Here is a 72,089-nt window from a genome sequence, read left to right on the forward strand (position 1 = left end):
CCATCTTTTTTTAATACGGGAACTATGTTAGTAACCCATTTTGAATATGGTACTACTTCAATAAATCCAACTTTAAGCAATTTCATCATTTCCTCTTCTATTTTCTTTGCCAATTCCGGCTTAGTTCGCCAAAGTTTCTGTTTCTTCGGAGGGATACTTGGATCAATAGGTAAAGCATGTTCAATTATGTTCGGATCAAGGCCTGGCATGTCGGCGTAGGACCATGCGAATATATCTTGATATTCTCTGAGTAAACCAATAATCCTCTTTGCTTCTGCAGAAGAAAGACTTTTTCCTATTTTAACTTCTTTGAGATTCTCTTTTATCACCCAGATTGATGGTAACTGTTTTCTCTAATATAAGTGGCTTTGATTCTTCATGATGAACCCATTCCTTCTTGACCCATTCTTCATCCTCATTATCCTCTTCAATATCACTAGTGATTTCTTCCGAAAGATTTGCGTAAGAACCTATTATGAATATGCGAATGCTCATGCCTGACATGCAACAAACATGATTAGCAATCACATATGAGGTATAACAATGCATGAGTTCTCATGAAAAACCTTTTTTTTTTACATCCATTTTGAAATCCATTTCAAAAGAACAGAATAATAGACCTAGTCCTCATATCCTTGGACTCTTTTGCTCTTAAAATCACTTTCAAAACCGTGAGCAATATTGAAACCCAAAGCCTCAAGCCTCACAAGTGAGGACTATTTTCATCATAGGTTTGGCTTTGTTTCCATATGTCCTTAACAAAACATTGGACTCTTTTATTGAATTGAAAGGTGTGATTACAACTACATCATCAAGAATGGAAATTGCAACTAAATTTGAAATTGCAAACAAAACTATTATGAAACTAAAAACTATAAAAGCAACAATGCGATGGAAAAGATATCAAGCAAGTAAAAGCTCGAAAGAATCTTTCTACTCCAGTGTGTAGGTATTTTCTACTTCGGTTATGATGACGTTGATAACATTCTCCTCAAATAAGCCCAGTAAATGAGGTTCTTCTTTGGTGCGTAAATCCTCCTCCTGATTAGCTTGGAGGGTCCAGGAAAAGTCTCATTGATATGGATCTGGTGATAAGGAAGCTCCTTAGCTTTACCTTTCCATATTGACGGATTGATAACGCGATCACCTCGACTTCCATAACCTCTATGGTTCTTTTGATTTCGGCTTTAAATCCTCCTCCTGATTAGCTTGGAAGGTCCAGGAAAAGTCTCATTGATATGGATCTGGTGATAAGGAAGCTCCTTAGCTTTACCTTTCCATATTGACGGATTGATAACGCGATCACCTCGACTTCCATAACCTCTATGGTTCTTTTGATTTCGGCTTTAAATTCATTGGTGATTATTAGAGCTATCTATGATATAACCTATTCCATGTCTCCTTTTTGTGACAAGTGGGATAATAGGTTTCTTGATTTCTTGGGCTTTTGACCTAAGTCCATCACCAGGAGTGAATCCATATTGGCATAGTAGCTTCCCCGACATAATAGATAATGTTGAGAGTTTTGGGGACTTTATGATACTTCCGGCAAGAATTTGCACCATCGAAATCATTTCGAAGGAATGATAGCTCGGTTCCTTTTTTACCTCAAGCTCGATATATGATATCACGCTTTCCTTGTAAGTGGTGAAATCTGTCTCTCCATGTACGGTGATCATTTTGCCGTTAATAACAAATCTAACCTTCTGGTAGAGATCGGAAGGGATAGCACTAGCCATATGAATTCAAGGTCTTCCCAGCAGCAGGTTGAAAGTTTTCGGAATATCCATCAATTAAAAATCAATTAAGAAGGGCACATGGCCTATATTTACCTCAAGCTCGATATCTCCAATGACATCTTTCTTCATTCCGTCAAACGAACGAACAGTTACCTTAGAAGGTTTAATGAATTCTTCACTAATCTCCAAGCGATGCAGCGTGCTTAGATGACACAAATTAAGTGCAGAGCCATTATCAACCAACACATGTGATATTTCTTTGCATCGGCATTTGACGGCAATGTATAAGGCCTTGTTGTGTGAACATCCATCCATCGGGAAATCTTCATCAGAGAAAGCGATCTGATCTTTTAAAAGAATTGTGCCAACGAAATCCTTCAACTGCACTTCGATGATTGTTTCCGAGATATGTACTTCATTAAGAAGTTTCATAAGCACCATTTTATGACTCTCTGAGGTTTTAAAGAGATCTAGCAAGGAAATCTATGCTGGCATCTTCCTTAGCCGCTCTATTACTTCATACTCGCTTGTTTTCATGACTGACAGCAATTGCTTCACATCTTCCTTGGTTACACCCTTTTTCTCATGTTCACCCTCCTTTGGGACGTAGCACCTTTCCGATCGGGTTATGCATCAACTTCTTTAGGTACGTAATCCCAGTGCACGCTCTTAGTGTCAAACTTTTCTTTTGGAGGCAAAGTAATGATCACAGGCTGTGTCTCTTTTTCTTTGATCACTAGCTGATCAATTGGAAGTCGAAGAGTAATTGGTTCAACATGACCTTTTTCTTTCTCATACTTATCCACTTCATCAAGTTTGATTAGAAAATGGTGTGACCATGGACACTATGTTTCTGTCAGCTTCATCTACATCCATTCCACCCTAACCATCAGGTGTGATTATTTCGTTCTTAAAAGCCCAAGGAGGGGGTGTGTATTTGACATGGTAATTGTACCGGCCACTATCTTATCCCAAGAAGTCCATAACTTCGCCTTGCTTCTATGCTTCGTACACAAATCACCTATCGCCTGGGCGAGTCTTTTTCTTCTTCTTCTCTTCTCGATCTTCCTTTTCCTCAAGACTTAATTTGTTAATTGAAACCTTGTCCATACCGCCCCATCCGTTAGGCACGTTAACCTCATTTTTAAATGCCCATGGAGGTGGGGTGTATTTGATGCGGTAGTTATATTTGTCACTGTCTTGACCAAGTAGGTCCACAGTTTCCCCTTGCTTGAGTGATTCTTGGGTAAAATATTTTTCACCCTAACGGATCCTTTCCTTCTCTTTTTCGTATTGATCCGTTTCGTCTTCAAATGGAATTTTATTCTTAGGATTCAGCTTGTCAGGCCTCAAACTCTACGGCACGCGACATCTCTTCTACGGTCGAATTAGTGCGACGTCCCAGGACGCGTCGCCGACCCAAAACCCCGAATCAGAGAATAATACACAAGTGGAAACGATCACACACCCGTACACAAATAATCATGACCATGAATAGCAACGGAAGACAAACACAGCAACAAACTTCACAAATACATACTTATATTAAACAATGGAGGATTTACAATGTCCATTAGACATATAAACATACATAGGCCAAAAATGGGCCAGCAAGCCACCATCATAAAAAAGGAATACGTGGCTCGGGGCTGTTAGGTACTATATCCACTAAGGGCTCTCTTCCAAAAAGTGTTGGCCCCTAACGCTAGCTAGGCTCTAGGCTAACCCCTAAGGGGTATCCAGTCCGAATCGGATCCAGAAAACTCGGATGAATCATCGGACGGCTCGAACTCGGAATCCATGGACTCGGGCTCGGACTCGACCTCCAACAGCTCCTCCTCGGGATCATCCTCGGACTCCGGCACCTCCTCGAGATCCTCCTCCGGTTTAGGCTCCAGCTCCATCGGTTCCGGTTTGAGGTCGGACTCCCACTCCATCGGCTCCTCCTCCTGGTTTTCAAACTCGGAATCTATGTCGGACTCTATGATGACTGGCCAGGGATCAGAATCCGCCTCGGACACAGCATCGGGGCTCACATTAATTCCCCATCAGCTGCATGCGGGTCTCAACGACCTAACCCGTCGAACGGAACATCAAAAGTCCTTAGGGGTCCATGGAAGCCGGTCTGATCTCGGTAGCACCAATTAAGGTAAGGATGAGCCTTGAGCTGTGGCCCACCCTCATCGACCCAGACGATAGTATAGAATCTAATATACGCCTCCCCATTCCAATCGGGGTACTCGATCACCGAATGCTCTATACGGTCCGGGATCCCAAAACGTAGTGGTACACTGGCCATCCTCAAGGTTGGGGGTCTGAAATGTTGGGGATTACAACAGTGAGAACGAATCTCAGTAAGTAGGCCCCCTAAACCTAAACTAGGCTAACATGCACCTCCAGACAAGCGACTATCCAAACAAACAGTTGAGTAACCAAATGACCTTGGCCCTCGGGCCCAAATCAAGCACATAATCATCCCTGCAGGTTAGGCACATAATAATAATACCGAAACCAATAATGGCACATACACATTATCAATTGGCTACGATCACTTGCCATGCACATGCTTGCACTCATTAATGCACACTTCGCACACGTGCCAATTTCCCATTTAATCTCCGACCCGCGTTAAACGCATCAGGTCCACCAATTTCCAATTAATCTCCGACCCACGTTAAACGCATCAGGTCTATGACACAACCCGCGTGAACGACGCCTCAGGTTGGCCATCATCCGGTAAACCGAGCATCGTCCCGCGTTAAACGCCTCAGGACGGGTTCAATACCCCGCGTTAAACGCCTCAGGATTTATATGACCACACAAGCACACCTCACCAATTATTATCTGAACCCCGCGTAAACGACGCCTCAGGGCATTTTAAGTGATCACATGCTCAATGACATACGTGCAAACTCGCATGATTTACATATTATGCCAACATTCAAAATGCACGAAATCATGGCCATATCATCCAAAACTCGGGGCATTAATTGAATCCACAATATTCACTCAATCCAACATCACAACATGCTCAATTTGCCGTTCAAATCAATTCAGCCACGGTCCACAAATTTGCACGCGAAAATCATGCAATTAAGTCGTCGAAATCACGCAAGCCTATGGCCCACAATGCCCCCTCATCTCACGGCCATATCAGCACCCATTATAACATCACATAATTAATCTCAAATCATGTACAAATTAGCCACTTTATGGTTCAATCACAACGCACATAGCAATTCGCACTTAAGCCATAGATTAGCCACATAAAGTCCAATCAAGTCAATACTACTCAGCCACTAATCAGACCATTACGCACCTCTAAATCACCTTTAAATTAGCACAATAGGCTACCACAATCACCTCATGATCAGCTCTAATCACCCGCCATAAAACAACTCCTAAATCACCCTAAATAACCCCTAAACTTGTCTAAAAATGCACAAAATCCTAATTAGGATTTAGGGTTTCCACTCACCCAAAGTCCTAAGCTCAAAATGTTGGCTGCATAGGAGGGGAGGGTGGCCGAGCAGCAGCTGGGCCACGCCGGATCAGCGGGGACGCCGGCGGCTCTCGCGGGCGGCGAACGGCGGCGGCGACGAGCGGTGGTTCGTGGCTGAGTAGGACGGTGAGAGGGAGGGGTGACGGTGATGGTGGTATGGCGACGGGGATGAGAGAGAGAGAGAAAGAGAGAGAAAACAAGGTGGCCGAACGGGGTGAGGGCCGGCCGGACGAAGGCTGGCGTGGCGGTGGCATGCGGCTCCGGCGGGGCGACACGGCCGCGGCTGGTGGCTGCTCCGGTAGCTGGCTTCTTCGTGTGGCAAGGAGAGGAGAAGAGAGTGGAGAGAATGAGAGGGGGAGTGACCGGTCGAAGGGGGAAATGAGAAGAGAGAGAGAATGAGAGTTTAAACCAAAAACCTTGAGTGGGGTAGGTGACCAACTCCACTCACAAAGACTAATCTACCCACTCCACTAACACACTAATCCAATGGCCAAGATTTAAAGACCAATCAATCATATCTAAAACCAATGGCTAGGATTGATTTTAGAACAAAATATCTAGGGGCAAGATTGGGAATGAGCAAAAGTGATGGGGGCTTAAATGTCCATGAATTTCGGCACTCTTGGGGCTGAACAAGTCCATTTTAACCTCCTAATTTTCGGAATTAATGCATAGGGCTCAGGGGCAAAATGGTAATTTTCCACTCCCGGTCCAAAATTCAATTTTTTGACCAAACCGATCCCAAATATGATTGGCCACACTAATACGACGTCGTCCTTGAAAATTAGTCGCGTACGTCCGTGAAATTCGACACTCAAGTCCGGATTCAACTCAACAATCAATTTCGCTCAATTGCGATTTTAGCGTCTCTTACTAACATGTGGCTTTTTAGGGGTTACGCATATCGATCTAGGATTACTCGAGCCATGGTGGCCTTGATTACCGATAAAACGCGAAGGTCCATCATTAGTTCCGAAGGTCGCGATCGTTCGGAATAAGTTTAGGATCGTTCGCCACGCACACAATCGGTCATGCGGAATCACCCGCGATCCAATCGTACGTCGTTAGCAATCGATCCGCAACCCTTCCTTGGATCGGCCCACATTGGCACAAAATATTCCCTCGTCGTTCCTCAAAATCGAAGGTCGATTCCCGATCGAGTTCTTGGGTCCACGTACCGTTTTTCCTAGTTAGTTATTCCCTATTGGTCAGTATCCCGAGAGTGATCAGCTCCGGGCGAGACTTACTAAAACGAAATGAGAAATACACATTCATTTCATTGATCCCGGAAGTGGGTCAAATTCAGAATGTCACACAGCTCATCATCCATACCCCCCAACCATCGGGCACAATAACCTCATTTTTGAATGCCCATGGTGGTGGGGTATATTTCACTTGGAAGTTATACTTACTAGAGTCTTTTCCCAAGTTGTCTACAATTTCACTTTTTAAAAGTGCTTCATGACGAAAACGGGCATCCCCTAATCATGAACTTTTCAGCTTGGCTTCATATTCATCTTCATCATCAGACGTAATTATTTTTTCTTCATCCTAAATCATGTTTACCGCATTATGTTCAGGAAAAGGATTATGATGTATGTTTGGTTCGGGCTCTTGAAAGTTAAGTATCTTCTTGTCGATGAGCTGCTGAACCTTGTATTTTAGAGTGGGACAATTATTTACGTCATGTCCCCTTTTTCCTATATGGTACGCACAGGTTTTTGATTAATCATATCAAGTATACCTTACAGGATTATCTCTTGGCACCTCTTTTGCCACCAAATGTCTTTCTAGAAGCATTGGTAATAACTTTGACAGGGGTCGCGGCAAAGGTGTGAATTGCCTTACAAGCTTTTTCTTTGGGTCAAACTGCCTTGGGTTCTTCCAGGCGGTGTTGGATTGCTTTGGAAATGGCGTCTGATGAATGTTTGGGCTAGACACCATAGCTACCTCACGTACAGGCTCTTACCTCCCAAGATAAAGCCTCTGTGTTATCGTTTCTTGGGCTTCCTTCTCTTTCAATCCCCACTCAATCCTTTCACCTACTTTTACCAGCATGGTGAATGTTTGACAACCTGACGCATGTAGCTTGTCGTAATATTCAATTGGCAATGATTTCAAGAAGAGTTCAATAAGATCATCTTCGCTTATGGCAGGTTTTACTTGCAAAGCGATAGCTTTCCATCTCTAGGCATAAGTTCGAAACCCTTCATTCTTTCTTTTCTCCGTTCTAATGAAATCCTCCCTAGTTGGGAGTACTTCGACATTAAATTTGTATTGGCGGATGAATTCTCCCGCCAAATGATCTCATTCCGTAAAATCTTCTATGTCAAGTGCGGTGTACCATGCTAGGGCCGTTCCTCTCAAGCTGTCTTGAAACGTGCTAATGAGAAGTAGCGTGTTGTCTGAATAGCTTGTCATCTTGCGGAGATAGTACTTCAAATTGCTTTTGGGATAGCCAGTTCCATCATACTTACTCACGAACTCTGGTTCCTTGTAATTTTCCGGAACAACTACTTTCGCATATAGTGAGAATTTGTCGAACCTTTACAGTTCATATCCCTGACTTGCCAAACATTCTTCAATTTTGGCCAATCTTTTGGACTCTTCCTCATCTTTCACTTTAGATTTCCTCTTAGCTAGATCCTCTTCTTCCAAATTTACTATTTCAGGGGTAGCTTTTGAAGGATTCTCTTGAACTGGCTCTTTACTTCTAACTGGTTCTTCAATAGGAGTTTCCATAGCATTGGAAGTTCCAGCATTAGGAATGGTAGGATAAGATCCCCGTGAAGCAATGATAAAAGCTTTCATTTCTGCTATCATGACGGCCATTTGAGTCATTTGGTTCTCAACTTCAGCTAGTCGGGTATAAGTTTCTTCTTCCACCATTTTAGTCTGCGAACGAGTTTGGATTCGGGTTCTTCTTTCTTCCGTTGCTATGTTACCTGCTTTATAGAAAGATAAGGTGTTAGTATGATGAAACAAACATGAAATCCTATATCCTTTAAATTGTATGGTTTTTCTTGTGATTAACAAGGATAAGAACTCTCATGCAAGCCTTAGTCTTGTATAAAACTTTTATCAATATTTTTCTCAAGCAATCATATAATTCAAAAAATTATAATTCATGGTGACTTTCTTTTTTTCAAAAATGTGTTTAAAATTTCATCAAATTCTTATTCATCAAGCAATTGTTTCAATTTTGAAAGTTTGTGTTACAACACTTCAAATCAAAATGAGGTAACTAGCTTAAGCAAGTCTAGGCTTCTTCCTAGCTAAGATAGCTTCAGCCTTTTCATATTCTTCCCATTCTTTAACCCGTGCTTCCCATTCTTCTACATCGATCACAACTTCTTCAGGAATATATGGCTCCATACCAAGTGTATTCGGCACAATATACTCTGGGACATATGACTCATCGAGGTTAATAGTAACGCTCAATGGCACATACGGTTCAACATCAATTGGACGCTTAGCCTTCAACCATTTTATGTATTCATTGGATGCCAAGTAGAGCTTCATCTCTCCTTTTAAACCTTCGGACCATTCCACCATTTGCTCAGTTGATCTCTTCAAAGAATCGACAGTTTTGTCAACTCTTTTTTTCAACTTTCTACTTTCTTCTTCCGGTAGGGATCCTTGTGGTATTGCGAATATGAACTCCTGGGGATGCCAACCAGGTGGTATGTGTTGGATCATTCCAAATTGTCGCATAACTCTTAATGGGCAATAGGCTGTTCCACTATTTAAACCAAGCAATGGCACCAAATTGCCTCCTTGACAAGTAATCCGAGCTTTGACTATCTTTGGCCACTTGATCCTCCATTGAAATTGATCGGGAGTCAATGCCCTAACGAAGTTAGCCCATTCATCGAAGGAGTATTTTGGTAGCTTCTCTTGGATTTTAAGGTGCCTCTCAATAGGATTGACGGCTAAACAAATTTCTTGAATGCGCATGTATCGTTCCCAAGGTTGAATATGTGAAACGAACCATATAGAAAGCAATCCGGCTGAAGCTTGGAGTACACATTTCTCCTGGCTTTGGTGCTTGTTTAAAGAGATGATAGTTTCTGCTAAAAGCATATTGGAGAAGTCCCACCTTAGGCAGGCTTACCTAGCAATTACTGTAACTAGAGGATTCAACCCGGTTCTTGATGTAGGGAATAAGACGAACCTAAAGAAAGCAAGAATAAAAACCTTCGCAGAAATATTCCTAGTTTCCTTTGGCAATTTGGAGTACTTCGCCATTAGAAAGGATAAGGGGAATCTCCTAGTATTTGACTTAATCAGCTTTTCCACTTGAGAAGTCTTCAAGATGAGGAATTCAACTATCACACCTGCAGGCTTTAATCCAATCGGGGGTTCTATAATTCTTGGTTTGAAATCAATCCCAATGGTAGCTTTATACTCTTCTAACGTTGGCACCATTTCGTGTTCTCTAAGTTGAAATGTCGTAGTGGTAACTTCCCAAAAATGGGCTAACGCCTGAATTAAGCTCACTTGAGGTTTAAGGTTGATAAGTTCAAATAGGTATCCAAGTCTCTCTCTGACATAAACCTTGTTGTCTTTGGTCATATTTCCCCACCATGTCAAAAGTTCCTTTCGGGGAACTGGAATGACTTGTATATCTAATTTCTCAATGTTTGATCTAAATCATTCAAAAGAAAGTTTTTATCAGTCACCATGGATTACCAATTTTAATGCCTCCATTTCAATCATATGTCCTTTTAGGGTAAAATGGAGGTAAAGTACGTTTGCATACTTAGAAAGTGATACAAATGTCACATTTAATCCATTTAAGCCTTAAAAGAGCATATACTTGAAAATGGGGATGAAATCAGTGTTTGATGCAAATGCCCTTTTGTCATGCTCCATTTAGACCATAAAGGCCTAGCCTATGGTTTACAACTTCAAATACATCAAAATGAACATTCGGCTCATTAAATTGTACATGTCACATTTTGGGCGCATCGTCACTCAAATTACATTGAAAATTCGTCATGGACCTATACATTCTATCTAAAAAAAATGGTCAAATGGAGCATGTTTCCCTAATCATTCATTCTAGTACAAAAAGAGCATTTAGATCAACCAATGATTATCATTTAGGCATTTTATTCAAATTGTGTCAACTAACTTGCATAATTGAAAGAGAAAGGAATGGAACGATACTTACTCACCAGAACATTTTCGTATGGTTTTAGGTAAACCAACCACAAAGACATGCAGATGCAACAAGTGAGATTTTGACACCTAAAAGGGGAAGGATATGCTAAAGCCTTGATGTCACCACCTTAATGGACAAAGGATTCCATTCCAATAGGCAATCGGCCTAAAGTAATGGAATATTATTCCATCTCGGTGATCGGTATTGCATTTAAATGATCCCATGAGCAATCGGCTCATAGTTTCGCTTAAACACACACCTCCTAAGGATAATCCTAAATATAGCCGAGGTTGGGCCACGGGTGGTGTGCGCGAATGGTATAGTGCTAAAGTAATTTAAATGCATGCATATCAATTTAATTACCAAACAGCACTTCAAAAATTCAATCAAATCACATTCAATCCCAACACCATCTCGCAAAACAAAGGTCAATAAAGACAACACCCCTTATACCTCCCACCTATAAAAACATTTAACACGATCATTAGTAAGACGTACCTGGGATCCTTGCACAAGCACAAAACACATGCATATCGTTCTATCTAGGCCTAAGTCCACCTAGAAATCTAAGGTCCCTAGCGGAGTCGCCAAGCCTATCACGCCGCGCCTTTTTCGGGCACGTTAAGGAGGTACTTCCATTTGTCACGAATGAGAAAACTGCCCTCGAACGAGCTACTAAGGTCCGATGCGGATATTTCGCCCAGACGTCCTACAGACATCCCATCACTAGACAAACGGGGGGTCTCTCCCATACCATACCTCACGTGACAGCGGGATGTGATTTTCTTATTATTCTATTCAATCTAAGTTTTTGATTTGGAGTCGCTACTAGTCATTATTGGTAGGTTGACTAGAAACCTAATCGGGGTATGGGAGAAATACCACGATTCTGCGAACCAGAGATTCTAAATATGTGGACTTGGTTACACTAATGATCCCGAATCGAGATCCCTAACGCCCTTTCGGTACCTAAAACGATATGATGTATCTAACGTGCCACACAAGTTTTCGAGGTCTATCCACTAATACTAACCATCCTAAACGTAAGAACTCAATCAATCAATATAAGCAATACAATCAATTGTAATCAAACAAAACAATCTAAATTTGAGTCTCTAAAATGAAAATCAATTTAAAATACTCAAATCCTAGTAAAGCCCTAGAGGCTTATTCATTCATTGATGTGTGTTGTTTTGGGGTTTTAGGGTTTTAGGGTTTTTTAGGGGTAAAAACCCCTAAACTAGGCATTTTCTAAAAATACCATTTAGGCACCTCTAAAAATTCTAATTTCACTTGCGAAGGCTGGCCACAATATTTTTGGGTCATTCTGTGAAATTTTGAAACTTTTGATATTTTTTTTTAAGTCGGATTTTTTATTTTCTGAAAAAAAAAATTCAAATTTTTTATGGGATTTTGGGATTTTTTCAAATTTTTAAGAATTTTCTAAATTTTTCTCATTTTTGTGAATTTTCTAAGAATTTTTGAGATTTTTATGGATTTTCTAAAATTTTCGATTTTTTATGATTTTTTGGAAATTTTTTAATGTTTATGAAATTTTTTTTAGAAAAATTTATGAAGTTTTCTGAAGTTCTAAAAAAAATTGAATTTTCTGAAATTTTTATTGAATTTTTGAATATTTTAGAGATTTTCTGAATTTTTGAATTTTTTTTGAATTTTTTTATTATTTTTGTTAAAAAAAATCCCGCAGAAGAAGCGAACCTGACCGACCCGGTTCAGGCCAGTTCGATCAAGCCGAACTGGCCGGCACTGACGCCGGCCACTGCTCCTGCAAGCACAGCGTCGAAACGGCGCCGTTTGGCCCTCATGCTCATTGTGGCATTTCGCCGAGCATGTGGTGGGCACAAACTAGGGTTGAAGGTTCTCAAGGCTACCGGTTTGAGCTCGCCGCCAACAACCTTCCGGTGAGTTTTTTGCTATTGTTTTAGATTATGAGTATTGTCCTAATCATCCATTGTCAATCTAGCCTAACCATTACGCCGCTGGACTACTATCGGCCAGCGAAAAACCGATTCAAAAACCCTAACTCATCACTGACCAAAACATGCTTCTTCAAGCTTTAAATCCTTATTCTAATCGCCCTAACTGTCTAAAACAATCCAAATCAACATCAGAACATCAATCAAAGAGAGAATCAACTAACTTGAGTGACTTATGACCACGAGAGGCACTTCGGTGAGGTCAAGGGAGCTCCGGCGAGAAGGTTCATGGACAACCGACTCGGTTTATGCAGGTTTAACCATCAAAATGCAATCAAACAACAAAAAAAATTGTTCATAAGCATGTTTTAACCATCAAAGAACTCAAAGTTACAAAAGAAATCACGTGATTAGTAAGATTGAACTCAAGTTCATCTTTTGGAGTTTTGTAGAACTGTGATTATGAACAAACTTTACCTGCTTCGTCAGAGGATCAAAAGAAGTTTCTGAGCGAATCCACGGTCGTAGAACTCTTCCTTAGCACCTGAACTCCGAGATGGTGGCGTCGGATTCATCGAAGAACGTCTGGATATGCCGGTCGAGCTTGACTTTCAGGCCAATATGACCAGCTTCTACACAAGTTCACCGGTGAGGAAACTCACCGGCAAGACCGATTTGCCGGCGCTTTTCCGACCGGAAAAGTGCCGATCGCTCAATCCTGGGAGTCTCTACTCATGCTTACACTCATTTTCTCTCTTTCACGCTCGTTCTCTCTCTCTCTCTCTCTCTCTCTCAGTGATTTCGTCGAATAGTTCTTCCCCTCGAATAATGATTTTTTCCTCTCTTTTGTAATTCGATTTCCCGCCCAAAATCGGTTATCACCAACTCCAAATTGGTTAAATCGAATCTCCGACACTAGCTGGAGATTCTCCAGTTGAAATCGAAGATTGACATGTGCTTATTTGGCTAGATTAAGTCGATCAAGAGGCGGGCACGGGATATTTTTCAGGGTTTAGAACGTTCTGGGCAAGTCGGGTGAGGAAGAAGGCCGACCCGGGTTGGGTCGGGTCGATCCGTCTAACCCGGCAAACCCGGGTTAGCCTAAATTTGCAAATTTGACCCGATTTTGACCCTATTTTTTTTATTTTAATCCCAAAATTGGATTCCTCATCCCATTTCACACCCAAATATGAGATTTGCCCTAATTTTCGTCACGATTAAACCCAAAATTCTCAAATTGTAAATTCGGATCATTAGGGTTTTTGTTCAATTTAACATCTAGAAGACCTGATTGGGAAAAATTGATACCAAAATTGAATTACCTATGACTGATTAACCCTAGAAATGATGGTCTCATGGTTCAACAATTTCAATCTCGATATCCCCAATTTGGGCTAATCTATCGAATTTTGGGGCTTTTCCATTTCTTTAGTAAATTGTGCAATTTGACCAATCATTATGCAATTCAAGGTTCCAGAATCATTTGTTGTGAAGACAATACAGCCTAGAAATGACTAGAAATGACTTAATTGAATTTTTTATTCAATTTGGGCTTGTTTCTACCCAATTTTGGGAAAAACACATTCCCAATTGAAATTTTCTAAAATTGACACTTTATTAATGAAATTGGTTTTAAAGGAAAACTAATGACTATTTTTATGGAATTTTTGGATTCCATTTGCTATTTTTCTTGATTTTCACCCTTATTTTGACCAAAAGAAATTAAGGAAAAATTCAGGAAAATTCTAAAAAAATTATTTTTGGTTTAGATATAGGTTCCTAAGCTTGGCCAAGGTTCCTAATTCTTATTTTATGATTTTTGAAAAAATTTAAAAAATAAACTAAAAATCAGGTGTCAACAAATACAATCATAGAAGCAAAAGGAGAAATGTTTCACTTACTTAGGCAACTCAAGAATCTTAGTGTGAATCTTGTCAACTTTCGCTATTAGCGTGCCGATGAAGCTATGTCTTTGAATCTTCTTTCTCACGGTACTTCTCTGATGCTTCATCCTCGATAATGATTTTCATTTGCTCTACTTCTTTGCCCTTGCCCCACAAAATAGAGTAGAGCTCAGGAATGATGAATATAGGCCCCACCAATTTGAAACTCGAAAGGAAATAAAAAAATCTCAGCGAATTCATCATTGTCAATTTGTAGACAGTCTTACATAAAAATTGTACAACTTCGCATTTCATATATCCTAACCTAACAATACTTGTAAAATGGAACTGACATAGTGTTTTTGGTGGTATGCCCAGCTTAGGAGTGTCGACGTGACAAACGACACAAGGCTAAAGAGAGTGCTGACGGGTGGTGGGCTTTTTTTGTGGACACACCGGATGTAACGCAGAGCGCAAGCGCAGAACACACAACATCCAAAAATTGAATAACTATTACCATTACCTTTGTACAAAACATTCTCCACATTATTGATGTACAAAGAGCCACAACAAGGCCACTCCACAATTTGTTAAAGTTCATTCAATGTCTAGGACACGTATCGGATAGAAAACTCCGATGAGCTGGATCTCGAAGATCAATGACCAGGTAACAACATTGTGTTTAGCCACAGCACGAAGATCACACGATTGATGCTGGCAATGGGACACATCAACATTGTGGTAGTGTAATGAGCTAAAAATTTAGGGCTAAATTTCTCCTGAATTTGTTATGAAAGAAGCATCGGGAAATCGAAGCATACTCTGAAATTTCCTCTTTGAGATAAATTTCGCCCTTCAGAAAAAGGATGTAAATTACAACATGGAGGCAACAGCATAAATGTTTTGCTTACTTGGGCAACCATTAATCTCGGTGTGAATAGTGTCGACTTTCGCTATTTGCGTGTAGATGAATCCGTGTCTCCGAATCTTCTTTCTCACGGTACTTGGTTGCTGCTTCAACCTCCATAGTGATTCTCGCTTACTTTGCTTCCTTTCCCACCCAGAAAACGGAGTAGAGCTCAGCAAAGATGAACATAGCCCCCACCAATCTGAAATTCAAAAGGAAACAGAGAAATCTCAATGAATCCATCATTGCCAATTTATAGATAGACCTCCGCAGAAATTGTAACTTCACATTTTGCTCATACTAATCAAACGCTACAGAAAAATGGAACCAACATAGAGTTCCTCGCGAAGGAATGCCCAGTTTAGGAATGTCAACATGATGAGCAACAAAAGGTTAAAGAGAGTAATGTAGAGCAGGCCTTTTTTGTGGACGCATTAAGACATAATGCATAATGCAGAACGTGAGCGCAAAACCCACGACACCCTAAAATTGAATAACTATTACCATTACCTTTGTGTAATACGTTCCCGGTACTATTGATGCGTTAAGAGCCACAATGAGGCCACTCCACTATTTGCTAAAGTTTATTCAATGTCTAGGACACGTATCGCATAGACTGCGATCAGCCGGATCTCAGAGATTAGGGACCATAAAACAACATTGTGCTCACAGAGAGCACGGAGATCGCACATTAGATGCTGGCCATGAAACACATCAACGCTGTGGTAGTTTAAGGAGTTGAAAATTTAGGGCTCAATTTCGCCTAAATTTGTTACAAAAAAAAAAAGCATCGGAAGATTGAAGTGTACTCTCAAACTTCCTCTTTGAGATAAATTTTGCCTCGGAGAAAAATGATATAAAAAGCAATTATAGAGGCAAAAGAAGAAATGTTTTGTTGACTAGGGCAAATCATGAATCTCGGTGTGAATCTTGTCGGCTTCCCCTATTTGCGTGCGGATGAAGCCACGCCTCCAGATCTTCTTTCTAACAGTATTTGGCTAGTTCTTCAATCACCAAAGTGATTCTTGATTGCTCTGCTTCCTTGCCCATGCCCCACGGAACGGAGTAGCGCCCAGCGATGATGAACACAACCCCACCAATCTGAAATTCAAAAGAAAACTAAGAATTCTTGGTGAATGCATCATTGCCAATTTATAGGCAGTCCTCCACAGAAATTGTACAACTTCACATTTCGTATATCAAATGGAACCGACGTAGAGTTTCTCGCGAAAGAGTGCCCACTTAGGAGTGTCAACATGACGATCAACAAAAAGCAAAAGAGAGTGGTGTAGAGCGGGCCTTTTCTATGGACACACCAAGACATAACGCAGAACGCGAGCGCAGAGTGCCAAACACCCTAAAATTTAATAACTATTACCATGACCAATATGCAAAACATCCCCACATTATTTATGCCTGAAGAGCCCACAATAAAGCCGCTCCACTATTTGCAACGGTTCATTCAATGTCTAGGACATGTATAGTATAGAAAATTGCGAAGATCAGTGACAAGTAGCAACATTTTGTTCAGCAGCAGCATGGAGATCGCATATTCTATGCTAGCCATAAGACACATCAGGGTTGTGGTGTATAAGGAGCTGAAAATTTAGGATTCAATTTCGCCTGAATTTGTTACAAAAGAAGTATCGGTAGATCGAAGCGTACTTTGAAACTTCCTTTTTGAGATAAATTTCACCCCCGAGAAAATGGATATAAAATACAACATAAAGACAGAAGAAAAAATGTTTTGCTTACTTGGGCAACTCACGAATCTCCATGTGAATCTTTATCAGCTTTCACTATTTGCATGTGGATGAAACCGCGTCTGCGAATCTTCTTTCTCGCAGTACTTGGCTGCTGCTTCAACATCCACAATAATCCTTGCTTGCTCTGTTTCCCTCTTAACCCCACAGAACGGAGCAGTGCCCGGCAATGATGAACACAGCCCCACCAATCTGAAATTTGAAAGGAAATAAAGAAATCTCCGTGAACTCATCATTACCAATTTATAGACAGTCTTCGAATTTTGTTTATCCTAACTTTTGCTAACATCCTAACTTAACGTTACCATAAAATGGAACCAGCATGTAGTTTCTCGTGAAGTAGTGCCCAACTTAGGAGTGTCAACATGACGAGCAACAAAAGGCTAAAGAAAGTGGTGTAGAGCAGGCCCTTTCTGTGGACACACTAGGACATAACGCAAAACGCACAACACCCTTAAATCGAATAAGTATTAACGTTACTTTTGTGCAAAACATCCCCATGCTATTGTTAGAAATATGATAATGAGGATAGAACTGTAATATTATGTTTAGAGGGGTTTACGTTATGTTAAGCATTTTTATATTGTAATTCTGTCATTAAACATAATAAGACAAATCATTATCCTCTCAAACATGAGATCAGAGTGAGTTGAAAAACGCTAATTTTTTCGGAGGTCACCATTGGCGTAACCTTGACTATCGCCAACACAGCCGCCAACTCTAGATCTCGTCACCCAGACCAGCAACATTTTGACCGGGGACACTCTGACCGGTGACTCACTGACCGGCAACTCATTAGATTTGTCTTCCTCACGCTCCCTTCGTCAGCCTCCAGCCACCTCTGTCAACCTACATCAAGCCAAGATTCATCGGCATCCCTCATGCCACTTCCTTCGTGCCGAGCGCACCGAACTTTGTCGGCCTCCCTCATGGCGCCTCTATCGGCCTCCATTGTGTCGAGATCCTTCGTCGGCCTCCCTCGTGCCAAGCCGAGCACTAAGATGCTATATGCTCGAGTCCTGTTGAAGATGCAGCCGCTTCTGGTCACACAATGAAGCTGAACAGGACCTAGGGTTCTCAATTTTTTTTTTTAATTATTATGTTATCTAGTGCAGCGACGACCATTGCCCGATGGCTGCAGAATCTTGAAGTGTTCAGTGCTCTCATATGAATGTGGTAACTCTTCGATATTGACTCGATGATTATATGAATTTTACATAAGTTTTATTGGCTAGTTGTGATTCGGTTGAACCCTCAAAGTGGTGATTACGTCTGGCTGGTTGTGTTGTTGGAGACTGTGTTTTTGGAGTTGAATACTTGGTTGTTGTGACATTGTTTGTGGGTTCAATCGTATCTTTCACTTATTGATGGCTGTTGCTGGATCCTTTGCCAATTTACCACATTTACAATTGTCTTCTATCAAGTTGGACGGTACTAATTATGCATCCTGGTCTAAAGCTGTTGAGGTTTATCTTACTGCTACCAAACAACGTGATTATCTTACGTTTGCAGCCCCATCACATCAGAGTAAGGTAGCTGATTGGATTGCTAGTGATGCCTTGTTCCGTACGTTGTTATGGAATAGTATGGATTCCAAAATTAGTCCCCATTTTATTCAATGTAACACTGCTAAGGAGGTTTGGGATAAATGTGCCTTACTATATTATGGTCAAAATAACACGACACGGGTTTGTGATACATGACAGGCACTCTTTGATCTTAAGTGTGGAGATCAGTCATTGTCTGAATATTATGCCCGTTTCACGATACTATGTAAGCAGTGACTTATCTTCCAGCTTCAGATGATGCAACCACTCTTGTCAAAAGACAAGAGGATCTTCGAGTAATACTGTTTCTCAAGGCATTGGTGTTGACACCTAAATTTTGGCGACTCATTTAGTCATTTATTGAATAGAAAATTAGGGATCGACCTCGGTTCCTAAACAAAAATATTAGTTAAATTGCATATAGTTTAAGACCATTTGCATTAATAGTAATAGGCCCATATAATTGTATTAAACTGAATGGACCAGTGAAAGGAGGTGAGCCCATGGATTAAAATTTTCCCAAGCCCACTCAATATTACATGGCCGAGATTACAAGGACAGCGGATGCCTAGTTGGAAAATTAGTTTATTAAAATTAATCTTGAGAATTTTAGTACCTGGCAAGTAAGGAAAAGATCGGTAAAATTCTTTCAATATTTGTTCATGAGGTTAGGCGAGATTCGGTCAGTGGAAGATAATAAAAAGAAGGGAAATTGTATCTTTGGCCGTGATTTAGGAGGAAGGAGATATTGCCTCTTTCCTTGAGGGGTACCCATTGCTTTGCATATAAAAGGGGGGGCTTCGTTCACAATTAGAGGCCAAACAATTCATAACACACGGCCACAAAGCGAGAGAGAGGGAGAGAAATAGGGAGAGAAATCGTGAGAGGGGGACTCCCTTTCTGCTCTGACCACACACGAAAGAATAGACAAGACAAGAGAGAGTAAAAAGGGAGAGAGGAGTCGTCCTCTTCCACGGGTGTGCGTCTCCACCGCCACGACCGAATTCTTCCAACTCCACGACTCGGCGCCAATTTGGCGACAATCCAACGTAGCCGAGCTCTCTGTTCCGGCGACAACATTGCTGTTCTCTGCTGCTGATCCGTGATGCCCCCAGTCGAACAGTCCTGCCTCTGCTGTTGCACCAGCACCGACGAACCTGCACTGGACCGAGAAGACAACTGCTGTTCTGATCTTCACCACTGCATCGTCGGCTATGCCCCCCGTCCAGCCCCGAGTCACGACGCCTGCACCCAACTGAGACGACGAGCTGTTGTTGGTAGCTCGATGACGCTGCCGTCCCGATGAATTGTGACGACGAAGCTACCTGTGATCCTTCACCGAGAAACCTGCAGCTGCTCCTTCCCTTTGACGGAAATTCCAATCGGTGGTCAAAAGAGAGTGGAAGTTGGATTAAAAAATAGTAATTGGAGGCAATCCAAAGTGGGGGGCACACTCAGCAAAGAAGAAAAATTCACTTGGAGGTCTTCTCTCAGGGAGACGTACGAAGAAGAGAAATGAAAATCACACATGGTTTTCTTTTGAGAACCGACACAGAGACTAACGACGCCCGTAGGAGTTGTTTTTATGATTCATTGAGGAAAAAGTTCTCTCCTTTCCTGAGCCACTTCTCAATTCGTGCGCTTGTTTCACTGATATTTGCAGATTTTTGGTCGTGTCCAACACTACCGACGTAGCCTCCACTAAGTTGAGAGTCCACACGACCAAGGCATCATCATGATCAGCCTTGCTGTGTCACCGCCATGAACCGCCCACACCGAGTAGCCAAGCTAGCGGCTGTTCTTGGTCGCGCACCACTACTGTTCATCCATCAAACCAAGAACCGCTGTCCGTGAGCCTCCGCTGGTTGTCGGTCCGTGATTCCCGTGATCCGTCGGCCGTCCGAATTTAGAAACGCTATCCAAATGATATCGCGAATTAGGTAAGAATTTTGATAAATTTGATTTTTATATACTTTGTTGCCTAATTCATGAAATTGCAATCTTGTTTGAATCTTTGAGTTGTATTATCGTATCCATGAATTTCCCGAATAACCTTTAAATTATAAATTATTTCCTAATTTTATAACGTGCAATAATCGTCAATCCAATCTCATGTCTGAAATACAGTTCGCGATTGCACGGAAAATTGGTCATCAATCTGATATCATGCCCGGGATATGATTTGCAATTACACGGAAAATTGGCCAATCTCATCCTCATGCCCAGGATACTATTCGTCAATTTATTTCCAAAATTAGATGGATATTGATAATATCTAGTGCGACTTGATGCCGTGTTTGATGTGGATATGATTCCTTTATATATTTGTTTGATTTGAATTGACTTTGTTTCTATAAAGAAAAATCCAAAAAGATTAGGTACAATTGAAGTAGATTATTTTTAGGATAGATTGCATGTTTATACTAGGGAATGCAAAATTAAAAAAAGATAAACATGTGCATGTCATATAGATTAACCGCATTATGCTTGCATCATCACTACTATGTCATTACTGTGTCACGTGGTGTGTCTTCCTACCATGTCATAAACATCTTCCTACGTCATCAATAATTTGCCATGTCATCTAGTAATTGCATGTTAGGTCATGAAATTGTGTGTCATGCTAGAATAGTTGCATAACAATTTAGCCCGTCATTAGAAATTACATGTTAGGTCATTTAATTAAATCGCATGTCGCATAGAGTAGCTTAATTATAAATTGCATACCATGTTAGAATAGATATACTTTCTACGTCATTGCATTTAGATTAATTGCATTACATGCATTACATATAGGTTAATTTTCATTTAAATAAGTGAAAATCCTAAAAAAAATTGAGTGAATTGCGTGTTAATTAGAAATCATAGTTAGGTTGTTGATATGATTTTTTAACTAACATTTCAGATGCTTTCATACTCTGAGGTAAGTAGTTTCTTCCTTATCCTCGCATTTCATTCACTGCTTTGTTTTATTGGGTGTTAAATAATGGTTGCGAACTCGCATAATTACCGCACATGTTAGAAATAGGTTTAAAATCAATCCAAGCTGCCTACAAATATTTTTTTTTTTAATAAAAGAGAAAGGTAGCTAAAGGGAGTTAGAGGAATTTAACATAATCAAATCTCCAAATTCATAATCTATGGTACTCCCGATACTTTACTTGGGTTTCTAATCTACCTACCAAAAATAGATTAGTAGGGACTCCAAAATGAAAATGAGATTTCGAACCTTAAGTCACAAATTGATATGAGCTTGGGAGAGCCCGAGTTAAGTCTAGGCTTAATAATCCATTAGCCGAAACCGTTGGTGGTGCACCCTGAGGTTAGGTCGCAACAGTTGGGACCTGAATATTCTTCACTACGTCAACAAATTACATCTTAGAGCTTTTTTCCTATAGTGGATGAGGTTTTCTCCCAAGCTCTTTGTTCGACACTTACTGAGAAAATCTTCACCACAGCTTTGGAGAGAAGTGCTATGGTTTCTCATAGCACCAGTGGACGTAGAACTCGGGGTTATGGTTATAGGGGTCGTGGACGAGGTTTTGATCCGACTGGAGGTCGTGGTGGTCGTGATGGTGGTATTGGTGGTCGTGGCTCTCGCTGCTACAACCATTGTCAGAGAACTAGACATGCAGAGGCTTATTGCTTCACTCTTCTTCCTGAGTTCCAACCTATTGTTGCTTTGCCTATGTTGATTCTCTAGTAATAACTTCACCAGACCTCCTACTGTGCATGGTACAGGTGATACTATTACACTGTCACGAGCTGAGTATGATGCATGGGTTCACTCTCATTGGGTGACAGGCTCTTCAGCTCCTACTGTAACTCTGGTACAGACTTCCAAAGGTAGTTCATCTTGTTTACTATCTAAACTGTCTGATTCCTGAGTTATAGACTCTAGAGCCATTCGTCATATAACTAGTAACCCAAGCCACTGTCTTCATTTCATTCTACATATCCTGAAGTGTCTAATTCTATCACATTAGCTGATGGTTCACAATCTCATGTTACCGATACTGGAGTTGCTCACTTAAGTCCTTCTCTCTCTCTATCATCTATCTTACACCTCAAATCTCCATATAATTTGATTTCTGTTGTTCATTGACTAAGGAATTGAATTGTTCGATAACCTTCTCTTCGTCTCATTGTGTTTTTCACGATATGAGGACTGGACAGATGATTGGTGGGGACCCACCCATCGGTGGCCGCGTTGGTTTGTGCTCAGTTCCTTTCACGAGAGGTCCTGGGTTCAAACTCGCCTATCGGTGATTTAAGTGGGGGGTCGTGGCGGTGGGATGCTGCGCTAGCCCCCCTCGAGGACTATTTGGGCATCACCGCTGGTTTGAGCCCTAACTCGCCGGCCGCGCGGACACCTCGATTATCAAAAAAAAAAAAAAAGACAGATGATTGGTGGGGGATATGAATCAAATGGCCTGCACTATTTTGACAAGAAAGTGGTAGCTGTTGCAGTTGTGAAGCGCACATTCTCTTATGTGTATCACATGCATTGTCGTGCCGGTCATCCACCACTGAACATTTTTTGACGTTTATTTCTTGAGTTTGAGTCTGTGAGTTTATTTCAATGTGAAGCTTGTCAGTTTGGTAAATATCATAGGGCATTTTTTCCTTCTCGTTTTCAAAGTCATGTGTCTAGTCCATTTTAGTTAGTTCACTCAGATGTGTGAGGGTTCGTGTTGTGTTTCTGATACTTTTGGTTTTAGATACTTTATTGCATTCGTGGATGATTTTTCTCGAATGACTTGGTTGTTCTTAATAAAAGATCATACTGAGATTTTTCATTTCTTTCGCCAATTTTACTTTGGAGTGTTGAATTAGTATAATACCTCCGTTAAAAATTTACAATCAGATAATGCCAAAGAAATATCTTGCCTCCACTACTAGTTTTAAATCGTTTCTTGATTCTCATGGTATTCTTCATCAAACATCCTGTTCTTACACTCCATAGCAAAATGGTGTAGCCAAACGCAAAAATTGTCATCTCCTTGATGTTGCTCGTTGTCTTATGTTTCCTATGCATCTCCCTAAATATTTTTGGGGCCATGCTATCTTACGGCATGTTACTTAATTAATTGGCTTCCAACTTATGTTCTTTAGGGGGAGACACCATTTACTATTTTACATCCAGATCATCCTCCCTTTGCCTCTTTGGTTGTATTTGCTTTGTTCATCATCTTACTCCAAACCTTGATAAGTTAGATTCTTGTGCTAGGAAACGTGTCTTTGTAGCGTATTCTCAAACTCAAAAGTGTTATAAATGTTATACTCCCACTCATCGTCATCTTTTTGTGTCGGTTGATATGACTTTCTTTGAGGATCAAGCTTATTATGATACTTAGTCAGTACCTACGGTGGCTACTGAGGGTGGCGGATGTGTTATCCCAGCACTTCCTCCACTCTCCGTACCTTTAGCACCATCGACAGGATTTCATTTTGCTGAGTGCATATATCATCGGCGTAATGTAACTCCTACCACAGTAGTATAGGTCCCACAGACATATGATTCATCTATTCTTTCGCTAGTTGCAGCACCATCCTCTGATCCTGATCCGCCCGTTACTCTTCGGAAGGGTACACGATCTTATGTTGGTTGTCCTGTGGATTGCTATGCTCATTATTCTGATCTTTCTTCTTCTTGTCTACGTACTCATCATTCTATGTCTAGTTTCTTATCATATGATCGTTTGTCTCTTGCCTTTTTTTACCTTTGTCTCGTCTTTGTCTCCTATTTTTGTGCCTAGCAATGTTGCTGAAACTCTTGCTCATCCTGGATGGCGGCACGCCATGGAAGATGAAATGAAGGCACTTCTTAAGAATTGTACTTAGCAACTCACATCACTACCTAAAGGGAAACAACCTGTTGGTTGTCGTTGGGTTTTCACTGTTAACATTCACTCTGATAGTACCCTTGATCGATTAAAAGCTTGGTTAGTTGCTAAAGGATATACTCAGACGTATGGTATTGATAATGATGACACTTTCTCACTTGTAGCCAAAATCCCATATGTTCGTGTTTTTATTTCCTAGGCAGCACACTTTGGCTAGCATATTCAGTAATTGAATGTCAAAAATGCCTTCTTACATGGTGATTTAGCTAAAGAAGGATATATGGAGCGACCACCTGAGTTTATTGCTCAGGGGGAGAATCTGGTGTGTCGTTTACATGAGCCCTTATATGGATTTAAGCAGTCTCCTCGTGCTTGGTTTGGTAAGTTCACTGCTGTAGTTACTAAGTTTAGGTTAAAATAGTGTCAAGTAGATCATTCGGTATTTAGTTCTGTCTTGGTGGTATATGTGGATGATATTATTATCACCGATAGTGATTTGGATGGTATCCAATGACTTAAGCAGTTTCTACATACAACATTCAATACTGAAGATTTGGGACGTCTGCGACATTTTCTTGGGATTGAAGTTGCCCACTCACAGGCGGGTATCAATTTATCACAACAAAAATATGTAATTGATATTCTTAATGAGGTTGGATTTCTAGGAGCAAAACTAGCTGATACACCTATGGAGCCTAATGTGAAACTTGATGCAGAACATGGAGAACTGTTATATGATCCAATGAAATATCGAAGATTAGTTAGTAAGTTGAACCATCTTACTGTCACAAGGCTTGCTATATCCTTTGCTGTCAATATAGTGAGTCAGTTTATGAGTTCCCCTCGTACTACTCACTGGGATGCTGTATTGCGAATTATTAAGTACTTGAAGGGAACACCAGATAAAGGACTACTTTTCAAGAATTATGGTCATCTGAACACGATAGGATTCTCTAATGCAGACTAGGCTGGATGTCCTACTGATAAGAGATCTACATAAGGGTATTGCATATTTCTTGGAGGTAATTTAGGTTCTTGGAAAAGTAAGAAACATGTGGTTTCCCGATCAAGTGCTGAAGTAGAATATAGAGCTATGGCACATGTGATATGTATATTGCTCTGGTTAAGGATGTTATTATTAGAAATTGGTGTGTCAACATCAAATCCATCGTTGCAAACAATCCTGTCTTCCATGAGCGAACCAAACATATTGAGGTTGACCGCCACTTTATACGAGAGAAGGTCCAGTAAAGAGATATCATTCTTCAACATGCAAGCATAGAGGATCAACTGATAGATATTTTTAATAAATTTCTACAGGGGAATAGAGTGAGTTTCTTATGTAACAAGTTTGGACTATTTGATATCTACGTTCTAACTTGAGGGGGAGTGTTAGAAATATGATAATAAGGGTAGAATTGTAATATTATGTTTAGAGGGGTTTACGTTATATTTTATACATACATATATATATATATATATATATATATATATATTGTAATTCCTTCATTAAACATAATAAGACAAATCATTATCCTCTCAAACACTATTGATGCACGAAGAGCCACAATACGACCGCTCCACTGTTTGCTAAAGTTCATTCAATCTCTAGGACATGTACACCATGGAAAAAAATGATATAAAATACAATCATAGAGGCAGAAGAAGAAATGTTTCGCTTAATTGGGCAACTCATGAATCTTAGTGTGAATCATGTAGGCTTTGGCTATTTACATGCGGATGAAGCCGCATCTCGGAATCTTCTTTCTCACAGTACTTGGCTGGAGCTTCAACCTTTACGGTGATTCTTGCTTGCTCTGCTTCATTGCCCTTGCCCCATAGGACAGACTAAAGTCCAGCAATGATGAACACACCACCCACCAATTTGAAATTGAAAAGGAAACAAAGAAATCCTAGTTAATATCATTGCTAATTTATAGATAGTCCTCCGCATAAATTGTACCAGTTTGCATTTCGTATATCCTAACCTAATGTTGCGGTAAAATAGAACCTAGAGTTTCTTGCGAAGGAGCGCCCATCTTAGGAGTTTCGACATGATGAGCAACAATCTTATGATGAACACAGCCCCCACCAATCTGAAATTCAAATGGAAACAAGATTGTCTCAGTGAATCCATCATTTCCAATTCATAGACAGTGTCGAATATCTAAATTCGATCCTATCAACGATGCAAAAAAGTAATGAAAATTCGCACAACACAAGAATTTACGTGGTTCAGCAGGGGAGATGTTCTGCCTACCTACGTCCATGGGGAGAAGAGATCCGTTTCACTAATAACATAGAAAAGTGTACAGCCACTCTTTCTCACCTCTTGCCTCTATTCTAGAGACCTGTTTCGCCCTAAATATATATAGCGAAACCCTACATGGCACAAATTACAAAATTGCCCACATAGCCTAAAATATTTAGCTTTCCCATATAAATCCTTCTATGAATGAACATAAAATGTCTCTGAGCGGGACCCCTGTGCTGTCCAGTCGTCAGGGGACCTTTCAGAACTGCCTCATAAGGATCTTGGATAACAGAATACAAGACATCATCCTCAACAGACAGTCCTCCATAGAAATTATATAACTTCGCATTTCGTACATCCTAACCTAATGTCACCGTAAAATGGAACTGACAGAGTTTTTCTCATGAAGGAGTGCCCCTGCTTAGGATTGTCGACATGACGAGCAACAAAAGGCTAAAGAGAGAGGTGTTGGGTGGACCTTTTCTGTTGACACACCAAGACATAATGCAAAACGCGAGCCCAAAACACACAACACCCTGAAATTGAATAACCATTACCCTTATCTTTGTGCAAAACATTCCCCATACTATTAATGCACGAGGAGCCGCAATAAGGCCACTTCACTATTTGCTTAAGTCCATTCAATTCTAGGACACATACCATATAGAAAACTGCGATCAGCCGGATCCCAGAGATCAATGACCGGCAACATCAGTGTTGTGGTAGATAGCAGCATGGAGATTGCACACTTGATGCTTGCTAGGAGACACATCAGTGTTGTGGTAGTGTAAGGAGCTACAAATTTATGACTTAATTTCGACTGAATTTGTTACGAAAAGAAGCATTGAGAGATCGAAGCGTACTCTCAAACTTCCTCTTTGACATAAATTTCGCCCTCCAGATATGGATATAAAATACATTCATAGAGGCAAAAGAAAAAATGTTTCACTTATTTGGATGATGAACCAAACTGACTGGCCAGAAGTGCTACAAAAGAGGCAAGGTCTCGAGGAGTAGCTTTTGTGGGTGGAGCGTTCATCTGTCAGTTCTCTACATATTTCAAATGAATGTCAAAGTTATTACCTGCAATGGTGTGCCAATGGTAAAACGAGAGCAGCATCGCTCTGCCCACGCTTCACCCTTGCATAGCAGTGTTCCCAATCACTTTCGCTCGCCCTATCTTCGTCTTGATACTGAACGATACTTGTATATTGAAAAACACATAATAGATTATGTGAAAATGGACAACATAGTTAGAGTAGAAGAACTTGATTGCATATTGGTTAAAAATGAGTTCGATGAAGGATGACGGATCAGTTTGTTTGAGGAAAAATCATTTCCAACAAAGTGTTTTCGGATTTTCCAATGTTATGATTATGGAAAACTACTCAATCAATGGAAAGCATTCTTTATTTGACCAAAAAAAAAAAAATGAAAAGCATCTTTTATGGACCGAAAACAAAAAAATTTAGATAAGGAAAAACAACTTTCACTTCTGATAAAAAAGAAATCATTTTCTTACTTCATATTTTCTCGGCTCTCTTTCTTATCAAATGAGAGTCAAATACCCGAAAACGTTTTCCATCACACTTTTCAACATACCCCCAAACAAAGGAAAATAATTTCCACATAACATATTTTCTTTTATCACAAAATTTTCAATGAAACAGACACACCCCATGATTGGTACAGCATTTGAAGATCAAGGTGCACACAAATGTGTCGGCCAGGAGGGTATTTGGTCATTGCGCATACGATCATAGGACTCAAATCATTGAGGCCCATAAACAAAAACAGAAAACTCGTTTCATGAAAGCCCCCAATTTGTTTGAAAAGGAAAACTTACCTTTGCTTTCCTTAAGAGATATGTATTATTTGTGCGATATAAGGACTATACAATATCATCAAATTTTAAATAAAGTTTTATCGAATTAAATTTTCGTAACAAAAAATACTTCAATAGATTGTGAACAATTGTTTTTTCTCTTATGGAACTAGGCCTTCGGTGCTTAGGTCTCGACCATAGCCTTAGGGCACTTGGGATCCAAAGCAAAATCAAATTAAATAAAATTAACGAAAAGTAAAGACCTGAGTCATATCGGGTAAAAATAAACAAAACCTTATTATTAAACCTCGGAACAAGACCCCGTGAGCTATGAGTCAATATCAAATATGTGCTATTTTAGGGTGCATGAATAACGCACCGGAGGCCAGGTTCCAATCTGATGATATGAAAATTTATTGAAGTATTTATGTTATGAAAATTTAATTTGATAAAATTTTATTAAAATCTGATGATATAGAATATATGGGACCTTGTATCCCGTGCAAGCCTGCATAGGACAAGAAAAGCAAGTTTTCATTTTCAAGCGACAAAATTCATTTTTAAATGGGAAAATTTCAAATAAGGCCCCAAAGTGGATGAGTTTTCTCAAAAGAGGACCCGAAGTTAACGTTGTCTCGAATAAGGATCCGAGGTGACCATTTAGTCTCAAATAAGGACCTCAAATCTTCCGGCGACACAACTAGGGGCATAATCATCCAAGATATTTCTTTTTTTATCTGTTCACTGTTCATCTTCTTCATGCTTGCGCTTGGAGGAAAGTTGCAGCTCTTGAGTTCACCTCCATCTTCTTCTTCAACAACAATGGCGTCCTCAAGCTCACCAACGAAGCGAGTCGCCTGATGGGCCACGCTTTCTACTACTCCCGTTCCAGTTCAAAAACCCAAAGGGTGGCGACGTCTCCTCCTTCGTCTTCATTGCAGTCATCGAGCGCTCGAATCTCAACGGCCATGGCCTCACCTTCGCCGTCTCTGCTACCATGGACCTCTGAGCCCTACCCAGCCAATATCTGGGCCTCCTCAGCGCCAACAACGTCAGTTCTTCAACTACCTCCTCACTATCGAGCTCGACACCGTCAGAACTTCAAGTTCTAGATCTGAATCTGAAGAGTGGGAAGGCGATCAGGCGTGGATTGATTACGAATCGGGATGACATCGGATCTCCCCGTACCTGATTCGACCCATTTTCTGCGTTCCCCTTGTTTTCCTTGCCTCCGTTAAGTGTTTGCCTTCCTCGGAGAACCAATCTGGTTCATGAACTTGAGTGGAGTCTTCGCGTCGATGCTCGCGAGACCTCGGAGCAGTCCCCGCGGCCTCGGGCTCGAAGTCTTCCGATTTTGGTTCGCCAGCGTCGAGGCCTTCCATGAGCTCCCACACATTGATGACTTCAAGGCTTCCTCGCCGCGAGCCGGCGACCCTCCCTTCAATCTTCTGCTTTGTACGGTGATTTCTTGTTGCTGCGGGGGCGTCGGTGGCGAAGGCAAGCCTCGCTCGTCATTGTCCGGCTGAGCATGCCAAGTAAGTCTTTGGAGGTGAGGAGACCACATGGGACGGGATGGGTCGTGTGGCCGCCATTGATGACGACCATGACCATGACGAGGATGATGCTCACGATCTTGCTCCCTGATGAAGATGAACAGTAAAAAAAGGAAAAGAAAAAGAAAAAAAAAAAAGAAATGGCTTTGGACAAAAATACCCTTGCTCGTGCCACCGGAATAAGCACATGCTCGCCGACCGGCGAAGATTTGACCGGTCGGTAAGCTCAGACCCCTGTTTGAGAAAAAATTTATCACTTCAGACCCCTATTTGAAACTCAATAATCACTTTAGACCCTTATTTGAGACAACATTGACTTTGGGTCCTCTTTTGAGAAAACTCATCCACTTTGGGGCCTTATTTGAAATTTTCCCTTTTTAAATTTCAGCCAAACACCGAAAAAGATATTGCAATGTCCCTCGGAGAATCACTTTTTTGAAAATATTTTCCGGAAGTGCCAAATTTTTCACAAAACAAATATAGCCTAAATTAAATTGGAGGACATAGAGCACGGGAAATCCCATGCAATACATATCGATAATACAATCTATGCGCACCGAAACATAATCTAAGCGAACTCAAATGTCCTAATTTCAAATGAGATACAATCTAAACGAACTTGGGAAGTGAATATTCCACAACTCTTTCTTCTTGCTTCACAACGCAACAATAGGAAAAAGGGATACGATCGACTTGATTTCTAACGACCGGGGCAACGGCGCAACAACACAAGAACTTCGGGGGGCACCAATTGTAATTACACCAAAGTTGCGGGGCAACAAACCGGAAAACGAAAGAACCGACCATTATTTCTCCCTCGTCCTCCAGCCCTGTCTCCCCCCGTCTTCTCTCTCTCCCTCCCTCTCTCTATCTCTTCCCCCTTCTGTGTCAGCAGTAGGGCTCCCCGTTTCGCTCCTCCTCCCTCCCCGCTCGCTTCCCCCGGCGCACGTTACCTCCTCGCCCGCTATCTTGCGCCTCCGGAGGTAAGCTCTTCCCGTTTCCCCTTTCTCTTGCGATGCGCCCAATCACTGCGACGAAACCCTAACGGCTTAGGTCATTTCCGAAGCTCTCCGCTTCGTTCAGCTGATTAGCTCGATCAGTCATTGCTTATGGGAGCTTGGGCAGCTTTTTGATGAGTACCGTTGTTTTTTTTTTTTGTCCTTGTTTGATCAGGGTGAAGGGGAGTGTGTCCCTGTTCGATTCTGCCTCTGTCGGATCTTACGTTGTTTAGATCTTGTGAGCTTTTGAGTTGATTCGTGTTGTCGGGGGGCGGGGTGGGCGGGCGTTCGTGCGTGCGTTGATGCGTTGGCGGAGATCTGAATCCGCCACGGGACGACGAGTGAAGTGTTCGGGTCGGACATGGCCAATCCTGGGGTTGGGACCAAATTCGTGTCGGTGAACCTGAACAAATCTTACGGGCAGCATGCGCAGCACCACCAAGGGAGCTCTTATGGCCAGGGTCGAACCCGGGTTGGCGGTCATGGCGGTGGCGGTGGAGGCGGAGGTATGGTGGTGCTTTCGCGGCCTCGCAGCTCGCAGAAAGCTGGGCCCAAGCTTTCTGTTCCACCCCCCTTGAACTTGCCGTCTTTGAGGAAGGAGCATGAGAAATTCGATACCTTGGGAACCAGCGGCAGTGCTGCTGGTGGAGGGGTGAATGGAAGCGGGATGAGGCCCGGTTCGTCCGGCATGGGATGGACTAAGTCTGTGAACGTCGGCTTGCAGGAGAAGGAAGTTTCCGGTTCTGGTGATAAGGGCGTTTCTGGGGCAGTTGATCTGGATATGCATAGTGCTGTTGCTGCGTTGAATAAGGGAGGTAGTGCATATATGCCACCTTCGGCTCGGTCTGGACCTGTGGTTTCTGCATATCTGTCAGTGGAGAAAGTTACAGTTTTGAGGGGAGAGGACTTCCCTTCTTTGCGAGCTGCAGTTCCTGCTGCATCTGGCTCCTCACAGAGGCAGAAGGATGGTCTGAATCTGAAACAAAAGCAGTTAGCAGGTGAAGACGCTGGTAATGAGCAGAGGCCAAGCTCTCACATGAGCTCCCTTGTTGATATGCGTCCTCAAGTGCTGTCATCCCGTCATAGTTTTGCTAATGGAGTCCATGACAATGGGGATGAGAATCATACTTTTGGCAGTTCTCGAACGTCTGAGCAGAGTCGGAAGCAGGATGATTACTTTTCAGGGCCACTGCCTCTTGTTCGATTGAATCCAAGGTCTGATTGGGCTGATGATGAGCGTGATACTAGTCGTGGTTTGATAGAACGTGGCAGAGACAATGTCTTTCCAAAGAGTGAAGCCTATTGGGATGGAGATTTTGATATGCCCAAGGCAAGTTTTCTGCCTCACAAACCAGCTCATGGTTCTCTCGACAGGTGGGGTCAGCGTGACAATGAAACTGGAAAATATTCTTCCAGTGAAGTCCATCGAGCAGACCCCTATGGCAGAGATGTGGGAATATCTGGTGGCGAAGGCAGGGAAGGAAGCTCATGGAGAATTTCTTCCCCCATTCCAAAAGGCGGAGCTGGTGTACAAGAATCCCGAAACGACAGAAACAATCTAGGTGTCAGGTCATCTATGTTGAGTATGGAAACAAAAAAGGATAACAAGCACGTCTCTTCACCTTTTAGAGATGGTGCGCTAGATGATCTTGGAAGGAAGGAGATTGCCTTTGGACAAGGCGGGAGACTGTCATGGAGCAGCAATTTGGATTCATTCAATAGTCGAGGAACAGAGCGGATTGCGAGAGACCGTAATGGCTCCGAACAATTCACCAAATACCCCGGTGATGGTCCGCAGAGTAGTTCAGCATCCAAAAGCTCATCTGGTGGTAAAGGCCTTCCTCCTCTGAATGATCCAATACTTAATTTTACAAAGGACAAACGTCCGTTTTCAAAGAATGAAAAGCCTTATCTGGAGGACCCTTTCTTAAAAGATTATGGTGATGGACGGGATTCTGGAAGCCTGGTAGGCGTGGTGAAAAGGAAAAAAGATATGCTTAAGCAGGCAGACTTTTATGACCCTGTCAGGGAGTCTTTTGAGGCTGAACTTGAGAGAGTTCAGAAGATGCAAGAGCAGGAACGGCAGCGCATTCTCGAGGAACAAGAAAGAGCCTTGGAGCTTGCCCGTCGGGAAGAGGAGGAGAGAGCTAGGCTAGCCAAAGAGCAGGAGGAAATGCAGAGAAGGCTTGAAGAAGAAGCCAAAGAAGCTGCCTGGAGAGCAGAACAAGAAAGGTTGGAAGCCTTGCGCAGAGCTGAGGAACAGAGGATAGCGAGGGAAGAGGAGAAGCGGAGGGTTCTCTTGGAGGAAGAAAGGAGAAAACAGGCAGCTAAGCAAAAGCTTTTGGAACTAGAGGAGAGGATGGCCAAGAGGCAGGCTGAAACAGTAAGAGGTAGTAGCAACTCCTTAATTGCAGATGAGAGGTATGCAGCATTGCTGAAAGAGAAAGATACTTCAAGGGTTGCAGATACAGGCGATTGGGAAGATAGTGAAAATATGGTTGAGCGGATTACTACTCCTGCATCTTCTGATTCTTCTACTTTCAATAGAACATTTGACATGGGCAGCAGGCCAACTGTTTCTCAGGATAGTTCAATATCGATGGAAAGAGGGAAACTTTCTAATTCATGGAGAAGGGACCCATTTGAGACAGGGAGCAGCTCAACCCTTGGTCTGGCAGAACAAGAGGGTGGTCCTTATGGCCCTAGACGAGATGCATCACATGGAGGAAAAACATTACAGAGGAAAGAGTTCAATGGAGCTGGATCTGTGTCTTATAGGAGTTACAATAAAGGAGGGATGTCAGAGCCTCAGATGGATGATTTCCCTCACACGAGAGGGCACAGGTGGAATCTTGTTGATGGAGATCCTGTTAATAGGAATCCTGAGCTTGATCCTGAGTTTCATGAGAATTTTAATGAGAGGTTTGCTGGTGATGTTGGGTGGGGGCACAGTCGGCCCCATGGTTATCCTTATCCTCCATCTTCTGAACAATTTTATCAGAATTCTGAGGCAGATGGCTCTTACTCTTTTGGGAGGTCAAGGTATTCCATGAGGCAGCCTCGTGTTCTCCCTCCTCCTTCATTATCTTCCATGCATAAGAATGCACATGGAGGTGAAATTGAGCGTCCAGGACCCTCATCTTTTCGAGATAACGAGATGCATCATACAGGTTCTGTAAGAAGTGGATCTACACTGAATGTGGGTCACGGCTTGGGTCATCAAGAGGATGTGGATCATCAATTAGTTGTTGTCGAGCAAGAGAGCACTGATGAGCAGAAACTAGATCCACAGACTGCACCAAGGTGTGACTCCCAATCCTCTCTCTCTGTTTCGAGCCCCCCTGATTCTCCTATTCATCTTTCTCATGATGATTTGGATGAATCTGGGGACTATTCTGTGAAGTTAGCAGCTGGACAGGATGGAGGTTTTCTCATCCCTGAAAAGGAAGCTGTTGTCTTACCGACCAAAGCTGGGCAGGTTGCAAATGCTCCCAGATCTATTTCTAGTGAGGACGAAGGAGAATGGACTGAGGAGAACAATGAACTGTTGCAGGAGCAAGAAGAGTATGATGAAGATGAAGAGGGATACCAGGAAGAAGATGAAGTACGAGAAGCAGATGATGAGATGGGAGATAGACATCAGGAATTTGACGATATTCACTTGGAGAATGAAAGTTCAGCTGGGCTTGTGGACAATTTGGTTTTAGGCTTTAATGAGGGCGTCGAAGTTCCTGTGCCGAGTGATGAGTATGAACAAAGTCCAAGGAACAGAGAAGTTTCTTATGCAGTGCCATCTGTTTCTCTTGGCCATGGTCAAGAAGAGGAGTCCTCAGTCAGACTGAGCAGTGATGTGCGGACTGGTCAACATGTTGATGGTTCTCCTCGATCAAGCATGGATGCTTCATCTAGGCTGCTGCAGGAAGCGGAGAAAGCCATGCAAGGCCTGGTGATTAAGCCTAACAACATTGCTGTGACGTCGGCAGCCTCTCAGATTTTGGATAACACTGATGCTCCTGTGGGGCATGTAGTTCCATCCAGTAGCAACTTGATATTGCATTCTACTGCCCCTGCTGTTGCTACTCAGGCTGAAGCACCTAAGCTTCAGTTTGGTCTGTTTTCCGGTCCTTCCTTGATACCATCTCCTGTGCCAGCTATTCAAATTGGTTCCATTCAGATGCCTCTTCATTTGCATCCTCAAGTTACTCCATCTCTTAGTCCAATGCAACAAGCACATACACCTATTTTTCAGTTTGGACAGCTCAGATACTCATCTGCATTTACTCCAGGAATTGTGTCCATGGCTTCCCCAGTATCACTGGTTCGGCCAAATGTTCCAGCTAATTTTCCATTTAACCATAATCAGGATGGCTCTTTGTCAGTTCAACCAAGTCAAGACATCCCTGCTCAAAATCTTGCGAAAATGGATGATGCATCCCTGTCAGCAGAAAGCCAACCAGGCGTTCCCAGGCACTTGATTCTGCCTCATGATAAGGCAATGAAAAACTTAAATCCATCACCAGCCAGAGTAAATGCAGAAGGCATGTTGACCATGCAGCAGGATCGAGCAGAAAATTCTCAGTTTCTCAAGGGCAATAATGTTCCCGATTTCCAATTAGAGGAGCCAGGCCAACAGAATGAAGGTGGCAAGAACTACAAATTCATGTCGAATTCGAAGAAATGGGAAGGGCAAGGCATAACTGGGGTTCTATCATCTCAGGCCGTCAGGAAAGAGAAGGATTTCAATGGATCAAAGGTTCATGGCTCTGTAAATGGTGGAAAAGTGAAGCATTACGTGTTCAAGGTTAAAAACCCTGCATCAAGATCATCTCTTCCAGAAAATGAGGTTTCCCAGTCAGATTCTTCAGGATATCAGAGAAGGCAGAGACGTACTGTGAGGCGAACCGAGTTCCGAGTTAGAGAGAATGGCGAAAAAAGGCGATCAGCAATCCTTGGTTCACCCTCCCTCTTTGGGCTGGATGACAGGTCAAGTGTAAATGCTAGAAGCGCATTAATCTCAGGAAGAATTGGTTCTGGAAAGGCTGTATTATCAGGTAAACTGCCCAAGCGGACATTTGAGTCTGAAAGTATTAGATCTGGCTCAATTAATACTCAAGAAATGGAATCTCGAAGCAGAAATGAAAAGCGATCTTTAAAAGAGTCCATCTCAAAGAGCCAGTCCGTTCATCAGCCACTCTCTCTTGAGCAAATCCCTAAGAGCAATGTCCATGAAGAAGATATTGATGCTCCTCTTCAAAGTGGTATTGTGCGTGTTTTTCAGCAATCGGGAATAGAAGCCCCCAGTGATGAAGACGACTTCATTGAGGTGAGGTCAAAGAGGCAAATGCTGAACGACAAGCGTGAGCAGAGAGAGAAAGAGATCAAGGCAAAGTCCCGTGTTGAAAAGGTTTCATTAAATTTCTATCTTCTCAACATCTGTTGTTACTGAGATGTTGCTTATTAATGTTGTTTGTACTTTCATTATATTCTAGGTGCCAAGGAAGTCTCGTCCATTGCAAAATACCGACTTCCCTAGTACCTCCAAGAGAATCTCTTCTTTGAGAAGTGGAGAAACTGTTACCACCGGTCACATTGACTTTGCCACCGCAGATGGACGTGGTTTGGCAAATATCGAAGTATCAGTTGGCTTTAGTGCCTTGATGGTGTCGCAACCATTAGCTCCAATTGGGACACCTGCCGCTAAAACTGAAACTCAGGCTGATTCGGTTCCCCAAAAGATCATGTATATACTCTATAAATCCTATAGCTGCATTGAAAGATGAAGTACTTTATTTCAATTTTCATTTTAACCCTCTCTTCGTGCAGGTCCCTTTCAGCTGACATTGGAAAGAACCTTGGGCCAGGCTCAATATTTGAGAGCAAGAATAAGGTCATGGATGATGTTCAACCTTTGGACTCTTGGGGTAATTCAGGAATTAACCAACAGGTTAGTCTCATGCTCCATGGGAAATCGTTGATGGGCTGTCCGGCGATTCATATATTTAAGCACCAACTTCTTGTTTCAGTTGTCTCTCAAGAATTCTATTTTTTCTAGGACACTCATGAATTAGGATCTTTTAGTTGGTTTCTTTGCGTTATAGTTATATAAAAGCTGTGTAACTATCTAAATATTGATTTGATTTTATACGAGTTAAATTGGCGCTTAGTTGCTGTGACAAGCTTTGTTAGACTGGACAGTTTTTATAGGTTGATTCAAAATTTTTTATCAGAAGATCCGTGGAGTTTCCTCGTTTTTGTTTGAAATGTTTGCTTTATTAATGTAAATAAAAAGTACATAGAAAAGTAAGAACTTGCAATGCTCCATGCTTTATCGTCTGATACTGCTTTCTGGATATGATGATTTGAAAGTGATTCATTTATGTTGTAGGTTATGTCCCTTACACAGTCACAACTTGATGAGGCAATGAAGCCCGCAAAATTTGATGCACGTGTTTCTGTTGGAGAATCTAGTTTTACAGTTACTGAGGGTAGTGTGCCATTGACGTCCATATCAGCAAAAGACAAATCGTTTTCTTCAGCAGCAAGTCCAATAAATTCACTGCTTGCTGGGGAGAAAATTCAGTTTGGTGAGCATTTTATTTGTGTGAAGTAATGTACTGCAAGATCCAATTATTGACTTGTGTGTGGTTAATGCTAAACTCAGGTGCGGTAACATCTCCAACAGTTCTTCCTCCTACCAGCCATGCTCTTTCTCATGGGATAGGCCCTCCAAATTCATGTCTTCCGGATGTTCAAGTTTCTCATAAACTTTCTGCAGCTGAAGATGGTTGCATCATTTTCTTTGAGAAGGATAAGAACTCAGGTGAGCCCTGTGTTCATCTAGAAGATAGTGAAGCTGAAGCTGAAGCAGCTGCTTCCGCTGTGGCGGTTGCTGCAATTAGCAGTGATGAGATAGTTGGGAATGGCCTGGGTCGCTCTGTCTCTGTTTCAGATGCCAAAACTTTTGGAGCTGTAGATGTTGACGGGATATGCGCAGGTAGTGAAACCTTTCATAGCTTTGTTGCAAGCATTCTTTTTTGGGTTTAGCGGAACATCTGATTGATCATATATGCTTCATTATGACTTAGGTGTAGCTGGTGATCAGGAGTCTGCAAATCACTTAAGGGCAGAAGAGCCTTTGAATGTTTCTCTTCCTGCTGACCTCTCTGTTGAAACACCTCCCATTTCCTTGTGGCAACCGTTGACAAGTTCACAGAGCACTTCAAGTCAGATGCTTTCACATTTTCCTGGAGGTCCACCTTCTCATTTTCCTTTCTATGAGATGAACCCGATGATGGGGAATCCGATATTTGCTTTTGGTCCCAATGAGGAATCTGCATCTACACAACAGCAATCACAGAAGAGCAGTGCACCCAATTCAGGGCCACATGGGTCCTGGCCACAATGCCATTCTGGTGTAGATTCATTTTACGGTCCTCCTGCAGGGTTTACTGGTCCTTTCATCAGTCCTGGAGGAATACCTGGAGTTCAGGGCCCACCGCATATGGTTGTCTATAACCATTTTGCACCAGTTGGGCAGTTTGGACAGGTTGGCTTGAGTTTCATGGGCACCACTTTCATACCTTCAGGAAGGCAACCTGACTGGAAGCACAATCCTGCATCCGCTCCAATGGTTGGTGAGGGAGATATGAACAATTTAAACGTTGTTCCTACCCAACGCAATCCAGCAAACATGCCTACTCAAATGCAGCATCTTGCTCCTGGCTCACCTCTATTGCCAATAGCTTCCCCTATGTTTGATGTGCCTCCTTTCCAGGTAGTGATCTATTCTTTCTGGCTAAAAAGTCGGATCCCTTGTAGCTCGTCACAATCGTACCTGATTTAGCTCTGGTACTCTTTGTCACTAAAGCATGAAACTACTTCAAGAGTGACTCATCTTGGGATTTGCAGAAGATGACAATAGCCATAAATTATAAAGCAGGAGGTTCATATTCATTGAAACTGAAACAAAAGGACACAGGCCTTTCCCTTTTAAGAGAAAGTATCGGGAAAAAGTGATAAAAGAAAGAAGTCACTTGATTTAGAACCAATATGAATCTTTTATGACAAACTTGCTGGTAACATTGTTTAGAAGAGACATTCTGGCCTCACAGTATCTTTGTATTTTGATGTTAAGCAGCAAGATGTGAATGGGCTGCATGAAGTTATTAATCTTTGTTTTTCTCGTTCAATGTGATATCACAATGTGTTCTTCACTTGGTGAATAAAAGACTGCATGTCAAGGACTTTGCCATTAAAATCCGCATGATAGAATTGTTGTTCTTTGAAGTTTATCTTTGTGGAAGAGCTCTAATATATTCTAAAGGGATCTCAATTTTTGTTGTCATAAAGCCTTGATAAAAGCATTACTCTACTAAATTTAGTCAGGAAAGAAAGAGAACTTTTGCCCTTATTTGTGCACGTGAAATCCAATGTCATATAGATTACAGACTGGATCTTTGTAGGTAAATATAGCATATGGTAGAGGTGGAGATTTAGTAAATTTTTATAACTTCTTCCTTAAGTTGGAGTAAATAAGGTTTATTGTGGATTTGTTGTTGCTGCCTTTTAAGACACTGATTATTGGTTGAAATTTTCTTCTCAGACCAATCCCGAGATGTCGGTTCATGCTCGATGGACTCATCTTCCTGCTTCTCCACTGCAATCCTCTTCAATGTCTTTGCCAATGCAGCAGCAAGCTGGGGCACTTCCTCCACAGTTTAATAATGGGCCTTCTGTTGACCAATCATTAGCTGCCAACAGATTTGCTGAGACTCGCACCTCCACTCCAGAAAGCAGTCGGAATTTTCCTGTGGCAACAGATGCCAGTGACAACCGGTTGGCTGGTGAGCTAGGACTGCTAGACCCATCAAGCTCCAGTTCAGGGGCTTCTACTCAGAGTATTGTCGCCAAGAATTCACCTTTAAATGCCAGCATCAATGCTGGCAACGTTAATCATCAGAATGGCAGTGATAATGACGGATGCGGCTCTGAAACAGCTGCAGTTTTTGAGAATAAATCTTCCCAGCAGAGAAGTATTTCTTCCCAGAATTACAGCAGCTCTTCTGCATATAACTATCCTAGAGGAGGTCCTTCTCAAAAGGGCAATGAATGGCCTCACCGCCGAACAGGTTTTCAAGGACGGAACCATTCTTTTGGTTCAGAAAAGAGCTTTGCTTCCTCCAAGGTGAAGCAAGTATATGTGGCTAAGCAGACTATTGGTGGGAAAACAGCAACCTCATAAAGGTCATGGAAAGGTGATGTGATCATGGCAGATAAAGCGTGACATTTGGTATGCTCCACAATGAAACTTCTTTTTCGGGAAAGAGTCGCTTGCCCTGAAGGTGAGTGCTGAGATCTGGGATTACGTGAGACTATCAAGAAGGAGCCACGCCAAACCTAATAAAACTTGCAGAAAGTATCTCAGGATAAGCATTTTTGGATTATTGTTACTGCTGAGTCCTATAACTGGTGCATCCAGTGTGCTAGTCGATCTGCTGGTAAGGATGCTGCTGTCCTGGGATTATTGTGTGTTTGGCCATTGGTTTTTTTTATCTCTATTCTTTTGGGTTTTTGTGAACTGATTGTTTATTTCCTGGGGGGAGAAAACCTCGGAAATTTGGTGATCCAACTATTTTTTTACCATGTTGGTAACTCTTGATGTGTAGACTGATACGTCCTGTGGAAAATACGTGTTTGTAGCAGAGTATAATACTGATGGCTTTCATCCTTGTCATGTTGATGCGGGGATTTCATGCTTGAGGAAATATAATTTGATATTTCCGGTACCTGTCTTCTATGCGCAACATCAGCGTTTCTCCAAGAATGCAAGTTCGATAGACTCATCGGTGCCAGGCACAGATGCAGGATCTTGTTGGTCGTTACAACCTTATTAGGCACCTCAACTTGTATGTGTATACCTTGTGGAGAATTTTAAGAGAAGTGGCGGAATGTATACTTGTACCATTGTACGCACATTTATGTCTACGGAGAGAGAAGTGATGTTAAAGAGATTTGTGCAGGTAGATTGGTGTAGTCACACTTAAGCTTCAGAGAACTGACAGAGAGCTGTCTTAAGAGAAAATCGAAAATTAAATCAGCATTGTAATATATTGGATCTAACGGTCCGGGAAATGGTGCAATCAATGACCGGATTCGATTTCTGTTTGGCGGCTTTCTACAATAAACCAGCGCTTCTGCACTTAAGGCAACAGTTTACATCATCCACCATACTGAAGTTCAAATGTTGCATTAGGATCCAATTTATTGTTAAAAAACTTGGCATTGAAAGTTTACTATTTTGAGGTTGACCCGCACGTGAACAACGCAGCGCCGGCGCATTTTCAAACTTCTTCAACTGATATTATGCAGTTTGTAAATCCAAAAATGGACCAATGTGCAAGATATCACAACCATTTTTTTTTTGTTCTGCAACATATCACAACCATACGAAGTAAAAATCCCTCAAAATCTCCAAGCAAACTTCAGATGGTGAGCACTCCCCAGAATGTCAGAATAGATCACTCTGCCTCGCCTCGCTGATCTTCCTTTACCACGTGACTCCCTCACAAGGGATTCCAATGAATTTGCTGGAAAAATACTGCCAATCATGTATGGCTATGGCTTGTGAATTCTCTGAATGATAGGACTGAAATTTCATTCTGCTAAGTAAAAAATCCAACAGGTATACTGATCGTGATTTTTTTAACTTCCATGAACAAGACTATAACCAGGAACTTTTCTCAACCTCCTCCTTTCCATGTCAGACCTCACTCTACCAGCATCGATCCACCGTCCTGCCACTGCATACGTATTATGGAGCATCACAAATGATACAGAGTTGCTCGGGTCCATTTCCAACAGCATCTTGCAAACTCCCTCTGCGATTTCAGCATTTCCCTGCACAGAACAAGCACCCAACAAAGACTCGAGAAGGGCAGTGGAAGCTAGATGAGGCAACCCTTTAGCAATCTCGAAGGCCTCATCCAGATGTCCTCTTCTTCCGAGGAGGTCTACCATGCAAGAATGGTGTTCTGTGTTTGGAGATACTCCCTGTTCAACCATAGAATGAAAAATCATCTTGGCTTGATGAACTAAGCCAGCATGGCTGCAAACTGACAGGATACTTAAATATGTGATGGCATCCGGTTTCATGCCAGTGAGTTCCATCTGCGAGAGAAGGTCGAGAGCAGCCTCAAAATTTCCATGCATCCCATATGCATTAATCATCACGCTCCAGGAGACTAAGTCCTTTTCATCGGAACTATTGAATAGATCCCTCGCTATCGATAAGTTTCCACATCTTGCATACAAGTCAATAAGGGAATTGTTGATCCCAATATCTTTCTCGAAGCCCTTCCGTATCACGTAAGATAGCACAGAATGGGCAAGGTTCGCGATAGTTAGCTGAGCAGAAGCAGAAATTAAGATCAGGACCGTAACATGGTCAGCCTCCAATCCCATACAAAGCAACCGGCAGAAAGCATCAACTGCTTTGTATGAATTTTTTGTTTGGACATGCATGCTCATTAAGGAATTCCACAAAGAGATGTCCAACTTATCTCCCATTTCAAACAACCTGAGGCTACATCTGATATCGTCAAATCTGGTGTACATGGATACAAGTGATGTAAGTAAGGGAGGGTCTCGAAGAATCCCTCTTCTCAGAGCAAAGGCGTGTATGGACTTGCCTTGCAGCTGCGAACAACATGAAGGCAATAAATTTATCAAAGTAACATCATTTGGTGTATTCTGATCCTCCTCCATCATTCGATGAAACAACACAAGGACATCACCATCAAGTTTTTTGTTTCGAAAGCCAGTCATTAGAGCATTCCATGAGACTAAATCTCTTCCAGGCATGATCTTAAAGAGCAAACTACTAGAATCGAGATCTCCACAGTTACAATACATGCTAATGAGAGCATTTACTAAAGCAACGTCCCAGGTGAACCCCATTTTGATGGCGTAACAGTGCAGAATCATCCCTTGCAGCAAATAGTTAATGGAAACATAACTTGGGAGAATACTTATTAGACTTACAAAATCCAACTTCATTTCTTCCTTTTGCATTAGGCGACCGAGCTCCCACGCTTTTTCAATTTGTCCAGTGCGTACACACCCCGAAATTAAAGTATTCCATGATACAATGTCTCTTGAGGCCATTCTGTTAAATAGAGCAAATGAGGAAGAAAGGTCATGACATTCACAGTAAAATGCCAGGAGAGCATTTGACACGTTAAGGTTAGAGACAACATCCATTTTCTCACTAAATGCATGGGCAGATTTTCCAATAAAATGGATTTAAGTTTGGAGCATGCAGAAACAATACTAACAATTGAAACAGGATCTGGAGTCAATCCTACAAATTGCATTTCAGAGAAGACAGCCAGACTTTCATCCAATAGCCTGTTATGCACATAACCTGAAATTAATGAATTCCATGTCAGCAAGTTTCTGTCGGGCATATCATCGAAAAGCGACTTGGCTGAATTTATATCCCCATGCTTGGCATAAAATGATACGAGGGAGGTTCCCACTGATATCTGACAACCTATTCCATGTTTCATTGTTAAAGCATGAAGGCATTTACCATGAACAGAATCATGCAGATTTTCACATGCAGCGATGATACACACAAACGTGACAACGTCAGGCTGTATTCCCAATCGAATCATTCGATGGAATATCTCAAACACATCAAGTGCCTTCTTTTTCTCCTTGTAAGCGTGAATCAAAGCATTCCAAACAGCCACGTTCTTTTCTTGAAGAGACTCAAACATATCTCTTGCGCTACATAGATTATCATCTATAGCATACATTGACACCAAAGCAGGAGCCAAATATCCATTCGATAAATGCCCAGATTTAAATGCAAGTCCATGGAGAGATCTGCCAATGTCAAAACGTCCTAGGCACGTGCATGCCGGAATTATACAGGCCAGAGTACTCACATTAGGATTCAATCCCATCGCACGGATCTTCCCGAAAAGCTCCAGCGCTTTCTTATGAAGGCCATTCAGAGAAGAGCCAGCAATCAGGGCGTTCCAAGAAACCAAATCTGGCTCGGGAATTAAATCAATCAGCTTGTCTGCAACCTCCAAACGACCAGTTTTCGCGTAGAAATCTAGCAGCGCAGTCTGCACCACAACATTGGCCTCAAACCCAGCTCTCAAAGCAACACAGTGTATCTCCTTCCCAACATCAAGGGCACCAAGAGCGGAACAAGCCTTGAGCACAAAAGGCAGAGTGAAGTTGTCCGACGGGCAACCAGCACTTCGACACCTCCCGTAAACCCGCATCACTTGCTCGTACAACCCAAGATCGCAGAGGCCCCTGACCATCGAATTCTGCAACGACAGGGTCACTCTGCGGGTGCCCCGGAAAGAAGACAGAGCTAAACAGGGATCACCCAAACGGAAACAGGACTTGACGAGCTCGCCGATCAAGAGACGTTCCTCAGCGAGTCCACTCACGATCAGGAGGCACTTCAGGGGCTTCAGGCGCTCGGGGTCTCTGCAGAGCTTCAATGTGCGGGCGCAACGGTGCCGGAGCCGGAGCCAACTGGAGCCATGAGCGCATCGTTCAGGCGCCGCGAAGGTCAGGTCTTCGGAGGCACGCGGGAGAGTCGTGAAGCGTGGAGCCATGGGGGAGTTCGACAGCATGTCGCGGGTCGTGGTCGCATCTTTTATATCAACGCCATTTTGGAGAATTCACTGCCGACGGAAGATGGTGAACGATGATGATGAGTTGAGTAAATAGGGGAAAGAAATCATCGAGTTCGACACGGTTGGAATTGGCGATGGAGAAAATGTAGGGAGATTTTAATAAATATATCAATAAAGTTAGAAAAAATATTACAAAAAAAAAATTCAAACTATGCCCCGGAACCTTGTGATGTCAAAAATCCCAATTTACCTAAACATTTTTCTTGCGACTTGTACTTATGTAGCATATTTGCCATTTATTTCACTTAAGCCACGTGGGTGTTATGTAAGTAAAATTTTGACGAAAGATGAATGTATCGCATAAATACAAAAAGAATTTATGGTAAATGCATCACAGCTGATATAGTTTTAAAATTTTTTGTGGCTTTTTCCCCTACAATTAGTAAACTGTGTACAGCTTAAAAATCACGTTAATTAACCTTCGTGCCGTAATTTCGCTCTCAAAATTTACAAATTGTTGTTATGAAAGCTCCTAATATGAGTTACCAAGCAATGGAGCGCAATCGTCATTCCCAAAATTGAAATTTTTATCAAACAGGTCCGGCAAATGAGAACCCATTTCATGCTTTCCCCGGTTCCGATCCTCTTGGTTTCGCCTCACGATTTGTTGATGCGGTAAGACAGCCCATTTGGAGAGCATCGATACGAGTACACGATTCTATTCGAACAACTCGTAGGACAAGACGGGCAATTCAGTTGGATTTAACATCGTCGTCGAAAGATTAGATACATCCACCTCATATACTTCATCTTAGCTGACATGAGAGTTTGAACATTCATGTCATACAAACTAATGCTTCGGACGCTGTCCATGAGAGCTTTGTGAATACACACAACCTTAATCCTGTTCATCGATCTTGATTTTCCTTGAGAATGCTGGCCTAGTTCGCTCGGTCCATACTGAACACAGCTCGAATGTCGCAGGACTATCGAACCTTTGGCCTTCATCCCCTTCAGGTTCAATCCTGCATCCAAGAAAGGGCGAAACTCTGAACGGGTCTACTCTTTAATGACAGGTGAACTTTACCACTAATTTGAGAAGTAAATATAAGAGTGGCTCTTACAGAAGTTCCCCCATGGGAGAGAATTGCTACACCAGCGGCATGGCTCGTCAGTTCATACACCATAAACCTCTTTCAGCACATCCAAGACTCTGTTTGCTATCTCTGTCCCAAACAACCTTGGAAAGCTGGACCCGAGGTCAATCTCGATAGTTTTCCTCTTAATTATACCGTCCCTTCTCTCTAAGTATGCTCTCTCCTCCTCTTCCACGTTTCTATCCACGGCGGCACATTTGTCCAACCATATTCCCAGGACTTCTTTGGCAACAGGAGAGACGTACTTCTCGACAATCTCATCCAAGCATTCCGCTTTACCTGCCTCGCTCTCTATGCGAAGCATGATAGCCGTGGGAGACACTACGCATCGTATGTAAAGGGCCGAGGAGAAATAAGGCTGAGCCTCTGGAAGTTTCTCGAGCACTTGCCTGCAGGACTCCAACTCGGTTTCCTCGTAGAATGTTGAAAGGTAGTCGGGGGAAGTTACGAGGTCCTTGCGAGGTGGCAAATCAAGGATTAGGACCAGTGACGTTGGGCTGCTCCGTATAAGCTCGAACAGAAAATTTGGAGCATCGGTTGAATTGTTGAGGTAGGCCGAAAGGCTGGTTATGTTCAGCGATCCTCCAGTTGGAAGCTGACAGTTTAGCCAACTTCCTAACAAAAAATCAACCTGACAAACCAAAACAAATAATTAAACAAACAACACATTTTTCCAAGAACTGAACTAAAATTTCCCTATATGGTCTATATATCACCATAATCTACAAATGATTGACTTTGGTGCAGGTTCATAATCATCACAGACCAACATGTTTCGGATGGATATAAACCATAGTTCCAGAGAAGGACGGTGAACATAAATAATTTTATCTGCACTTGAAAGAATTTAATTGCTGTATCAGACTGTGTCACCAGAACATCAGTTTTACGAAAACTTTCCTCACGGGTAAAAAGCTGGAGACCAAAGCAATCAAGGGACTCCAGAAAGCAATAGCAAAATACTGGCAGACAGAATAAGTTCGTTATCTATTGCCTATACAGCCAAGCAAAGAGATTGCTTTGATGAGGTTGAGGCCTTCCATTTCCAGAGCATCGCAAAGGAAATGTATCAGAGCAGGACCTCCAAAGAGCGCCGCAATTTCTGCCGCCAAGAACTTAAAAACTGGACCTCGCAATTCATCTGGCCCAGATTCGATCCATAAGAGGTCATAGTATCTAGGCATGAGCAGACTAAATTAAAATGGAGAGCAGCTAAATTTCTATCATAGCGGATGAGATAGCTTCTCTTCTAGAACTTATTCGGTTATAGAACAAGAACTCGATCATGCACGTGAAGTATTTATTGCCAAGCTATCCATTCATCAAGGCTCGTGGAATCTCACACCACATGTATTATCCTCTATGAGAAGATTCACGGTTAATCCAAACGCAAAGATAAATCCGTTTTGCACGTGAGCAGCTATCGCAACATGAATGAAACTTCTCGAGAACCTCGGCATGGATTAAACACATACATACATACACTATGCTTTGTGGAATAACTAGGAGATAGACACCTCTATAAGCCTTCTGGGTGGAATTTATGCAAAACACAGTCTCAATCTACCAGCAAAATTGGACAAAAGAACTTAAGACTATGGTCGTTCAAGCTGTGAGTTTTGTCATAGTGACGACTCGTATACAATCTCTACCAATGACCATATGATGCTGAGTCTACAGACAGGAGTGTGAACTCCACTCCCAAGCTTCTCTCACGACTCACAAACTCTTCTCGTCACCTTCAATTTCACCACCACACTCCGTCGCGGACCACATCTCCGAAGACTGAAGAGCCGAATCATACCTTGGAGGAACCCTGGCCGCGCCTGACGTAGAGAGAGCCACGAGCCGAGCCGGCGTCGTTCTGGTAGCACCGGACGTCGGGCGGGAGGGCGAAGGGAAGCAGCTGAGAGCCCAGCCGCTCCTCCGCCGCGGACACGAGATCGATCATCAGGCTCCGGTGCGGTGCCAACACGTGAGGGAACTCCATGAACTTGTCCGCAGCTTCCATTGATGACGCCGGAGACGGCGATCGAGAGGAAGAAGAAGAAGCAGCTGCGAATCGAGCGGAGGAAGAGCGAGGAGGCGGGAACTGAGGAGGCGACGGCGGCGGCAGCGGCGGAGGGAGTGGGGAGAGCAGCGAGAAGTGGCGGAAGATGACTGCCATTAACGATGGACTCTCGATAGAGCTTCAACGGACACCAAAATATCTGCCATGGGCGTCGATCCATTAATTTTGTGGATAATAATGATAAATGCGGGTCCAAATTTCTGAAAGGATAATTGTAAATTCAGTCCTCCAAACTCGAGCAAGTTTTGCAATTGGGTCCTCAGAATCTTCTTTCGAGAATCCAATTACAAAAACTGCGCAAGTTAGGGGGTTAGATTTGGAGTATGCCTCTCTGAAAATGACTCTTGGATTTCATTTAATCCGTTGGCAATCACTATAATTTGTGATTCAAAATCAGATCATCATCTAAAGCTCAATCAAGAGCTAGCAATCATTCGCAAATAAAGTAAGTGTATTTTAAAGGGATGATTTCTAGATCACCTCTCGCCTGAATTAGAAAGTTCACAACCTCGCAGGCAAAACAGTCAAAATGAATCATAAACACATTTTTTAGGTCTAATATCCTAAAAAACCATAAAATTTAACTTTTATCTCATAAAAAACCTCAAACTTTAAGTCATGCCTTAATTCTATCGTAAAATTTTTTTTGTTCCCTATAAACCCCTCAACTTTAGGTGTTGTCCTAATTCTACAATAATTTTTTTTTTGTCAAATAAAAAATCTCCAACTTTAGGTCTTGTCCTAATTTTATCTTAACATTTTAACAGTCTCATAAAAAACCACAAACTTTTACTTAAGTCACAAATCCATCCCATTAACCTTACTTAAGTAACGCACGTGGTCCTATGAAAAACCGTTTGAAAATTCATTTTGAAATTTATTTTGAAAGAATATAAAGACAGAGCTAGTCCTCATATCAGCAGACTTCCTTGCTCTTAAAATCATTTTTGCAATGAGGAGCAATATAGAAACCCAAAGCCTCAAACCTCACGAATGAGGATAATGTTCATCATAGGTTTGGTTTTGTTTCTACATGTCCTTAACAAAACATTTGACCACTTTTATTGAATTGAAAGACGTGATTACATCTATATCAATAGGAATGTAAATTGCAACTGAACTAAAATTACAAATGAAATCACAAGAAATTTGAAATTGTAATCAACAAAATGCAATGGAAAAAGCTAGTAACAAAAGTTCAAGATAATCTTCCTACTTCAGTGCGTAGGTATCTTCTGCTTCGGTTATGATAACGTTAATGGTATTCTCTTCGAATAAACCTAGCAGAACAGATTCTTCCTCTGCATGTAAGTCTTCTTCTTAAAGTAGCTTGGAAAGTCCAGGAAAAGTTTCCTTGATGTGAATCTGATGATAGGGAAGCTCTTTAGCTTTGCCCTTCAATATAGATGGATTAATGATATGATCACCTCGGTTTCTACAGCCTCCATGGTCCTTGGCCTCCATGGTGATCTTTAGAGCTATCTGGAATATAACCTACTCCGTGTTTCATTCTTATAGCAAGCGGAGTGATAGGTTCCTTGATTCCTTGGGATTTGGATCCAAGACCAATACCGGGAGTAAATCCATACTTGCATAACACCCTTCTAGACATAATGGATGGTGTTGAGAACTCCGGGGATTTTATGATGCAACCAGCAGGAATTTGCACCATTAAGATCATTTCGAAAGAATGATAACTTGGTTCTTCTTTCACTTCGGGTTCGACATACGGTATTGCACTCTCTTTGTAAGTGGTGAAATCTGTCTTCCCGTGTATGGTGATCATCTTACCATTAATGACGAACTTGACTTTCTGATGGAGACTTGAAGGAATAGCAGCAGCCATATGAATCCAAGGTCTTCCGAGTAACAACTTGAAAGTCCTCGGAATATCCACTACTTGGAAGTCAATCAGAAAAGGCACAGGGCCTATGTTTACCTCGAGCTGGATATCGCCAATAACGTCTTTCTTCATTCCATCAAACGAACGCACAGTTACCTTAGAAGGTTTAATGAGCTCTTCGCTAATCCCCAAGCGATGCAGTGTGCTTAGTGGACATAAATTAAGTGCGAAACCATTATCGATCAGCACATGTGATACCTCTTTGCCCTTGCATTTGACGGTAATATATAGCGCCTTATTATGGGAACACTCGTCGATTGGGAAATCTTCATCGGAGAAGGCAATTTAATCTTTCAAAAGAATAGTGCCAACAAAGTCTTCCAATTGTACTTCATTAATTATCTTCGGGACGTGCACTTCATTGAGAAGCTTCATAAGCACTATTTTGTGGCTTTCTGAAGTTTTGAAGAGATCCAACAAAGAAATCTGTGTCGGCATCTTTCTTAGCTGTTTAATTACCTCAAATTTGCTCGTCTTCATGACTGAAAGCAATTGTTTGACATCTTCTTCGGTTACTCCTTTCTTTTCGTGCTCACCTTCTTTCGGGACATTGCATCTCCCCGATCAGGTTATAGCATCAACTTCTTTGGGAGAGTAATCCCAAGGTACACACTTAGTATCAAACTTTGCTTTTGGAGGGAGAGTGATAATCACAGGCTGTGCTTCTTCTTCTTCGATCCTTAGCTGATCAATGTGAAGTTGGATAGTGATTAGTTCGACAGGACCTTCTTCCTTCTTATATTTATCTACCTCATCAAGCTTGATCAGAAATGGTGTAATCATGGATACCATGCTTCTATTGGCTTCATCAGCATCCATTCCACCCTAGCCATCAAGTGTGATCATTTCGTTCTTGCATGTCCACGGAGGGGATGTATATTTGATACGGTAATTATACCGGCCACTATCTTGACCTAGAAAATCAACAACTTCACCTTGTCTTCGTGCTTTTCGAACAAATCGCCTATCACCTCGGCGAATCTTTTTCTTCTTTTTCTCTTCTCGATCTTCATTTTCTTCGAGATTTAGTTGATTGATCGGGACCACGTCCATGCCACCTTATCCGTCCAGTATAATGTCTTCATTTTTGAACGCCCATGGTGGTGGAGTATATTTGACACGGTAATTGTATTTACCGCTGTCTTGACCGAGTAAGTCTACGGTTTCACCTTCCCTGGATGATTCCTGGGTGAAACGTCTTTCACCCTGTCTGACTTTTTCTTTCTTCTTTTCATCCTTATCTTTTTTTATCTTGGAGCATTTCTTTCTTAGACAGGGCTTTCTCCTCAGGGCTGATTTCATCATCCATACCACCCCAGCCATCGGGTACAATTACTTTATTTTTGAATGCCCATGGCGGTGGGGTATATTTCACTTGAAAGTTATATTTTCCGGAGTCTTCTCCTAAGTTGTCTATGATCTCGCCTTTTAGGAGCGCTTTTTGATGAAAGGGGGCATCTCCTAATCGAGAAGCTTTAATCTTGACCTCATATTCATCTTCATTGTCAGACTTGATCACTGTTTCTTCATCCTTGATCATGTTTACCGTATTGTGCTCAGGAAGAGGATTCTGATGTACATTTGGCTCAGGCTCTTGGAAGTTCAATATCTTCTTGTCAATGAGTTGTTGAACCTTGTACTTTAGAGTGGGACAATTATCTACATCATGTCCCCTTTTTTCCATGTGATAGGTACAGGTTTTTGATTCATCGTACCAAGAAAATCTTGCAGGATTGTCTCTCGGTACTTCTTTGGTCACCAAATGCCTTTCTAGAAGCATTGGTAATAGCTTTGACAAGGGTCGGGGCAACGATGTGTATTGCCTCATGGGCCTTTTATTTGGCTCGAACTGCCTTGGGTTTTTCCAAATGACATTTGATTGCTTTGGAAATGATGCTTGATGAGTATTTGGGCTAGACACCATAGCCACTTCTCGGATGGGCTCTTTGTCTTTTTTCCTGAGGTAAGGCCTTCATGCTGCTGTTTCTTGAGCTTTCTTCTCTTTCAATCCCCATTCAATTCTCTCACCCACTTTTACCAACATGGTGAATGTTTGACAGCCTGATACATGAAGCTTGTCATAATACTTACTTGGCAATGATTTTAGGAAGACCTCAATGAGCTCATCTTCACTTATGGCGGGCTTTACTTGTGAGGCAACAGCTTTCCATCTCTGAGCATAGGCTCTGAATCCTTCATTCTTCCGTTTCTCGGTTCTGACGAAATCTTTTCTAGTTGGAAGTACTTCAACATTAAACTTGTACTAGCGAAGAAATTCTCCCGCCAAGTGATCCCATTAAGTGAAGTCCTTTATGTTGAGGCTGTATACCATGCAAGGGCTGCTCCTCTCAAACTATCTTGAAATGTGGTAATAAGAAGTAGCGTGTTATCTGAATATCTTGCCATCTTACGGAGATAATACTTCAAATGGCTTTTGGGACAACCAGTGCCATCATACTTGCTCACGAACTCTGGTTCTTTATAATTTTATGGAACAACCACCTTCGCATACAGCAAGAACTTGTCGAACCTTTGAAGTTTATAGCCTTGACTTGCTAAGCATTCTTCAATTTTGGCCAATCTCTTGACCTCTTCTTCATTCTTCGTTTTGGACGTCTTCTTAATTTGATCATCCTCTTCCAAATTTATCACCTCAGGCGTAGTCTTTGGAGGATTTTCTTGAACCGGTTCTTTATTTCTGGCTGGTTCTTCAATCGGTGTTTCAGTAGTGTTTGAAGTTCCCACATTAGGAGTAGTAGGATATTGTCCACGGGATGTAAGAATAAGTGCCTTCATTTCTGCCATCATTGTAGCCATTTGGGTCATTTGATTCTCGACTTCAGCTAGTCGAGTACGGGTTTCTTCTTCTGCCATTCTAACTTGTAAGCGAGTCTGAGGTCTTTTACCTTCCGTTGCTAAACAACCTGTTTCGCCAAAAAGACCCGATATCAGCATAGTAAAATGATCATGAAACCATACATTCTTTTAATTGTATGGTTTCATGAGATTGTCAAAGATAAGAAATTTCATATAAGCCTTAGCTTCGTATAAAATTCTTCATCAATGTCATTCTCAAGTAATCATACAATTCAAAGAATTGTAATCTATGGTGATTCTTTACAAAACATACTTTGAAACTTCATTAAGCAATTGTTCATTAAGCAATTGTTTCAATTTTGAAAATTTTTTATTACAATGCTATTCATCAAAATAGGGGAACACTAGCTTAAACAAGTCTAGGCTTCTTGCTAGCTAAGGTAGCTTCGGCTTCTTCATATTCCTTGGCTCGTGTCTCCCATTCTTCCACATCAATTACAACCTCCTCGGGACCATACGGCTCTACACCTGGTATGCTTGGCACAATGTAATCTAGGATGTACGGCTCATCGAAATGAGTAGTAACACTCAAGGGTACATAGGGTTAGACATCGATTGATCGCTTAGCCTTCAACCACTTTATATATTCGTTGGACGCCGAAAAGAGCTTCATTTCTCCTTCCAAATCTTCAGGCCATTGAACTATTTGCTTGGTTGATTTCTTCAAGGAATTCACGATCCCATCAACCCTTGTTCGCAGCTCTTTTCTTTCCCTTTCCGATAGGAGTTTTTGTGGTATCTTAAATGTGAACTCCTCAGGATGCCAAATAGGTGGAATTTATTGGACCATTCCGAATTGCCGTATGACTCTTAGTGGACAATAAGCGGTTCCTCCGCTCAATCCAAGCAATGGCACCAAATTGCCGTCTTGGGTAGTAATTTGAGCTTTTGCTATCTTCGGCCATTGAATTTTCCATTGAAACTGATTGGGAGTTAATGCTCTAACGAAGTTTACCCACTCATGAAAAGAGTATTTTGGCATTTTGTCTTGGAGTTTCAAATACTTCTCAATAGGGTTGGTAGATGAGTCGATCTCTCGAATGCACATATAACGTTCCTAAGGTCGAATATGGGAAATAAACCGTATAGAAAGTAACCTAGTTGAAGCTTGAAGTACACCCTTTTGTTGATTTTGGTATTTGTTTAAGGAAATGATGGTCTCCGCCAAGAGCATATTGGAGAAGTCCCACTTTAGGCAAGCTTGCCTAGCGATTACTGCAACAAGAGGATTCAACCCGGTCCTTGATGTAGGGAATAAGACAAATTCGAAGAAGGTAAGAATAAAAACCCTTGCGGAAGTGTTTCCCGTTTCTTTCGGCAACTTGGAGTAATTGGCCACCAAGTAAGATAAAGGAAATCTCCTGGTATTTGACTTGATCAAGTTTTCCACTTGAGGAGTCTTCAAGTTTAAGAATTCAGCTATAACGCTCGTGGGTTTCAATCCAACTAGGGGCTCAATGGTTCTTGACTCGAAATCAATCCCAATGGTTGCCTTATATTCTTCTAGTGTAGGTACCATCTCGTGCTCGCCCAATTGAAATGTGGCAGTGATAACTTCCCAAAAATGGGATAATGCTTGAATTAAGCTCACTTGGTACTCCAGATTGATGAGCTGGAACAAATACCCGAGCCTTTCCCTTACGTATGCTTTGTTGTCCTTTGTCATGTTTATCCACCATGCCAAAAGCTCCTTCCTTGGAATAGGAATGACTTGTATGTCTAGTTTCCCCATTTCGATCTAAGGCGTGTAAAAGAAAGTGATTATTATTCACCATGGATTACCAATTGATTTTAATGCCTCCATTTTAATTATATGTCTATTCAAGGTACGATGGAGGTAAAATACACTTGCATGCCTAGAAAGTAATGCAAATGTCATTTTGAATCCGTTTAGACCTTAAAGGAGCATATATTTGAGATCATGGAAAAATTCAATGTGTGATGTAAATGCCCATTCTGTCATACTCCATTTAGACCATAAAGTCCTAAACTATGGTTTACAACTTCGAATACATTGAAATGAACGAATAAGCACTTGAATTACATGGAAAATCCGCCAAGGACCTATACATTTCATCTAAAAATGAAAGAATGGTCAAATGGAGTATGACGCCCTAAGCATGCATTCTAAAATGAAAAGGCATTTAAACCAAGCATTCAATATCATTTTAGGCATTTTTTTTAAAATGTGCCAACTAACATGCATAATTGTAAAAGAATGGAATGGAATAATACTTGCTTACCAGGACATTTTTTTTTGGTTTTAGGTATACCAACCACAAAGACAAACGAATGCAACCAGTGAAGTTTTGACGCCTAAAAGGGTAGGATATGCTAAAGGCTCAAGGTTACCACCTTAATGGACAAGGGATTCCATTCTAATAGGCAATCGGCCCAAAGTAATGAAATATTATTCCACCTCGGCGATCGGTATTGCATTTAAACAATCCCATGAACAATCAGCTCATAGTTTCGCCTAAACACATACCTCCTAAGGGTAATCCTAAATGTAGCCGGGGTTGGGCCACGGGTGGTGTATGCTAATAGTGTAGTGCTAAAGCAATTTAAAAGCATGCATAGCAATTGTTGATCAAACAACACTTCTAAAATTCATTCAAACCACATTCAATCTCAACATTATCCTGCAAAACAAAGGTTAGCAAAGACTACACCCCATATACCACCCGCCTGCAAAACCATTTAACACTATCGTTAGCGGGACATACCTGGGATCCTTGCAAGCACAAAACACAAGCGTATCGTTCTATCTAGGCCTAAGTCCACTTGGAAAAGGTAAGTCCCTAGCAGAGTCGCCAAGCCTATCGCGCCGCGCTATTTTTTTTGACTTTCGGGATTTGCGCACTAAGGAGGTATTTCCGTGTAAAGGTCTCTCCCAAACTATACCTCACGTGACAGCAGATGGTAATTTCCTATTTGGTCTAAGTTTTTTTAATTTTGGAGTCATCACTAGTCATTATTGGTAGGTAGACTAGAAACCTAATCGGGGTACGAGAGAAATACCACGATTCTACAAATCAGAGATTCTGAGTACGGGAACTTGGTTACGTTATTGATCCCAAATCGAGATCCCTAACGCTCTTTCGGCACCAAAGAACGATACGATGTCTAACGTGTCATGCAAGTTTCCAAGGCTTACCCACTAATTCTATCCATTCTAATCGCGGGGAAAACCAATCAAGAATTAAATGCGCAATCAATGTCAATCAAATCAATCAATCCTAAATGGTTTCTAAAAATGAAAATTAATCAAAACATCCAAACCCTAATAAAGCTCTAGAAGCTTATTCATTTCATGATTTGCACTTTTTTAGGGTTTTAGGCTCCGTTCGTTTGGCGAAAAATATTCTTCTTTTGGAAAATATTTTTTCGGAAGTCATTTTCCTGGAAAATATTTTTCCGGAACATAATTTTCCGATGTTCGGCGACCAATATGAAAAAGTTTCGGAAAATATTTTTCGCTGCCGGCCGGTGACCGGCGACGGCGGTAGCGGAGGCCGGCGACCGATGGCCAACATCCGGCGTCCGACAGCGGCGGCGGCGGCGGCCGCGGCCGGCGACTGGCGGCGGCAGCGGCGGCCGGCGACCTTAGTGAAGAAGAAGAAGAAGAAGAAGCTCCGGAAAATGATTTCCGCTTTTGAAGAAGCGGAAGTCATTTTCCGTAGACTTAGGCTATTTTGTGAAGGGTGGAAGGAAAATATTTTCCCACGGAAAATGTTTTCCGCCCCCCGAACACCGGAAAACCCGGAAAATGTTTTCCGGGAGAATATTTTCCGCCAAACGAACAGAGCCTGAGGGTTTTTTAGGGGTTATAACCCCTGAATTTGAGATTTTCTAAAAATGCCACTTGGGCACTTCCAAAAATTCAAATTTCACTTTCTAAGGTTGGCCACAGTGTTTTTGAACCATTCTGTGAATTTTTAAAATTTTTAATTTTTTTTTTGGAAATTGAATTTTTGAAAATTTCATTAACCGAGAATTGATTTTTATGATTTTCAGAAAATTTTCATGAATTTTCCAATTTTTCAATTTTTTATTGATTTTCTAAAATTTTCACATTTTTTATTTGTATTTTTTGAATTTTCTGAATTTTTATGAATTTTCTGAAAGTTTTTTAATTTTTATGAATTTTCTAATTTTTTTAATTTTTCTGTGAATTTCCTATTTTTCTAAAATTTTTTCGATTTCTCATTTTTTTTATATTTTTCCGATTTTACAAAATATTTTATTTTTATTTTTTTTATTTTTTTATTTTTATGAATTTTTTTAATTTTTTATGAATTTTTTAATTTTATTATTTTTTTAAAATTCCCTCCGAGAAATGAACCGGACTGGCCCGGTTCAACCCGATTTGGCTAAACTGAATCGTGCGTTGCCGACGCCAGCGCCGGTCATCTCCTCCGGTGAGCATGACGCCAGAAACGACGTCGTTTTCCTTTCTGTTCACTAAGGCATTTTATCAAACACCTCATGGGCATGAATCTTAGTCTATGTTCTCGAGGCCGCCAGTTTGAATCATTCTCCAGCGACCTTCCGGTGAGAATTTCGTCATTCTGATTGATCCGTTGTAAAGTTCGTGTATTCTATTTTCAGTCCGATCCATTTAGCACATCGTCGAACCTCTGCTGGCCGGCGTAAAACCGATCCAAAAAAACCTAACTTGCTAACTATCCTAAACCATATATTCAAGCCCACAAATTATCATACAAATCGCCCTAGCCGTCTATGTCGATCTCAATTGATATAAAATCATCAAACAAGGTGAGAAAATGCTAACTTGGATGGCCTATGGCCATGGGGATGCTCCGGCGAGATCCTCTGAATTCCGGCGAGATAGTTCACGAAATGGCCAATTCGGTTTATGCGTTTTTAATGCCCAAAAATGCAATCAAACAACACAAAATATGATTAGAAATGCATTCTAAGCATTCAGAAACTCAAAATCTAAGAGAAGATTGCATAATCAGCAAGATTGAACTAAATCATGCTTTCTGGAATTCTGGAAAACCGTGACGTTGAGAGGATTTTACCTTCTTCGAATGTAATCAAATCGGAGTTCCTGGACTAGGCGGTGCCCGTGGAGTTGTTCTTCAACACTCAAACTTCCAACTGGTGGTCTTGGCTTCGCCGAAAGGGCTCTGAGCACGCCGGGCGAGCTCGATTGTCAGGCGTTCACAGCCAACTCTCGTTCTAGTTCGCCGGTGAGGAAACTCACCGTCGAGACCGATTTGTCATCGCTTTTCAATCGGAAAAGCACTGATCGCTCGGTCTTAGGGAGTCTCTACTCACCTCACGTTCAATCTCTCTCTCATTCACACGTATTCTCTCTCTCCTCTCTCCTTGGCATTTCGTCGAATACCTTCCTCTTTCAATGTTCAGTTTTTCTTGGTTTTTGTTCACTGATTTTTCCTGCCCAAAGTTCGTTGTAACCGACTTTCGATCGGTTGGATCGGTTCCCAGGTGCCAGCTGGCCAAGTCGATTTTCACGTGCCAAATTGGCTGGAAAAGATCGGCAAAGTCACGGGCTTGAAATGTTTTTTCTGGGTTTAATGGGCATTCTGGGTGAGTCGGGTAAGGGAGATGAACAACCCGGGTCGGGTCGGGTTGACCCGGTTGACCCGGCAGACCCGGGTTGGTCTAAATTTGCCAATTAAGCTCAATTATGACCCAATTTTCAAAATTAAACCCCAAAATTGAATTCCTCATCATATTTTGAACCCAAATATATGATTTTCCCCAATTTTTATTATAATTATGTCCAAGATTTTCACATTTTTGTATTCGGGTTAATAGGGTTTTGTTCAAGTTGACGTCCTAATGACCCGATTAGGAAAAATTGATGCCAAAATTGAATTACCCACATCTGATTAACCCTACAAATGATGGTCTCATGGTTCGACAATTTCATATTGGGCACGATTCCCAATTTGGGCTTAAAATTCTTAATTTTCAATTGAATTTTGGGGTTTTCTGATTTCTTTGACAAATTGTGCAATTGGACTGACCATTATGTAATTCAAGGTCCCAGAATCATTTGTTGTGAAGACACTATGACTTAAAAATGACTAGAAAAGATTTAATTGCATTTTTGGTTCAATTCGGGTTTGATTTTGCCCAATTTTGGGAAAAACATATACCTGATTGAGATTTTTCAAAATTGATGTTGTATTAATGACTATTTTTATGGAATTTTCTGATTCCATTTGCTATTTTTCATGATTTTCTCACTTATTTTGACTAAAAGAAATTAAGAAAAAATGCAGGAAAATGCTAAAAAAATTATTTTTTGGTTTAGAAGTAGGTTTCTAGGCTTGGCCAAGATTCCTAGTCCTAATTTTGAGATTTTTGAAAATATGAAAAAAAAAATGAGCTAAAAATCAGGTGTCAAGAGTGTCTCCCATTCTTCCACATCGATTACAACCTCTTCGGGAACATACGGCTCTCCACCTGGCGTGCTTGGCACAATGTACTCTAGGATGTATGGCTCATCGAAATGAGTAGTAACACTTAAGGGTACATAGGGTTCGACGTCGATTGGTTGCTTAGTCTTCAATCACTTTATATACTCGTTGGATGCCAAAAAGAGCTTCATTTCTCCTTCCAAATCTTCAGGCCATTGTACTATTTGCTTGGTTGATTTCTTCAAGGAATTCACGATTCCATCAACTCTTATTCGCAGCTCTTTTCCTTCCTTTTCCAATAGGGATTTTTGTGGTATCTCAAATGTGAACTCCTAAGGATGCCAAATAGGTGGAATTTGTTGAACCATTCCAAATTGTCGTATGACTCTTAGTGGGCAATAAGCAATTCCGCCGGTCAATCCAAGCAAAGGCATCAAATTGCCATCTTGGGTAGTAATTTGAGCTTTCGCTATCTTCGGCCATTGAATTTTCCATTGAAACTGGTCGAGAGTTAATGCTCTAATGAAGTTTGCCTACTCATGAAAAGAGTATTTTGGCATTTTGTCTTGGAGTTTCGAATACTTCTCAATAAGGTTGGTAGATGAGTCGATCTCTCGAATGCGCATATAATGTTCCCAAGGTCGAATATGGGAAATAAACCATACAGAAAGTAACCCAGCTGAAGCTTGAAGTACACCATTTTGTTGATTTTGGTATTTGTTCAAGGAAATGATGGTCTCCGCCAAGAGTATATTGGAGAAGTCCCATTTTAGGCAAGCTTGCCTAGCAATTACTGCAATGAGAGGATTTAATCCGGTCCTTGATGTAGGGAATAAGACGAATCGAAAGAAGGCAAGAATGAAAACCCTCGCGGAAGTATTTCCAGTTTCTTTCGGCAACTTGGAGTAATTGGCCACCAAGTAAGATAGAGGAAATCTCCCGGTATTTGACTTAATCAACTTTTCCACTTGAGGGGTCTTCAAGTTTAAGAATTCAGCTATAACACTCACGGGTTTTAATCCAAATGGGGGCTCAACGGTTCTTGACTCGAAATCAATCCCAATGGTTGCCTTATATTCTTCTAGTGTAGGTACCATCTCGTGCTCGCCCAATTGAAATGTGGCAGTGGTAACTTCCTAGAAATGGGATAATGCTTGAATTAAGCTCACTTGGTACTCCAGGTTGATGAGTTTGAACAAATACCCGAGCCTTTCTCTCACGTATGCTTTATTGTCTTTTGTCATATTTACCCATCATGCCAAAACCTCCTTTCTTGGAATCGAAATGACTTGTATGTCTAGTTTCCCCATTTCAATCTAAAGCACGTAAAAAAAAATTGATTATTATTCACCATGAATTGCCGATTGATTTTAATGCCTCCATTTCAATTATATGTTCTTTTAAGGTAAAACGAAGGTAAAATACACTTGCATGTCTAGAAAGTAATGTAAATGTCACTTTAAGTCCGTTTAGACCTTAAAAGAGCATGTACTTGAAATCATGGACAAATTCAATGTGTGATGTAAATGCCCATTCTGTCATACTTCATTTAGACCATAAAGTCCTAAACTATGGTTTACAACTTCGAATACATTTAAATGAACGAATAAGCACTTGAATTACATGGAAAATCCGCTATGGACCTATACATTTTATTTAAAAATGAAAGAATGGTCAAATAGAGTATGACGCACTAATCATGCATTCTAATATGTAAGGGCATTTAGACCAAGCATTGAATGTCATTTAGGTATTTTTTGAAAATGTACCAACTAACTTGCATAATTGTAAAAGAATGAAATGGAACGATACTTGCTTACCATAACGTTTTTGTTTAGTTTTAGGTATACCAACCACAAAGACAAGCGAATGCAACCAGTGAAGTTTTGACGCCTAAAAGGGTAAGATATGCTAAAGGCTCAAGGTCACCACCTTAATGGACAAGGGATTCCATTCCAATAGGCAATCGGCCTAAAGTAATAGAATATTATTCCACCTTGGTGATCGGTATTGCATTTAAATGCTCCCATGAGCAATCGGCTCATAGTTTCGCCTAAACACATACCTCCTAAGGGTAATCCTAAATATAGCCGGGGTTGGGCCACGGGTGGTGTGTGCTAATAGTGTTGTGCTAAAGCAATTTAAAGACATGCAGAGCAATTAATGACCAAACAACACTTCTCATATTCATTTAAACCACATTCAATCCCAACACCATCCTGCAAAACAAGGGTTAGCAAAGACTACACCCCTTATACCACCCGCCTGCAAAACCATTTGACACTATCATTAGCGGGACGTACCTAGGATCCTTGCAAGCACAAAACACAAGCGTATCGTTCTATCAAGGCCTAAGTCCACTTAGAAAAGAAACTTCCCCAGTGGAGTCACTAAGCCTGTCGTGCCGCGCTTTTCTTTTTTTGGGACTTTCGGGGTTTGCGCGCTAAGGAGGTATTTCCGTGCAAGGGTCTCTCCCAGACCATACTTCACGTGACAGCGAATGATAATTTCCTATTTGATCTAAGTTTTTTGATTTTGGAGTCGCCACTAGTCATTATTGGTAGGTTGACTAGAAACCTAATCGAGGTACGGGAGAAATACCACGATTCTACGAACTAGAGATTCTGAGTACGGGGACTTGGTTACGCTAATGATCCCCAAATTGAGATCCCTAACGCCCTTTCGGTACCTAAGAACGATACGATGTCTAACGTGTCATGCAAGTTTCCGAGTCTTACCCATTAATTCTATCCATTCTAATCGCGAGGAAAATCAATCAAGAATTAAATGCGCAATCAATATCAATCAAATAAATCAATCCTAAATGGTCTCTAAAATGAAAATCAATCAGGACATCCAAACCCTAATGAAGCCTTAGAAGCTTATTCATTTCATGATTTGTATTTTTTAGAATTTTAGGGGTTATAACCCCTGAATTTGAGATTTTCTAAAAATGCCACTTGGATACTTCCAAAAATTCAAATTTCACTTTCTAAGGTTGGCCACAGTGCTTTTGAACCATTCTGTGAATTTTTGAAATTTTTGATTTTTTTTTTCGGAAATTGAATTTCTGAGAATTTCATTAACTGAGAATTGATTTTTATGATTTTCTGAAAATTTTTATGAATTTTCCAATTTTCCAATTTTTTAGATTTTCTGAATTTTTTATTTGAATTTTCTGAAAATTTTTGAATTTTCTGATTTTTTTTTATTTTTTTCTCTGTGTATTCCCTATTTTTCTGAAATTTTTTTATGTCTTCCAAAATTTTTCTGAATTTTTATTTATTATTTTTTTGAATTTTTTTTGAATTTTTTGAATTTTTTATTTTTTTATGAATTTTTTTAGATTTTTATTATTTTTTAGATTTTTTTATTATTTGGATTTTTATTTAAATTTTCCTGTCGGGAAAATGAACCGGACTGGCCCAGTTCAAGCTGAGCCGAGCATCGCCGGCTCCTGCGCCGGTCATCTTCTCCGGCGAACGCGACACCAAAACGGCGCCATTTCGCCCCTGTTCATTGAGGCATTATGCCGAACAGGTGGTGGGCATGCATCCTTCCTTAACATTCTCAAGGCCGTGACTTTGGATTGGAATTCGGCGACCTTCCGGCTACTATCTCACCATTTCTTTTGATCGATCATCGAGCCCATATATTCTAGTATGGATCTAGCCTAATCATAGTGCCACCGGACGTTCGCCGGCCGGCGAAATATCGGTCTAAAAACCCTAACTTGTAAACTGTTTTGGCAAGTTTTTCCAGAATGTAAATCTTAATTCTAATCGCCCTAGGCATCTAGATCGTTCAAAACAAAAATCAAATCATCATACAAGATAATGAAAAGCCTACTTGAATGGCCTAAGGCCTTGACGACTCTCCGGCGAGGCGTGGGAGCTCCGGCGAAAATTTCAGAAATTGCCGACTCGGTTTTAATGCATTTTCAATCATTCAAAGTACAAACAAACAATGAAAATGAGGTCAGAACATGTTTTGAGCATTGACAAACTCGGACTCGTGAAAGAAAATGCACGATCAGCAAAATTGAATTCAAGTTCACCATTTCTCAAATATGGAAAACCGTGACTGGGAGAGGACTATACCTGTTTCGTTTGATGATCAAAAGATGTTTTCAGGACAATCCCCAATCACAAAGCTCTTCCTCGACACTTCGTCTTCAAGATGATGACTTTGGATTTGCCGGAATGGCTCGAGGCACGTCGACCGAGCCCGATTTTCAGGCTCAGTCGACCAGCTTCGGGCCGACTATTCAAGGTGAGGAGGCTCACCACTTGAGCCGATTCGCCAGCGCTTTTCTGGCCGGTAAAGCATCGATCACTCGATCCGGGAAGCCTCAACTCACTCTCCCTCTAGAAAACTCTCTTTCTCCTATGTTTCTCTCTCTTCTTTCTCTCCGGAAATTCGTCGAACACCTTCCCTTCTCAATGTTCAGTTTTTCTTTGTTTTTGTTGATCAAAATTCCTACCCAAAATCAGTTGCCACTGCCATCCAGTCGGTTGTAATCGATCTTCGACGAAAACCGTAGATTCTATAGCTATCAGTAGGGTTAAACACGTGTTTATTTGATCGGCTTGAGTCAGTGAAGTAGCGGGGTCGAATTGCTTTTTTTTTTTTGGGTTCATTGTGCTCTGGACGAGCCGGGCGAAGAAGACGGGTTGTCGGGTCAAGTCGGGTTGACCCGGTCTACCCGAAAAGCCGGGTTTTGATTAAAAACTCAAATTGAGCCCAATTTCGATCGATTTTTTCAAATTAAATCCCAAAATTGAATTCCCCATCACATTTTGAACCCAAATATGTGATTTTCCCCAATTTTTTTCATAATCATGTCCAAGATTTTTAAATTTTTGTATTCGGGTTATCAGGGTTTTATTCAATTTGATGTCTTAATGACCTGATTAGGCAAAATTGGTGCCAAAATTGAATTACCCACATCTGATTAACCTTAGAAACGATGGTCTCATGGTTCAACAATTTCATATTTGGCATGATTTCCAATTTGGGCTCAAAATTCTTAATTTTCAATTGAATTTTGGGGTTTTCTGATTTCTTTGGACAATTATGTAATTGGACTGACCATTATGTAATTCAAGATCCCAGAATCATTTGTTGTGAAGACACTATGACTTAAAAATGACTAGAAAAGATTTAATTGCATTTTTTGTTCAATTCGGGTTTGAGTTTGCCCAATTTTGGAAAAAACACATACCCGATTGAAATTTTCAAAATTGATGATGTATTAATGAAATTGGATTTAAAAGAAGACTAATGACTATTTTTATGGAATTTTCTGATTCTATTTGCTATTTTTCTTGATTTTCTCACTTATTTTGACTAAAAGAAATTAAAGGAAAATGCAAGAAAATGTTAAAAAAAATATTTTTGGTTTAGAAGTAGGTTTCTAGGCTTGGCCAAGATTTCTAGTCCTAATTTTGAGATTTTTGAAAATATAAAAAAAAAATAAGATAAAAATCAGGTGTCAACAATTGGTAAAGCATGTTCAGCAATCTTTGGATCAAGACTAGGCATATTAGCATAAGACCGTGCAAAGATATCTTGATATTCCTTGAGTAACTTGGTAATCCTCTTTTATTCTTTGGAAGAAAGGCTTTCTCCAATCTTAACTTCTTTAGGATTTTCATCATTACCCAGATTGACAGTAACTGTTTTCTATAATGTAAGTGGTTTTGATTCTTCATGATGGATCCACTCCTTTCTGACCCATTCTTCATCTTCATTAACTTTCTCAGTATCACAAGTGATTTCTTCCGAAAGATTTAGGTCACATAAGAACCTATTATGAATATGTGAATGCTCATGCCTGATATGCAATAAACATTGTTAGTATTCACATATGAAGTATAACAATGCATGAGGTTTTATGAAAAGCTCTTTTGAAAATCCATTTTGAAAGAATGGAGAGATAGAGCTAGTTCTCATATCCTTGGACATTCTTGCTCTTGAAAATCATTTTTACAACTGGGAGCAATACAGAAACCTAAAGCCTCAAGTCTCACGAGTGAGAACAATATTCATCATAGGTTTGGTTTTGTTTCCATACATCCTTAACAAAACATTGAACACTTTATTGATTTTTGAGAAATTGTATTACCACTACATCAACATGAATGGAAATTGTAACTGAATTGAAATTGCATATGGAATCAAAATAAAACTAGAAACTATGCAAGCAATAGTGCAATGAAAAAGACAACAGAACAAAGTAAAGAATTTGTTAACACCTGATTTTTGGCCTATTTTTTAAATTTACGTAAAAATCACAAAATTAGGATTAAAAAACCTTGGCCATGCTCAAGAACCTATTTCTAAACAAAAAATTAAATTTTTTATAATTTTCGTGAATTTTTCCTTAGTTTCATTTTGCTAAAATGAGTGAAAAATCAAGAAAAATATTAAATACAATTCAAAAATTCCACAAAAATAGCCATTAGTATTCTTTTAATTCCAATTTCAGCACTGCATTCTCAATTTTACAAAATTTCGGTTGGGAATGTGTTTTTCTCAAAATTGGGTAATTTCATACCCTAATTATGTCAAAAATCCAACTAAATCATTTTTAGTCATTTTTAGGCTCTGGTGTCTTCAAAACAATTGATTTTGGGACCTTCACTTTCATATTGGTCAATCCAATTTTGCAATTTGACAAAGGAATGGAAAAGCCCCAAAATTAATTGAAAATTAGGGATTTTAAGACTCGAATTGGGGATTACATTCAATTCGAAATTTTCAGTCAAATTCCATACCTTCCCTAGGGGTAAGTATGAAATTTGGTGAACTTTTCCAAAAAAAAAAATTAAAAAATAATCAAAATTTTCAAAAATTTACAAAATGGCTTAGAATATCTATGGCTACCTATTTTGAGTGAAATTTAAATTTTTTGAGGTGCTCAAGTGGTCTTTTTGAAGACTCCTTAGTTAGGGGATTAAAAGGGGTTTTAACCCCTAAAAAACTCTAAAAAGGGTTTAACCCCCAAAAGGAGTCTCTACCCCTAAAAAACCCTAAAACCACATAATTCATTGAATGAACAAGCTTTAGGGCTTTACTAGGGTTTTGATATTTTGATTGATTTTTATTTTAGAGATCATTTTAGGATTGCTGTGTTTGATTGAAATTGTTTGTGCATTTCCTTATTGATTGGTCGATTTCTTTCGATTAGAACGGTTATAATTAGTGGCTAGGCTTTGAGAACTCGCGTGACACGTTTAGACACTTTGTATCGTTTTTGGTACCGAAAGGGCGTTAGGGATCTCGATTCGAGATCATTGGCGTAATCAAGTCCCCTTAACCATGTAATCTATGGTTCGCAGAAATCGGGATGGTTCTCCCCTTTCTCGATTAGGTTTCTAGTCGACCAATAAGGCCCAGTGGCAACTCCAAAACAAAATTTAGGTTAAATAGAAAAAGTTAAAAAATAAATATCCGCCGTCTCGTGAGATATGATATGGGAGAGACCCTTGTTCGTCTAGTAATGGGATGTCTGTGAGACATTTGGGCGAAATATCCGTTTCAGACCTTAGTAGCTCATTTGGGGACAGTTTCCTCATTCGTGATAAACGAAAGTACCTCCAAAGGCACGCGAAGAGCGCGACGCAACAGGCTTGGCGACTCCGCTGGGGATTTCTATTGGACTTAGACCTAGTTTAGAACGATATGCATGAGTTTTGTGCTCACGCGAGGATCCAAGGTACGTCCCACTAATGATTGTGTTAAATGGTTTTGTAGGTGGGAGGTATAAGGGGGTAGTCTTTGTTTAACCCTTTGTTTTGCAGGATGGTGTTGCGTTGAATGTGAATTGATTATTTTAGAAGTACTTTTTGGTTATAAATTGCTATGTATGCTTTTAAATAGCCTTAGCACGACACCATTTGCACACACCACCCGTGGCCCAACCTGGGCTACAATTAGGATTACCTTTAGGAGGTATGCATTTAGGCGAAACAATGGGCCGATTGTCCATTAGATCGTTTAAATTCATATCGATCACTAAGACGGAATAATGTTCCATTACTTTAGGTCGCGTGCCTATTGGAATGGAATCCCTTGTCCGTTAAAATGGTGACCTCAAATCTTTAGTTTATCATACCCTTAGGCGTCAAAACCTCACTTGTTGCATCTGCATGTCTTTGTGGTTGATTTACAAAAATCGCCTCGATGATGGTAAGTGTCGTTCCTTGTCCTTTCCTTTAAATTATGTTATTCATTTCAAACATCATGAAATCAATCAATGATTGGTTGAGTAGCCCTTTTAGGTTGAAACGAACGAATAGGGTTCTATGCTCCATTAAGACATTTTAGATGGAATGTATATGGTCAATTTCCATTGTAAGTCCAAATGAATGTTGTTGTGTAAGGACATTCAAAAGATTGAAAAAATTTCAAGTGGTTAAATGGCCCATGTGATTTTAGGAGAGGAAAGTCAATTTTGATGTATTGAGAACTTGTAAGTGTTCAAATTGAGTCTTTTCAATCTTAGTGGAGTATAGAAAAGGGGTACCTATTCCAAGCATTTGTGACACCATTCTTAATCATGTGTCCTTTTAAGGTTTAGAATGGATTTAAGATGCCAAATCATTCTTATTTCCATTTTACCTAAAAAAAGAACACGTGGTTAAAATGGAATTTTACAAATGTTGCTAGTAATTCATGGTGATTGATAAAAACCTTTTTGCGTGCTTTAGATTAAAAATAGAGAAACTAGATATGTCATGCCCCGAACCCCATCGAGCTCGTGACATACCTCTATGGTCGAATATCGCGACGTCCCAGGATGTCGCCGACACTACACGTCCAGATATAAGGCACCAGCGGAAGCAACCAACACCCAGACAATATTTAGAAAGGGGTAATAGAGAAACTATACATACATTATCAAGTCGAACTTATACAATATACACCATTTACAATCCTTTCCAAATATACACGCACACCGGGCTTCTAAAGTTCACACCACCGATATCAAAAAGGACCAATAGTCTGGGTATACTCTAACTCCAAAAATGGGACACTTCAAAAGGTTCGCTCTACCCCTAAAATAGCCCCTACGCCCTCTAGACGGCGTCCACTATGAGTCAGACTCCCCAGAACCCAAGTCTGAATCCCCCTGAGCCATCTACTCCTCTGAGGACTCAGAATCCGCCTCAATCTCAATCGGGTTGTCCTCATCACCCAACTCTAACGGAACCTCAATTCGCTCCTCCTCTTCAGACTTCTCTTCTGGCTCATCCTCTGGTTCTACCTCTGGATCTTCTTCTGGCTCCTCCTTTGGTTCCTCCTCAGGTTCTTCTTCGGGCTCTTCTTCTTCGGGTTCCTCCTCTGGCACTGCACCCAAATCTACATCCATCAAGTCAAACCCTGCTTGTGACTCTTCCAGCTCCGGATCAGGCTCAGCCACTGATGGTTCGGGTGCTGCAGGTACATGCTGATGTCCTGACTGTGCGAGACTAGTATCAAGGCTAGTCATCTCACCATCGGGAGGGGGTATAGCCGACGAATCCCAATCTCCCACTTCTTCAAACGGGACATCAAAGCCTCGAACAGGATCAAACTCGTCCATGCCATCCCGAAAACACCAAGCTGTATAGCTGTGAGCCTGCCACAGGAGTTGTCCTATATCTACCCAGACTATTGTAGTATGCTTAATCCAAGCCATATCATCTCCAACAGGATACTCTACAACTGTATGGTCGGTGTGCATGGGTATACCAAAACGCTGAGGCGGTGGCGGTGGAAGATTCATGATCCAGGCCGGGGTTCTGAAATTGTTTGGTTAAACAACCATGAGACACGTCTCAGCAAGTAAACACCATAAACCCCACCTAAGCTAACACGTACCTCCAGACAAATCCAAACACAATAACACTCAACAAGCACATAACAGGCACACAATTACACTTACCTGGGCTTTTAATGCGTACAATCTGCACGTTAGTCTCAATTACATAAATTCCAACCACATGCACATTCCAAATTAATTTCATGCCCAAAACACAAGTCGAACATATGGCATTTGCAATTCCGCATTTCACACACTCGGTCATGCCTCACCACACTATTTTCATTAAATTTGCTCACGACCCGCGTAATTACGCCTCAGGTCCATTTTAAATCCACGGTTCACATACGACCGTCTCAATTTCACAACACTCCTTGGCCCGCATTATAATACACGCCTCAGGCTATGTCTCTTGCCCCCGTTACAGAACACGCCTCAGGTTCAACATCCTCCACCTACGGCACAACCCGCGTTAACGAACACGCCTCAGGTTGGCGGTCTTCCGGTAATACTGGGCATCGTCCCGCGTTACCGTACACACCTCAGGACGGATTCAATTCCCCGCGTTATAGTACACGCCTCAGGGATTATGCGACCAAGCGAGCACGTTAACACATCGGCACCCAATCTCATGCCAATTTCATACGACCAATTCGCACACGTCATCCAACATATACAGGCTACCAGTAAGCCATGCCAACTCACAGTTTTACCAATTAAATTCGCACGTGCACAATTTAACTCGAATCTTTGCATTTTAAGCCAAATTTCACCATTCACAGGCGTCGTACTTCTACCGAAAACCCCCAAACCAACACGTACTATATCTTAATCACCAATACGCATCAATTCGGCCACAAAATGAACAGTGATTCGGCTACCACAGAAAATCACTATAACGGCACATTTAGGCCCGTTTTTCACGCAATAAGCCACAATAATCATTCGTAATCATTCTAATCACAAAATCAACCAATTCTAACTTCAAATCCACCTCAAAAATCATCACAATTTCATCTCAACAACTCAGCCAAAGCAGTCCAACCATTTCTCTACGAATAACCCCTAAAACTTGCTAAAACGGACCCGAACTAACCCGAAAATACCTGTTATCCTAGGCGAGGGTTACGGTATCACTTACTTGTGATCCTACGCGAAATCGAGGCGTCAATGGTGGCTGGACAGAGAGCAAACAGCAGCGGCATCGGCATCCCACGAAAAGGGGTACCGGCGACTCATCGGCGTCCACGAGCGGCGGCGATCGGCGGAGATGGCTGCTGGTTTCTCGGATGCTCTTGGCTGAAAAAGGGTGGCTGGTGATGGTGTTTTACGGCGGGAAAAGATAGAGAGACGGTGAGGTGGTGGTGGCGAGGCCGCGGCATCGGGAACGATCGAGCGGCGGCTATCCGGCTCGGCGGTTGAACGGCGGCGAAGGGTGTGGCCGGCTGGCCACTTCACGGTGGGAGAGAGGGAAAGGGGGAGGTCGACCGAGAGAGGGGTGAGGCAGAGAGAGATTGCCGAGAGAGTGAGAGTGAGAGAGAGAGAGAAAATGAGAGAAATAGTCTAATTTACACCAATAATTGGTGTCTAACCCCTAGGCAATGACCATCCTACCCTCCTCTCTATTTTCAAATCAACGGCCACGATTCAATCTTATCTTGAGATCAACGGCCAAGATCAATCATTACCAAAAATTGAAATTTCACAAAATTTTCAAGGGCAAAATTGTCCAAAAATTTTTATCTCTAAAGTTGGTGTGAAATGACCAAAATGCACCTCTCACATTATACTTGGCCTTAGCAAAGTCCCAGGGGCAAAACGGTCATTTTTCATTTCTTGCCAAAATTCGAATTTTCTGAAGAATCCGAACAAATCTGCGGCTGACCGCGCTAATAACAACGTCGTCCAATTATCCTGTCGTGACCTTCGAAATTTCCAATGCCCAAACTTGGTCTCTAATTAATGACTAAATTTAATTAACGTAACTTGAGCGTATCTCAAACTAACGGGTGGCTTTCGGGAAATTCACATATTCGACTCGTGGCCGATACCGAATCAAGCCACGTTTAAGTTCACTCAGGTCGTGACGACCTCGGTTGTCATATAATCACGAGGATAGATCGCTAGTTCCGACGGGCGCGATCATTTGGTATAGGTTTAGGGTCGTTCGTCAACTCATCTCGTGGTCAAGCGGAATCACCCGCGATCCACTCATATGATAACGGTGAACTGATCCCTAACTATCCTTGGATCGGCCTACATTGGCTCAAAATGTCACCTTGATAATTTTTATGGTCGAAAGTCGGTTCACGATCGAGTTTCTTTGGTCATGCGAATTTAAATCCCTAATTAGCTATTCCCTAATGGTTAGTATCCCAGGAGTGATCAGTTCCGGGCGAGATCTAACTACAAGCACGTCCATAAAATCATCCATTTCATAAATCCCAAGTGGGTTAAATTTTGAGAATGTCACAACTCTTCCCCCCTTATAAAAATTTCGTCCTCGAAATTTACAATTCAACCTAACTACTCAAACAAGTAGGGGTATTGACGTTGTATTAGCTCCTCACTTTCCCAAGTCGCGCCTTCTGTCTCGTGATGTTCCCAAACAACGTTGACCATCGGGATCGTCTTGTTCTTTAAAACTCGTTCTTTCCGATCTTCGATCCTTATTGGCCTTTCGACATACGACACCCTGTCGTCAACTCTATCTCTTCATAGTTCAACATATGAGTCGGCTCCGGTTCATACTTTCTCAGCATCGACACGTGAAATACATTATGCACTTGCGACAAATTTGGCGGTAATGCAAGGCGATAAGCTAAATCTCCAATCCTTTTCAAAATCTCAAAGGGTCCCACGTATCTCGGACTCAACTTCCCTTTCTTGCCAAATCGGGATAATCCCCTCATGGGTGATACCTTAAGGAATACGTGATCCCCTACTTGAAATTCTAAAGGTCTTCGCCTTCTGTCTGCATAACTCTTTTGACTGCTTTTAGCTGTTTTTAGCCTTTCACGAATAATCTTAACCGCCTCAACTGACTGTTGAACTAATTCTGGCCCGATTATACTCCTTTCTCCAATTTCGTCCCAACATACGGGCGTTATACAGGCCCTGCCATACAGCGCTTCAAATGGCGCCTGTCACGCCCCAAACCCTACGGCACGCGGCATCCCTTGTGCGGTCGAATTAGTGCGACATCCCAGGACTCGTCGCCGACCCAAAAACCCCAAATCAGAGAATATACACATGCAGAAACGATCAAA

The 72,089-nt window shown here is 41.3% G+C and overlaps 3 protein-coding genes and 1 pseudogene across 6 annotated transcripts; 1 reads left to right on the forward strand and 3 right to left on the reverse strand.

Moving 5' to 3' along the window:
- Positions 1–25,992: 25,992 nt before the first annotated feature.
- Positions 25,993–28,226, reverse strand: LOC130138723 (WAT1-related protein At1g09380-like; annotated as a pseudogene).
- Positions 28,227–30,772: 2,546 nt separating this feature from the next.
- LOC115673859 (uncharacterized) lies at positions 30,773–40,706 on the forward strand. Of its 2 annotated transcripts, none has more exons than XM_030596108.2 (8): positions 30,773–30,906; positions 31,097–36,325; positions 36,411–36,661; positions 36,745–36,865; positions 37,307–37,505; positions 37,583–37,915; positions 38,007–38,695; positions 39,524–40,706. In XM_030596108.2, exons 2-8 carry the CDS (start codon positions 31,283–31,285, stop codon positions 40,160–40,162), a joined length of 7,275 nt encoding a protein of 2,424 aa, XP_030451968.1. In that variant the 5' UTR covers positions 30,773–30,906; positions 31,097–31,282; the 3' UTR covers positions 40,163–40,706. The 2 variants fall into 2 exon arrangements, with proteins under 2 accessions (XP_030451968.1, XP_030451969.1); XM_030596109.2 differs by having other exon boundaries at positions 31,097–36,304.
- A 349-nt stretch (positions 40,707–41,055) lies between these two features.
- LOC115673852 (pentatricopeptide repeat-containing protein At1g11290, chloroplastic-like) lies at positions 41,056–44,790 on the reverse strand. 2 transcript variants are annotated; one of them, XM_056313811.1, is made up of 2 exons: positions 43,872–44,790; positions 41,056–43,342 (listed from the first exon to the last, which is right to left on the reverse strand). In XM_056313811.1, exons 1-2 carry the CDS (start codon positions 44,580–44,582, stop codon positions 43,280–43,282), a joined length of 774 nt encoding a protein of 257 aa, XP_056169786.1. In that variant the 5' UTR covers positions 44,583–44,790; the 3' UTR covers positions 41,056–43,279. The 2 variants fall into 2 exon arrangements, with proteins under 2 accessions (XP_056169786.1, XP_030451961.2); XM_030596101.2 differs by having other exon boundaries at positions 43,872–44,008.
- A 529-nt stretch (positions 44,791–45,319) lies between these two features.
- On the reverse strand, positions 45,320–47,967 carry LOC115673890 (red chlorophyll catabolite reductase, chloroplastic). Of its 2 annotated transcripts, none has more exons than XM_056314137.1 (3): positions 47,547–47,967; positions 45,710–46,373; positions 45,320–45,634 (listed from the first exon to the last, which is right to left on the reverse strand). In XM_056314137.1, exons 1-2 carry the CDS (start codon positions 47,907–47,909, stop codon positions 45,762–45,764), a joined length of 975 nt encoding a protein of 324 aa, XP_056170112.1. In that variant the 5' UTR covers positions 47,910–47,967; the 3' UTR covers positions 45,320–45,634; positions 45,710–45,761. The 2 variants fall into 2 exon arrangements, with proteins under 2 accessions (XP_056170112.1, XP_056170111.1); XM_056314136.1 differs by having other exon boundaries at positions 45,320–45,610; positions 47,547–47,966.
- Between the last annotated feature and the right edge of the window lie 24,122 nt (positions 47,968–72,089).

The sequence above is a fragment of the Syzygium oleosum genome, unplaced genomic scaffold (genome assembly GCF_021117445.2).
Source record: "Syzygium oleosum isolate NSW1041296 unplaced genomic scaffold, Sole_v2.1 Sole_v2.08, whole genome shotgun sequence".
Lineage (NCBI taxonomy): Eukaryota > Viridiplantae > Streptophyta > Magnoliopsida > Myrtales > Myrtaceae > Syzygium > Syzygium oleosum.

Excerpts from the sequence above, each read along its gene's own strand:
- LOC115673859 (XM_030596108.2), top strand. The coding sequence starts at position 31,283 with ATGGCCAATCCTGGGGTTGGGACCAAATTCGTGTCGGTGAACCTGAAC. Across the intron at positions 36,662-36,744 it reads TCGGTTCCCCAAAAGATCAT|GTCCCTTTCAGCTGACATTG; the intron begins GTATATACTCTA and ends CTCTTCGTGCAG. Across the intron at positions 37,506-37,582 it reads TGGGGAGAAAATTCAGTTTG|GTGCGGTAACATCTCCAACA; the intron begins GTGAGCATTTTA and ends TGCTAAACTCAG.
- LOC115673852 (XM_030596101.2), bottom strand. The coding sequence starts at position 43,179 with ATGGATGTTGTCTCTAACCTTAACGTGTCAAATGCTCTCCTGGCATTT.
- LOC115673890 (XM_056314137.1), bottom strand. The coding sequence starts at position 47,909 with ATGGCAGTCATCTTCCGCCACTTCTCGCTGCTCTCCCCACTCCCTCCG. Across the intron at positions 46,374-47,546 it reads GCGGCCAGGGTTCCTCCAAG|GTTGATTTTTTGTTAGGAAG; the intron begins GTATGATTCGGC and ends TTGGTTTGTCAG.